The sequence below is a fragment of the Eimeria tenella genome, genomic scaffold (genome assembly GCF_000499545.2).
Source record: "Eimeria tenella Houghton genomic scaffold, Eth_scaff29, whole genome shotgun sequence".
NCBI lineage: Eukaryota > Apicomplexa > Conoidasida > Eucoccidiorida > Eimeriidae > Eimeria > Eimeria tenella.
In genome coordinates this window covers 107,388-175,832 of record NW_013542775.1, presented here as the reverse complement: position 1 = coordinate 175,832, position 68,445 = coordinate 107,388, and the positions used below count along the sequence as shown (strand labels likewise).

General features: G+C 50.8%; 13 protein-coding genes across 13 annotated transcripts in view; 8 read left to right on the top strand and 5 right to left on the bottom strand.

The window, feature by feature from the left end:
• The window catches only part of ETH_00021065 (clathrin heavy chain, putative), a gene marked incomplete at both ends in the record, with an annotated part of 7,521 nt that extends 2,920 nt beyond the window's left edge, over positions 1–4,601 (bottom strand). Inside the window, 7 exons of the mRNA XM_013375582.1 lie at positions 1–347; positions 478–654; positions 893–1,263; positions 1,525–2,718; positions 2,864–3,994; positions 4,216–4,298; positions 4,565–4,601. The exon at positions 1–347 is cut by the window's left edge and continues 476 nt beyond it. Coding sequence (XP_013231036.1) covers positions 1–347; positions 478–654; positions 893–1,263; positions 1,525–2,718; positions 2,864–3,994; positions 4,216–4,298; positions 4,565–4,601 — 3,340 coding nt within the window. The remainder of the gene's footprint in view (positions 348–477; positions 655–892; positions 1,264–1,524; positions 2,719–2,863; positions 3,995–4,215; positions 4,299–4,564) is intronic.
• A 2,301-nt stretch (positions 4,602–6,902) lies between these two features.
• Positions 6,903–7,199, top strand: ETH_00021060 (uncharacterized protein; the record flags this gene model as incomplete). Its single annotated transcript, XM_013375581.1, has 1 exon — positions 6,903–7,199. One exon carries the CDS (start codon positions 6,903–6,905, stop codon positions 7,197–7,199), a length of 297 nt encoding a protein of 98 aa, XP_013231035.1.
• Positions 7,200–13,388: 6,189 nt separating this feature from the next.
• Positions 13,389–14,381, top strand: ETH_00021040 (uncharacterized protein; the record flags this gene model as incomplete). Its single annotated transcript, XM_013375580.1, has 1 exon — positions 13,389–14,381. One exon carries the CDS (start codon positions 13,389–13,391, stop codon positions 14,379–14,381), a length of 993 nt encoding a protein of 330 aa, XP_013231034.1.
• Positions 14,382–16,546: 2,165 nt separating this feature from the next.
• On the top strand, positions 16,547–21,086 carry ETH_00021035 (uncharacterized protein; the record flags this gene model as incomplete). Its single annotated transcript, XM_013375579.1, has 10 exons — positions 16,547–18,064; positions 18,181–18,296; positions 18,551–18,618; positions 18,741–19,151; positions 19,331–19,376; positions 19,656–19,764; positions 19,872–20,056; positions 20,376–20,501; positions 20,627–20,725; positions 20,909–21,086. 10 exons carry the CDS (start codon positions 16,547–16,549, stop codon positions 21,084–21,086), a joined length of 2,856 nt encoding a protein of 951 aa, XP_013231033.1.
• An 89-nt stretch (positions 21,087–21,175) lies between these two features.
• ETH_00021030 (uncharacterized protein) lies at positions 21,176–21,514 on the top strand (the record flags this gene model as incomplete). The annotated part of the gene is made up of 1 exon (XM_013375578.1): positions 21,176–21,514. The coding sequence occupies one exon, from the start codon at positions 21,176–21,178 to the stop codon at positions 21,512–21,514; it is 339 nt and encodes a 112-aa protein (XP_013231032.1).
• Positions 21,515–22,040: 526 nt separating this feature from the next.
• Positions 22,041–22,873, bottom strand: ETH_00021025 (u6 snRNA-associated Sm-like protein, putative; the record flags this gene model as incomplete). The annotated part of the gene is made up of 3 exons (XM_013375577.1): positions 22,041–22,183; positions 22,495–22,566; positions 22,786–22,873. The coding sequence occupies 3 exons, from the start codon at positions 22,871–22,873 to the stop codon at positions 22,041–22,043; spliced, it is 303 nt and encodes a 100-aa protein (XP_013231031.1).
• A 690-nt stretch (positions 22,874–23,563) lies between these two features.
• On the top strand, positions 23,564–25,369 carry ETH_00021020 (uncharacterized protein; the record flags this gene model as incomplete). The annotated part of the gene is made up of 4 exons (XM_013375576.1): positions 23,564–24,178; positions 24,277–24,438; positions 24,844–24,966; positions 25,208–25,369. 4 exons carry the CDS (start codon positions 23,564–23,566, stop codon positions 25,367–25,369), a joined length of 1,062 nt encoding a protein of 353 aa, XP_013231030.1.
• Positions 25,370–27,347: 1,978 nt separating this feature from the next.
• Positions 27,348–29,552, bottom strand: ETH_00021015 (geranylgeranyl transferase type II beta subunit, putative; the record flags this gene model as incomplete). Its single annotated transcript, XM_013375575.1, has 2 exons — positions 27,348–27,969; positions 28,144–29,552. 2 exons carry the CDS (start codon positions 29,550–29,552, stop codon positions 27,348–27,350), a joined length of 2,031 nt encoding a protein of 676 aa, XP_013231029.1.
• Positions 29,553–35,870: 6,318 nt separating this feature from the next.
• ETH_00021010 (microneme protein, putative) lies at positions 35,871–38,996 on the top strand (the record flags this gene model as incomplete). Its single annotated transcript, XM_013375574.1, has 5 exons — positions 35,871–35,955; positions 36,049–36,065; positions 36,304–38,394; positions 38,545–38,847; positions 38,979–38,996. The coding sequence occupies 5 exons, from the start codon at positions 35,871–35,873 to the stop codon at positions 38,994–38,996; spliced, it is 2,514 nt and encodes an 837-aa protein (XP_013231028.1).
• A 2,993-nt stretch (positions 38,997–41,989) lies between these two features.
• ETH_00021005 (plectin, putative) lies at positions 41,990–50,109 on the bottom strand (the record flags this gene model as incomplete). Its single annotated transcript, XM_013375573.1, has 11 exons — positions 41,990–42,373; positions 42,513–42,581; positions 42,730–42,816; positions 42,928–43,032; positions 43,155–44,869; positions 45,035–45,212; positions 46,808–47,398; positions 47,652–49,542; positions 49,644–49,816; positions 49,927–49,994; positions 50,100–50,109. The coding sequence occupies 11 exons, from the start codon at positions 50,107–50,109 to the stop codon at positions 41,990–41,992; spliced, it is 5,271 nt and encodes a 1,756-aa protein (XP_013231027.1).
• Positions 50,110–52,918: 2,809 nt separating this feature from the next.
• Positions 52,919–55,971, bottom strand: ETH_00021000 (uncharacterized protein; the record flags this gene model as incomplete). Its single annotated transcript, XM_013375572.1, has 5 exons — positions 52,919–53,986; positions 54,308–54,502; positions 54,705–54,962; positions 55,080–55,454; positions 55,573–55,971. 5 exons carry the CDS (start codon positions 55,969–55,971, stop codon positions 52,919–52,921), a joined length of 2,295 nt encoding a protein of 764 aa, XP_013231026.1.
• A 4,228-nt stretch (positions 55,972–60,199) lies between these two features.
• ETH_00020995 (uncharacterized protein) lies at positions 60,200–60,976 on the top strand (the record flags this gene model as incomplete). Its single annotated transcript, XM_013375571.1, has 3 exons — positions 60,200–60,275; positions 60,390–60,406; positions 60,614–60,976. 3 exons carry the CDS (start codon positions 60,200–60,202, stop codon positions 60,974–60,976), a joined length of 456 nt encoding a protein of 151 aa, XP_013231025.1.
• A 1,708-nt stretch (positions 60,977–62,684) lies between these two features.
• On the top strand, positions 62,685–65,088 carry ETH_00020990 (pyruvate dehydrogenase, putative; the record flags this gene model as incomplete). Its single annotated transcript, XM_013375570.1, has 5 exons — positions 62,685–63,599; positions 63,836–63,951; positions 64,103–64,297; positions 64,455–64,602; positions 64,834–65,088. 5 exons carry the CDS (start codon positions 62,685–62,687, stop codon positions 65,086–65,088), a joined length of 1,629 nt encoding a protein of 542 aa, XP_013231024.1.
• Positions 65,089–68,445: the final 3,357 nt, after the last annotated feature.

Genomic DNA, 68,445 nt, shown 5'->3' with positions numbered 1-68,445 from the left:
CCAGAGCCACCTGGGCAATTGCCTTGCCGTCGAAGTTCTGCAGCCTGTTGATGTATCCCATTACCCGTGAAGGCTCTGCTTTAATGGCTGTCAATATTAACAAATTTTGCAGGTTCTGGTTCGAACTGAAGTCGCTGTTATGCAGCACTATCTTCTCAAGCAGTTCCGTGAGCTCCTGTGGCAGCTGAGCGCTAATAAAGGCATTTACAGCTGCCGACACCTCATCAGCAGATGAGGACTCGGGAAGGGCTGAGGAGACCACCTGATCTATCACCGACCGCCGGTAACTGTTCTCAGGTCTCAGCACGTAGGCCCACAGCTCCGCACACTGGCGCTCCACAAGATATCTGCATGTGAGCAAGAAAAGCAATAAGCACAATCTAGAATAACACAGCGAACAAACTGATGAAGCGCGTATGTCGTTAGGGCGACACTTCCGCGCTGCACAAATGATTGCAGATCGAATGGCTTATTTACCGAGCCTGAAGCCTGAAGAGACCGTTCTTGTTTGTCAGCTCGACGAGTTGGGTGTCACAAGGTCCCCAAGCTCTTTTGTATGCAATGTAAGCCAGATGCGGGTCCCTCTCTTCGCAATATTTGCCGACTTCCATTGAGTCATAAAAAGCATTCGTCTTTAGAAAATTCTCAGCATCGCTGAACATACCCACATACGCAGCATCCCTGTCCCGCTGACCCTTCCTTGCCCTACACGACTCCAACCCACCAACTTGCGAGAGCTAGCCAGAACCTGTAATGGGTGGCTCTAGGTGCATCGAAATGCTTTCACAGGGCTCTGAGCGCCTCATGCGCCGAAAATAAGACCTCAAACAACTTAGATACCAGTCGACACTGCAACCGCAACACGGCTTCTGCATCTTAAGTGGCATCTAACCGATTGGTGTCGATAAATATCTTAGCTAGGGCATTGTGGACGGCGGGGTCCTGACTGCCCTCGGCAACGCGCTGCTCGAGCCACTGCAATAGCAGCCTCAGCCTGTTCCTTTTTTCGACCTCCTCCACTAGCTGAGACGCGTTACAGTTCCCGCGGACAGCCTGCAACAGCTGCTTGATGAAGTCCTCCGGGGCGTCCAGATCAACCAATGCACCAACTACTAAGGGGGCGTTTGCCGAATTCACCCGGGAAACATACACTTCAATGTACCTCAATAAAGAATGCTTATAAAGGTACTCTGTCAGCTCACCAACGAAGCCGTGCAAGTCACACACGTATATTAGGGGCCTCGGGTCGCTCAGCTGTGCTTGCTGTGAATCGCAACACAGAAATATCTCAAGAACACTGGACATGCCCCGGATGCTGCACTGTAGAAAACGCGTCTACAGCAACGAGCTAAAAGGCTCCCCACAAACGGAGACATATAACATGCAGCCAACAAGGCATGTTTGCACTTGTGAGCCCAGAAAACTATGACGAAAAACTGCGCACTGAGTTTGTTTCCTGCTGGCGCGTCGCACTCTACCGAGGTCCATTAAACGACAAAGACGAAGAAGCCTGTGAGGACGTACCTTGAGAAACTCTTTGACACGTTGGGGTTCGTAGTACTTGCCTTCCCGGCAAACCCGCTCCACCTCTTGAGTGTGGTTCAGCTTTGCTGCCGCCTCTATGTATTTAAAGTGCACTTCTGGGTCAGTGGAGAACGCTAGGATGGAGCCCAGGAAATAGAATATGCCTTCGTAACTACTGAAGCGCTCAAACATGGCGATCAGTCTCTCCATTCCCAACTGCTCATGAAATTTGATGGCGACACCAACAACAGCCTGCAGATTCTGTGAGGAGGAGCGAAGCATGTCGGTTAAGATTTCGACACAGATGTCCGGTGACATGCGGCCGAAAAACTGAGCCATCCACTCCTGCGATATCTTTCCTCCTGTTTGCAACAGTACGCGCTTCACGTCAGCCAGCTCAGTGTAGTTCTCAAGGGCTCGTTGGTACAGTCCTGCAGCTTCACATAAGGCCCCCACTTTCTGCCGGTCGTAGTGTGTCAGCATGTCCATTTGAAATATGGCCTCTGCAACCTGCGGGGAATGCTTCAGGTTGATCTCGAAAAGACGAGTCTGCAGGGGCCCCTGCTCTGGCTTATTTCCCTTCAGGTATTCCAGTAGCAATGACGAAAGCTCTTGGAAGCGCTGCTGCTGCAACAACACCTCCACCACTTGGTTCGGATCAATCAACGGTGGGTCTGTCGCCAAAAGTTTCTGGGCGAACGCGACAGCACCCTCTGGATTGGTCGTCAGCATCGACCGCAGCAAGGCAGAATAGTCCGCCTGCATGCGGGTTTGCGTGGCATACTCCAACAGCTCGTCGGTCTTGCCTTGCTCCATCAGCATAAGCATGACCTTTTGGCCTGCTCTCGCTTTCTTGTACACTTGAGTTGCAAGCGCTACATCGAGAGGTCTCACCGCATCCCCTAGTTCCTCGGTGCACTCGAGCTTATCATCTCTCAGCCAAGTTGTGATAAAGTCCTTCCTACCTTGAGCCACCACAGGGCGCACAAGCTCCAAGCTCTCTACCGCATTCAAAGATCCATACTCAAGAAGAGTGGAGAAATACAACAAGATAGCGGAAGTCTGTCCCGACTGTGCAGGGACCCCCTTAAACTGCTGCAAAACCTGGGGGGTCCGAAGCCGCCCCGATTTCAGAGTGGCGCAAATGCGTGCGGCTCCCCTGTAATCACCGCTGGCGAAGTGCTGGTTGAACGCCTGCAAATCATGCACATAGAAATGAACAGCCAACACTTCAAGGCCCACTGGAGTTGCCAAGGAAGCATGAAAACAATCGCTGGGCGAAAAGGAAAGAGGGCTGCCTCAAGAATGGGGGAAAGCGCAATAATCGCTTCGTACGGACCTGAACAAGGGTCTCATCAGCTCCAGGAAGGCCATAACGTTTAGCAAGACTGAGGTAGATCTGTGCTCTGTTAGGCTGGGGCAAAGCATGCTGCATGTAGGGTCCCAAAAGGCCGACATTAACTGTAGTGAGAGCAACCAAGCCTTTTTTATGGACAGTAATAACGCCCCCCGTCTGAGGCGAGTCCGATGTAAGGAATACGGGGTCTTGCGATATGCGGTGCCTCAACAGTTGAGTGCCCGTGAGGCCATCAAACAATAGCAGGAAGCCCCCTTTGGTTACCAGAAAAACAAGGCCAAGCTTCTTGCTTAGGTGAACAGCCAGCGGGAAGTCTGAGGGAGCATCAGGAGACAGGGCGATGTCTGTACACACGCGCAAGGGGGCTTTGCCGTCTTCTCTCTTTGGCGCCAGGTCCCTTATGTGAAGCTTAAATTCTGGGCTTCCCCGCTTCTTCTCGGAGAAGCAAATGACTGGCTGTGGGCCCACAGCCTCGTCTGCCACTAACCCCCCGAAGCAGGCTGCGTGCCCCTCGAGCTGTTGGTGTTTCTTCAGCTCCATTGAGTACAGCTGCAACGAGCCGTCGATTGTCTTTCCCCCATCTTGGGTACTGATGCCTGTCAGAACGCACCACTTCATGTCCTTGTCTGTAGCGTAGCCGATGATCTGAACACCCTCCGCGAGTCGGCCCTCCCTCTCACAAATCTTCTGGGGTTCTGACGCCTCCGCCCCCTCTCCCAGCGTCCAGTGCCAGACGGCTTTGTCCGTTACTAAGGCGAGGATTCGGGGCGCCACCCAACGCCAATATACAATCGGCTCCGACATTGGAGCCGTACCCATCCGCGCTTTTGTCTCCAGATTCAAAACCTGCACTAACTGCTGCGCACACTCCGCCTTCGCCCTTAGAGCCACTATGGGATCCGTGGGGTGGTGAAGCGCCGCCTCCGCTTGCGTCGGCTTTTTTGACACGGAGTATGCAGTGGGGCCACCGGGAGCCTCCAAAGCATCCTTGAGGTTCATCGACACAAAGTACAGTTCACTGCTCTCCACATCACGAACCACCAAATGCTTGTCTCCTTCCACCGCCACATTGCCAAACCTAAAAGAGGCGCTCTTTACCCCAATGTCCCCCAGCTGCACCGCACAAGAACTACAGAGAATGTTGTAGATCTGAATGATTCATAAATTTCAGATAACGGTCTTGTGCACGTTACCCACCCGAAGCATGTGCCGTGGTAAACACGCACCTAATGCACGACCCACAGGCGCATGCGCAAGACTGTGACACTATGAGCGTGCCATATTTGTAGTCACAGCGCGTGCAGTGTTCGAAATGAGAAGAACAAGGGCCTTACATTTACGATCGGGGTGAGCTGTATGGGCAGCTGCTGCGCCATTTCGCAACGGTCACGCGAATTAAAACGAAGTAGAATAGTAGCTGCGCGCCGCACGCACAAACAAGCACATGCACACAGACACAAAGAAAGGCAGGGACATAAATACACGCACACATACACATAAACACATGCATGCGTGGAACTCCAGATATTTGCGTAGCCTTCCATGTAAACTCTCACCGCCAGATATGCCTGTACGCTGACAGGCAGTGAACCATATGCACAAGCTCTCCACAAGCTAAGAAGTGGCGGAGCCTTTATTACACCAGCTGTCTAGAGGGCAGGGGGAAACCGCCTCCCCTCTCACTGCCATGTGTAGCTGGTGGATCTGAGTCTCGAACCATCTTGTCATGGGGGGTTCCTACGTGCCACCTCAGCCCTGCTCGACCTCAGCCTACCAGGGCGTGTCCTCACTTAATAAATGAACCAGGCAGTCATGCGGCGGCTGCTTCATGCCGCCTCAAAAAATGTTGTTCATACCTTAAACCCCTACGGCCTCCCGCGGACGCGAACTGTCCCAAGGGCTTCTACGAAGGAATACTGGTTAGCGATTAGTGATAAACTGGATATTACTTACTTCGAAACTCAGCCTATTAAACGGCGAGGCGCAGGGAGCAACTGGAGGACGGCCCCCCAGCTGGAGCTGCTGCAGCTTTGAGGGAGACCCTTTATCTCAAACCTCTCAATTGACACCGTCTCCTTTTTGGATCTTTTCTTTGGTAGTCTTGTAAGACTTGCTGGCGAAGCAGCATCAGACAGCCACGAGGGGAAGCAGCAGCCGACCGGCTGAGCGCTGCTCTCTTCTTTGTGCAGCCTCCGTCCCTCAGTCCACGGTCTCTGAGACCTATTCCACACCAACGAGAGGCTAGAAGGAAAGGTTTTCATGCGAGAAGGAATTTGTGGAGATCAGGACAAGAAAAAGTTAGCGGCAGTAACAGAGCTTACCGCTGCGCTGCAGCCCTCCTCGCCCCCGCCTCGTAAGGTTGGGTGACACGACTCCCTCTCAGCAACTTGCCATGTGCTGTAACCAAAACAGATATAAGAATGCAACATCGCAATGTTATATGACATATATATACTTTTCATTTAAGCCCGAAGGGCCCACAACTTGCAGCACACGCACTGCTCTATCTACATTCAGCAGAAGGCTGGCCTCTGAATGATGGCCTGTGTGAGCTACCCACAACATCGCGCATGCCACAGGAACTCAGTTCTGGCAATGTCCACTGTAGATTAACAACTGTCGTGTGTTGCTGAAACTATCGTTAAAAGATTCAAGAGGCCATACACGCCGCCGTAGTGGGCAATGGTGTAGAAAGGGACAAAACGAAGTGGAGTTTGCTCAGAAACACGAGCTCACAAGGCGTAATCTAATGGTGCAGGAGAGGTGCTGGATACGCAGTGCAAGCGGCAACAAGGCACTCAGGAGCCCCGCCTCGACTCTGATAGTTAGTGCCGTCAAGTGCTCGTCGTAGGGCGCTTTTTGCGCCTTTAACGCGTATATTGAGCACTAACTGCCTTCATTTTGAGATTTGGCGGCGTCACGGCGTCACTGCGACAATCGAGACTCTCGCGACCGGCTCAGCCCCAGGAGCTCCATTGACCTTCCGGGACTCTGGTATATGTACCGATTTTTCTCGGACGTTGCTTATGCCTGACAACCCGTAGAACGGCCCTGTTTCGAGCACCTACGGGTAACTTCTTCTATGAAGCACCCGTGGGCTGCTTGTCCCTGTGTATGATGCAATCATCAGTGTGGTGCCTTGCGCTGCTCAGAGCATTCGGGACGTTATAGCTGTGCAGAATTCTGCATTTAGCTGTTGCCTTTGTCTTACTGGCAGTAACGCTGCCGTAATTGCTACTGCTAGTAAAATGGTTCTCAGCAAAGCATGAAACTGGATTAAGTGGATACTGTTAGAATAAAACTTCTGCGGCACAGATTAAAAACCAGGCGTAAAATCTTATTCTGCAGTTTCACTGGAAATACAACAGATAAAAGTAAAGTGATAGATGCAAAAGACCACTTGAGGCCACCTCTCCACTTGGGAAGAACTCTCCAAGAACTCAAAGCTGTAGCGTTACAAGGTGTGTGAGCCACCCAAACAAATATCTCACAGAGACGTAATAACAGTTACAAGTGTTGTGTAAAGGGCGTCTCCATGAATGCTGGAGCACGAATCCGCCTCCTGCAGGCCCCAAAACTCCAAGGACAACTTGCAAGTGGAGAAAACGTGCCTCTTAAAACTATGGTGTTTCTAAGCCTAGACTTTTAGGCGATGCGGCAGGGAGTCTCATGAGGCTGGTAGGTCTACTGGTTGTAGAAGTGGATGCTGCTGTGGTCTTTGGGAAAATTGCAAGAAACCAACCAGGCCAACGGCGCTTGCTTCCTGTGGTACTCTAAAGATAGTACGCCGCTGTTAATTTCTAGGAATAGCACTTAATGAGCTACTGTGGAATTCTAAGTGTCTATGACTCCTCACAGTTGCTGGTTGTGGAGGTCCAGAAATCCTGATTGATGCTGTAGTGCGTAGGCATTACAATAGGGCTTACTGCTAGACAGCTTAGCTCGGTATGGGATGCACCTACGCAATGGACGCGGTATTGGTCGCACTCAACAGGAGACGTGTACAATGTCCGTAAGCAAAATGCTCAGTGGGACACCAGCCCACCATCATCATGCCACTCCAGAACCCTCCGTAGCAGAGCGGCCACATGGGCATAAGGAGGTGGCCCAACAGGTGGCACCTATAACCAATGTTGCCGCCGCGCCAGGAGACAGTCCGTACGTTACATGGGACCAACTCTACTCCGCGATGGCTGTGATGAGGAATATTATGGGCGGGCCCTGGGAATCGGGCACAACGTTTCCCATACTACCGGAAGATGGCGGCACTGTGCAGGCCTTTTTGCTGCGCATCTGTAGTGCACAGGGACTACAATAGGGCTTGCTGGTGACCTATAGAAGACAGCTAGCTGGCGACCTACAAGAGGGCATAACGCTGAACGAGGACAGGACCTTTTTACTAGTATCGGAGTAAGGCAATTTGTTGGCAAAATAGCATGTATACACTAGACGTATCTGTAAATACCTGGAGATAGGGGCTGGCGATAGCGCCGGCACCGGTGCAGGCCTGCTCTGTAGTGCACAGCGCCTACTGCTGCGACTACGCTGCTAACTGCCCCCTCGAGCAGGGGCCTATGCTTGGCACCTAACGTTGGCCCATTTCCTTGAAACAGTTGCCCATGTATATCGAATACAGTTATTCTTAGTCCAAAATCTGTTGTTTTCAAACCCGTCCCACTTGGGGTGCTTGCCTCCTAGGCCCTGTGGGGAGGAGGCCTGCACTGGTGCCTGCACTATCGCCAGCCCCAGTCTCCACGCATTTTCAGGCGCCTCTAGTGTATGCATGTTAATTCGCAGACAAATTGCCTTATTTTGATCCCAGTAGAAGGGTCCTGTCCTCCTCCAGTGTTGCGACCCCGTGTAGGTCGCTAGCTAGCTATCTTCTATAGGTCACCAGCAAGCCCTATTGTAGTGCCTGTGCACTACAACTCCCCCCCTTGCCGGACTGAACAGACCTACCCAAAACACATTATTTTTGTCTTTTCTATCTCTATGCTCTTCTAAAGCTAACGCTGTGAGCGCACGCGGTGCGCAGCGCTCCCTCCCCCCTCCTCATTGAAGGGTGCCCGTCCCGCAGGCGGCGGAAGGTGACGGACCCATACCTCTACGCCTCAAAAGGACCAAGATTGTTTCGAGCCTGAAGACGTCTTCGTTGGCGGCGGCGCCAAGCGCGAAGCAAAGCCGGGTAGCCTGCGAGGTGGTGAGCGGGCTCGCATGTGGCTTGATTGATCTTCAGGGGTCCTGCGCCACTTCACGAGGTACTGGGCTGCATCTCCCGAGCCGCGTTGGTCCATAATATAGTCGACTTCGTATTTCTCTGTGGGATTGCCCGCTGCATCGCGGATAGGAGGCCAGGCGGCGTCGGCTTCCGGGGGAACCAAAGCGGGAGGGCGGGGGCGGTGGGGAACTAGCTGCAAAGCGTGGAAAACGTTATGGCATTCATAGGTGGGAGGCAGCGCGAGACGGCAAGCGACAGTTCCTATGCGTTCGATGACTTCGAAGGGTCCACGGTAACGGGGTTCGAACTTAGGGCAGCTGTTGAAAGGCGGTAGGTGCTTGCTGCTGAGCCAGGCCTTGTCTCCCATTGCATACTCCACTGCTCGACGCTCTGTGTCTGCGTAGTACTTCTGCTGCCATTTTGCCTTCAGGATGTGACTCTGTGCTCTGTCACAAAGCTGCTGGAAAAGCTGAGTCATCGGAGGAGCTAACGCGCCTACGATATCAAGGTTCGCAGCAGCAACGGGTTCTCGCCAATCATGACCTCAAAGAGAGAGAGCTCAATGGATGAATGACGTGTTGTCTTGTAAGCAAGTTCCAAGGCCGGAAGCAAACGCTCCCACTCGCGTTCGTCAGACTTGATATAGGTACGAAGCATCTGCTCCAGTGTGCGGTTAACTCGTTCAGTGTGGCCGTCGCTTTGAGGATGGTAGGACGAGGACATGCACCGTTTGATGTTAAAGCGGCGACAGAGTTGGTTCCAAAGATCCGACTGGAAGCGGGGGTCGCGGTCCGATATGAGCACCTCTGGAAAACCGTGATAGCGGATAAGACGGTCTGCGAGAAGCTCCACGGTGTTTGCTGCTGTGAATGACTTCTTTGCAGGAACGAAATGAGCCATCTTGCTGAGGGAGTCGACCATGACAAGAATCGAGTCGTGCCCTGTCGTTCTAAGGGGAAGATTTGTGATAAAGTGGAGACTTACGTGCGCACATCGACGAGAAAGGATGAGCAACTGTTGAAGAAGGCTTGCAGGCTTCTGGTTAAGAGAATTTGACGCTCGACAGTGAGTGCATGACTCTACATAAGCAATAGTGTAGGCGCGCATTCCTGGCCAGTAGTAGTGCTTGCTGAGAGTCGCAAAGGTCTTTTTCTGGCCTCGATGGCCGGCTGTGACATGGTCGTGATGTGAATGCAGAACTTGAGTAAGGAACTCAAGGAATTGTGGGACGCAGATGTGCCACAGTCCATGAACGCGGATGTGCAGGTAAGGCTGCACGTGGCGAAAGGTGAATTGGCGATTACAAAACTCTATTTGCAGATCTTCTCTTGGCTGGTTTGCTGCGGCTTTGTAGGGAACGCGGAAAACGGGACACGTCGAGTAAGCTTCCGGCCATTGGCAGGAGGGTCAGCTGGTATCTTCGTTGTGAGTGTGGGACGTTCCGCCTCTAGATTGGATTCCGGCGGCGCAGGTGAAGGTGCGGACGGCAGGCTGCGTCATCTGGGTCGTCGCGAACGAATTCCGGCGAGCTCCCTGTAGTTGGCAGGCCGACCACGAGAGCGGGAGCCGCGCTCGCTGGTCCTACTGCGAGCATCAGTGGTGTCGATGGTGTGTCGTGCGAGCAGGTGTTAGAAAGACCGAGAAGGCGAGACAAGGCATCAGCAACTTGATTGCGCGCTCCTTGAACATCAGTGATGTGCAAATCCGGGAACTCCGCAAGAAAGTCCAGCCACCGGGCGGTGTGCCCGCGCAGAGGCTTCGATGCTTGGAGTTGTTGGGGATGGGTTAGAGCTTGATGATCAGTGTAAGCCATTAGCTTGGAGACACGTAGCAAGTGCGACCACTTGTCCAGTGCCATGACCAACGCCAAGAGTTTCTGATCGTAGATCGAGCATCTCTGTTGCGTGGGGTTCATGACTTGGCTGCGGAAGCCGATGGGCTTTCCGTCTTGTTCCAGAACTGCTCCGATCGCATAACCAGAGGCATCCGTGTATAACTCGAAGGGTTTCGTGGTGTCAGGGACTTGTAATGTAGTGAAGTCGATTAAGCGCTGTTTGAGCTGCCGCACCGCTTGCGTGTGAAGCTCTGTCCATTCGAAACTGACGTCTTTACGCGTTAGAGCAACCAGCGGCCGGGCAACGTCTGCATAGTCCGGTCCCATGAACATGCGAGAGTAATTTATAGTACCGAGGAACTGGCGCACTTGCGTTTCGTTCTCCAGCACCTCTGGCCAATGCCGGATGGCTGCGATTTTATCTTCTGCGGATTTGATCCCAGTAGCAGAAATGGTATAACCCAAATATGTAATTGTTTGCCTTGCAAATTTGCATTTGCGGAACTTTGGGTAGAACTGGTGTCTAAGAAAAATGTTTAGGAGTTGTCGCAGAAGAGAAACGTGCCCAGAGAGGTCAGAACTATAGATAAGTACATCATCTAGGTACGCAATAACGCCCTGGCCCAATAAAGGTTGTAGATAGGCATTTATATTGGCCTGGAACGTAGCGGGAGCACCCTTAAGGCCGAAGGGCATCACGCGGTACTCGAATAGTCCGAGAACGGACCGGAATGCCGTCTTCCACCGGTCTTCGTTAGCCATACGCATTTGATGGAATCCTGCTTCAAGGTTGAAAGTGGAAAAATACTTGGCGCCTCCCAGCAGCTCCAGAATGGTTTGAATGTGAGGTAGTGGAAAATCAGGGGCTATCGTAAGGGCATTTAGAGCCTGGTAATTGACAACTATACGCATCTTCCGCTCCCCGGAGCCATCATCACGTTTGTCCACCATGATCGTAGGAGAGCAAATAGGCGAATAGGTCTACCTAACGTTGGTTCACTTCCTTGAAACAGTAGCCCATATATATCGAAATAGAGTTATTCTTAGTTTTCCAAAATCTGTTGTTGTGCAATCCTCCCCACTCGGGGTGCTCGTCTCCTAGGCCCTGTGGCGAGGAGGCCTGCACTGGTGCCGGCGCTATCGCCAGCCCCAGTCTCCACGCATTTTCAGGCGCCTCTAGTGTATGCATGTTAATTCGCAGACAAATTGCCTTATTTTGATCCTAGCAAGAGGGTACTGTCCTCCTCCAGTGTTGCGACCCCTTGTAGATCGCTAGCTAGCTATCTTCTATAGGTCGCCAGCAAGCCCTATTGTAGTGCCGGTGCACTCCACTGTTACCTGGCACACGAATAGGCGCCCTATGGAAAACCTTCTACATTCGACGCATCTCTTATGAAACAGATGCCAAAATATTAGTAAATTCAGTCATCTTCTCAAGTTATGAAATCGATTTTCCTTAAAAGTCCCCCGCACTCAGGGTTCTTGCTTCCTTGACTCTGTGGGGCGGTAGCCTGCACTGGTATCGCCAGCCCCAATCTTTGGTTATTCACAGACACGCCTAGATTACACATGCTGACTTGCTAATAAATTGCGATACTTCGATACTAGTAAGAAGTTCCTGCCCTCGTTCAGCGTGTTGACCTCTTGTAGGTCGCCAGAAAGGTATCTTCTTAAGGTCACCAGCAATCCCCATTGTAGTGCCTGCGCACTACACCTCCGCCCCACAAGGCAAAGGAAGCAAGAACCCTGAATGCGGGGGACTTCCAAGGAAAATCGATATCAGAACTTAAGAATATGACTGCTATTGTTGATATTTTGGTATTTGTTTCGTAAGAGATGCTTCGAAGGTAGAAGGTTTCCTTAGAGCGCCCAATTCGTGGGCCAAGTAGCAGTAGTCGCAGCTGATAGCACTGTGCGCTACAGCTGCCTGTCTCCATATCACGTGCGCGAAGGATGTTTGTCACGTATAACTTCAGGGCAGAGTCGTTTAAACGTTGCTGCTGTTCCGTTGTTTCAAAAGGTATGCTTGCGCTTCTGGTTCGCTTCTTTCACCATAGGCGCGGCCTTAGCAGTGTAGCGCAATTGATATCGTAATGGTTGGCACCCCCACATCCTTTACAGATCCTTGCAGACTGGCAGGCGTTTTCACCACTCATTGATGAATCTTTACCCAAATGTCCCCTCTTCTTACACTCCAAACACAAGGAGCATTGATCCTTATCTATGCACAAAATGAGTACAACTAAGGCTCAGTATTAAAGGGGGTTGCGACTATTGTCGTCTCCACAGAACATTTCGCAGTTTGTCTTGCCCCATAGTTTACACAAATCCTGCCTGCTCAATACAAGCCATAAATTTAACCCAACGGAACGCTGCTGGCTCTCAGGTCCCCACCTGCAGGATCGCAGTACAGCCCTATCTATATAAATTCCCAGGAATCCTAGACTTTCTCAGTTACTGTGGCTGTAAGCGGCTAAGCGGTCACGGACCAGACACTAATTTTTCTCCATTTATTTATACATGCCGGAAGGCACGGGTCTAATGCCCCCAATTATCCAGTTATATGCTTGAAGGAGTTGAATTACACTCCAAGGAAAGAATAGAATCACTCGAAGTCTGAAACTGAAGTAATGCAGCTTCAAACCTTCAATGTTGAATCATTTGTACCTGTGGTGGAGAGATCAGAGAGAAAAGAGGAAATCAGTGCCGTATACTCCAATATTCTCTCTCAAGCTAAGAAACTGAGGCGACGAAGTCGCTAGGAAGCTGCGAAAAACAATTCAGATGCAGCACGGCAACTACTGCTGCTTTCGAACACGGTGGGAAAGACCACTTCCAGTGACGCGGTGTAGTTTTCTATTGTGCCACGTAATGCACAAGCAAATGTACAGCTAACAAAAAATGGAAACAGGCTCAAAGTATTTTTGTTGTTTTATCTTCCAGATTGAGCACGACTGCCGAGCAAGAGCAAGTGCTCTGAATTACTGGTGGGACACCTCATGACTACAGATTTAGCATCGTCTCCTCAACAGCGGGTTTAAACGTGAAGCAGGCTGATACGTAATCCACTGATTATTCCAATATCATCGAATTTATTTGTTTCCAGTTTTAATCCAACTGGCAATATCTTAAAATCTGGGGCTTGTGGCTGTTGCAGAGCGGGAGCGTTCGCAGCGACGACTGATGAGAAAGAGGAAAGCCCGACACGCCAAGCACGCCAAGTCTGCCCAAAAGGCGTAAAATTAATTCTAACTACATCAGCTCATGATACTTGATTCACTCTGACAGAAACTAAATAAGGCAAAGGCAGTTATGCTCTGATTTAGCGGGCGCTTTTTCTGACCACTTCAGCGTTTCGCTAGTATGAAATTGGAATTGTCCCGGCCTCAAAGCAGGCAGGCAGCCTACTTCATCCCCAATTTCCGCCACATTGGTACCTTTTTGTTTTTTTCTGAATGAATCTTCTTGTAACTTGGCCGCTTCTCGCGGCAGCAGCTGAAGCTGCTGGGGGGTTGGCAGGTGGATCGATTGGTCTCACTGAGCCAACCTTGGAATCTGAAGCATCTGAGAACTTCACAGAGAGCTATGGTCGAGCATTTTTTGAGGACAAGCTTAGGCTGTTAAGTGATTCCCCTATAACGTTTACTAGCAATTTCGGCGATGCAGGTCTGGAGGGGTACGACCTGTCGGCGAGCTCAGCTAGCATCCACTGCAGCACTTGCACAACTCCTGTAGAGGAGCAACACAGTCCACAGCAGGGTATAAATGCACAGAAGGAACAAGCTGCAGGGACTGAAGTGCTGGCTAAGGAGGAAATGACGACGGGCTCGCCCATACGTGGGATCAAGTCCCTAGTCACTGGCTCGCTCATGCTAGGCCTTCTACTCATTCTTCTGAGCGCTCCAGAAGACTCTGATGATGACAGCCACGTCTTTACGAGATTACATGACTCCATTGCTGACGAAATTGTCGACGGGCTGTTTGCGGTGGACGATTTCTTGGAGGCGCGTGCCCCCATCTTCCCCTTTTGGATCGTCACATTCTGGGTGCTCACCGGCGCAGCCCCGATTCTGTTTTTCTCAGGTTTAGTAGACCTGACGCAGAGCCTGCGGAAGCGTAGGCACACTCCAAACTCCCTCGGAAATCCAAAGCCTACGGGTTTTCCCTTCGGATTTTTGGTAACAAGCCTTGCCATTTTGGCACTTAGCCTGCCGGCTAACCAAGACAGCGACAACCCTACACACGCCGTGGCAATGGAGGCCTGTGTTAATCTCATATGGGGAATGAATCTTGTGTTTCTGCTGCGTCTCATCACTCGAGCTCCCGGCTGGAAAGGCCAGGGAAAGAAACAGGCGCACTTGCTGGAAAAAGTGAACTATGAGACGTCTTCTCATACGTTTCCACAAGAAAAAAGCCTTTCAATGAACGAGGATACGGCACGCCATTAGGAGGCGGGGCTGTTTCTGTGTTTTTCATTTGTTTCAGGTATTGAACATGCGATTTCGCATGTTCAGGGATTGCGCAGCGCTCACGTGAAGCCTCGAACGAGGATGCTTTGCTCACCAAAAGCACAGACCTACCGTTTGTGCATATTTGCACTGCACGTTTCCTTCTGCATTTCCTTTACATCCGGTAATGATAGGGAGTTGAGCTGGATTTAACTCACAGGAGGGCACTGAGTTTGAGAGAAATTGCGCCGACAGCTATGAATTTTATACACCTGGCACTTCTTGCATTCCTTCTAGCTGTGTGTATGTCACCTTTTGCTAGCCATATTGGAACTGTATGTGGCTGGCTTCTTTTTTCCTACGCCAACAAGAGACAGCTGACCACCTCAGTCTTAGGGCACAGGGCTTCCAGGCACTGTTAAGTGGGGTGCTGTCTTCTGGGGACACAGGCCCGGATACACAGATGATTACCTCCACAGGTAGCTTCTATAGGGACCCAGTACTACGCCAGTTGCATGCATCTGATGATTCATTAGCTGGTCCGATCAACTATTGTAATCTAGACTAGCTCAGGGTAGAACAGCCCCAGTCGTCACATAGATGTAGAGCAAGCGCCCCAACCGTCGCAGCCGTTTCATTGATTCAGGGCAAGGACCACAACCGTCGAAAAGATCTACAGCTATTCCTGCTGACAAAAGCAAAAGGAGCTTGAGCACCCGTTAGCACCCTAACTCTCTTCTTTGTTGGCATCAATGGAGAGTGGCACTGTTTGCGAGGCCCCGTTCAGAGGAGGCAGTAGTCTTCTCTCCTTGGCCATACTGATTGAGCTCTCTCTTGCGGGGTAGGTCTCAATTTATTAACCAGGTCCACGCACCTTCATTATTTTAACTGCAGCTTCCTCTTCGTGCTTTTTTGGGTGCTGCCATCCAAAGTACATCTGCTTCAATTCTTAGCAGAGGTGCTCCGTCAAACTGCTGCCCGCTGTAAACCTGGAGTCTTGAGGGCGGCATGCAGGTCCTTCAATAGAATGTAATGTATTGAATGAGGGCGCATATGTACTGCATTCGTGACAAACGCCCTGAGGAGCGCGGACGACTCGCTGTCCTATCTCATTTGGCTAATGTCCCTCTAATATACTCTTTCCGTCGTTTTAGCATCATTAAAGTTGGAGCCTTGTTTTTAAAGACTAACTGTCTGAGCGTACGACCACTGCACAGGTTCATCCATGCAGTGGATGCAGGGGGAGAAAGGACACCCACCGGTGCACTGTACAGTAGAGGGCTTAGAATGGGCCAAAAGCTCGGACAGACGGAAATGACGAATCGAGTTAATATGTCATTAAGTTTTTCAATTTCATGAAACTCCCAAACGAGAAATTGTTCAACACATGCTGCCTGGCATGGTCACAAAGCCAAGTCCAGCAGGCACTGCGAAGAAGGAAATGGGATGCATCATGAAGCTCTCATGGCTTATTTCGGCCACATGATTTCAAAGCACATTTCATCTTTATTGAATAGATGTCTTTTTTGGGCATTTTGAGAGCTGGAAGCTTGCGTGCTGCTGGTGTGTCAACGGTCGCTGCCGACGGTCTGGTCCCTTTGACCGGTTGGGGCTTAATCCAACCCGCCTCAGTTTGAATACGTGACAGTCGGGTACCTTTGAAGATTGAGAAAGCTTAACAGCTAGTTTTCTTACCGGAGTATCTTTAATCTGGCCTCCAGATATTCTTGGTAGTTGACGCAGTTCCTTGTGGCTCTCCCGTAGGCGGCATTGCGGCCCAGTAGGGTCAAGTCAACACATTTCTGTGGCGTTTGCTTCCCCGAGAAAGTCAAATCTCTTCTTTATTGTAAATGGAGACCTGTGTAGGAATTTTTGCTGCTGGCTTCCGTCCTAAAAGAACACAGACGACCCTTCACCCTCACAGGTTTGCAGCTATGAGCAACCCGCTTTTGCTATATGCACACAGCTACGCGAACCAGCTATAATACAAAATCTCTACTCAAACCATAAAGCGTGACTTGATGGGATGCAGACAGTGGACAGGCAGTGATCTGGAAAGCGCCCATGTCACGGAAGCATCTGACTGCCCTACCGTGTGAAGCGACGACGAAATAGCCTCAAAAACACACCGTGTGCCAGCCATTATATCTGAAGTGATATTTAAAATGGAGAAGAAGGTCCCGCCCCCTCCCAAGCCTCCTGCGTCGAAGGCAGTCGTCCTGGTGGGCAAAGGACCCCCACCAGCATCAGGGCCTCCCAAAGGGGCTCCTCCAGGGGCCAAAATTGCTGTCCATGGCAGTGGCCCTCCTCCAGGAAAAGCTTCCTTGCCAAAACCTCCAGCATCCGGTCTCGCGGCAGCGGGAAAGCTCCCGGCGGCGACGAGCACACCTCCCAAAACACCCTCGGTATCGAGAAAGGAAGCTACCCCTTCGGAACCACCGGTAGGCGGGCCCACGAAATCGTCTAATGCTCCGTCTGTCCTCCATGACACTTCAGTGAAATCTCCAGCGTCGCCAGGATCACCTCCCAAAACGCCTGTGGTCCTGAATAACGCAGTCGCTCCCCCGAAGCCTCCACTCGACGGGCTCGCGAAACCTGCGAAAGCTGTGCCGAATGGACCTCCTGTAGCCCTTGCTAAGCCTCCAGCTACTCTTAGCTCACCACAGAAAACGCCTGTAGCCTCAAAGGACGGAGCTGCTCCTCCGAAAGCACCGGCAAGCGGGGCGGCAAAATCCTCTAGTCCTACGCCGCCTAGCCCCTCTGCAGTTGTGGGGAAGCCTCCAGCTTCCAGTAGCTCACATCCAAAGTCGCCGTTAGTGTCAAAGGACGAAAGTGCTCTTCCGAAGCTATCAGTGGGCGAGGTCAAGGAACCAGCAACTCAGCATAGCACTGCTGCAAAAAACGATCTACCAAAGCCTCCGCCACCTACTTCAGACGCAAGTTCAGCAAAATGTCCACCTAGTACTTCTTTTCTGGTGAAAGACTCTCCAAAACCATCTCTGGATAAGTCTCCAGGTAATTCCAAGACGGCCACTCCAAAGCCTCCCTCCCTCTTGGGATCTCAGAAACAAACGCCCCCCTCCCTACCAACGGCAAAGGGAGGCTCCGTAGGCCCACCAGGATCAAAAACCCAGGAAGACAAAAGTATCGCTTCCCCACTGGCAGCTAAAGCTTCCCCAGATCCGGGACTTCCCAATACAGCAAAAGTCGCTCCCGGTCCAACTCCACTAGAAAAGACTGTAGAACCACCTACTTCAGCGGCAGGCGGCAAGGGGCCTCCTGGGCCTCTGCATGCAGGAAAAGGATCACCTGGTCCGCCGGAAGAACCAAAAGTCTCACATAGCTTGCCGGTAAAGTCAAAGGCACTAGGCAGTTTGCAGACGGCAACAAAGGGGACTCCTGACTCTGGCCTTCCAGCAGGAACCAAGGTGTCTCCTGGACCAGAAGCTGGGTCTACTCAGCCAGCAGCACCACCGGATGACCAGCCGACAGCAAGAGGAGTGAATGTCTCAAAGGTCGTTCCCAAGCAGGGACCTCCCAACGGAGGTAGCTCAGGCTTTCCAATTGCCTCATCTACTCCTGTTGCCTCTGCAACCTCCAGACCTACCCAGGTAGCTCCTGAGAGTAAGATTGGGGATACTGCTTCAGGAGGCAGTAGATCTGCACAGGCGTTTTCTAGCGGGGTGAGAGCAGACTAAAGAACCAATACTGAACACACTCGCCTGAGCATGTGGCCTATGTGCAGAAATATTAGGGAAAGGCTACTTCTCTACGTGTTCGGATTCGTCTCATTTTTCAGGGCTCTCTGAATATGGATGAGTATGGAAGGCAGCGAGGCAGCGTAGGGAACTTGGCGCCTAAAAGCGAGTTGTCCCACGACCTTGCAGGGAACGTCATCCCCGTATTTGACAAGGAGTAAGCGCAGATTTGTGCATTAACTGTCTGGCCCGTAGTCCACCGTTTGTGGGGCCGTTTTAGCCGCACTCCCAATGGCTAAGCTGCCATTCCTTGAAGAAGGTGGATTCAGGCTGAGTGAAACGCATTGGAAGTGCCCGCATGCATCATATCCTCCGAGACAAGCACACTGGTAAAGTGCACGCGTGCAGTAGAAATTCTGATGGTGTGTACATTTTCGGCTGAGTGCTTGTGTGTTCTTTGCTGTACATTAGGGGAAAGTTTGTGGCTTTCACGTCGGGCCCGCCAGCTCCACTTTCCCGCTCGGATCCAGCCAGGCGATGTGTGTGAAGCCCTTTCATCGTTCAAGATGCGTGTCCCCCTTTAGATCGCTTCCTTTGTGGTTATGGTCCGAGTCAAGAGATTCGCGCATATTGCTGCTTGTGATGGTACACGTGTGCACAGCGCGCCGCCTGTCCGACCGCAGACCTGAAGAACGAGAAGCAATGAAAGGACCATTCGAGAGGGGAATTGATCAAGGAGCCCTAGGAGGCGTGAGAGTTCCTGGTGGGATTCCTGGCTTCTTCTTGTCAGTTCCACCATGGCCAGCTCCCACCCCAATGCCAATGGACCAGTCCCCTGGTTGGGCTGCCTATCCTCCAATCCCGAGCTATTCTATGCCCCAGGTATCCCCTTATGCCGCTTTTCTTCCCCAGCCACTCTCGCAAGTCCCCTATCCCATGATTTACGCACCAGGGGGTGAAGATGGAAGCCAACACGGCCTTCTGCCACAGCAAGGCAGTTTCCGCGGGGCTGCGTGGCCAGGGTATCCCCGTCAAACGGATGCAGCTGATGTTCGTGGTTCAAGCTTTATTGGTATGAGAATGGTCCCAAGAGTTCATTATTGCTGCCTAGACACCGCAGCGACAGCACCTGTCAACGTTCTTACCTAAGCGTTTAAAGTTCTTGACTATGGACCGTAGCAAGTTCACATAAGTTGTTTAAATGAGTGTTTTTCATTATAGCTGCCCGCACCTATCCCTACGTGACTGCAGCCCCGCAAGAGATCTCCCAGCAGAAAGATGGGAAGTCTCAGAAAGGGTGAGATAAAAAAGCGCATAGTGGTGCTCTGGAGATCCGGGAACTAGATTTCTTTTGGGTATTGGGATGTTTGTTTGTCAAACCAATGGAACACAATGCTCCCTTCTTCTGAAGCAAAGCAAATTACCCTTTAGTTTTCATGAAGCGGTCGACGGAAAGCCTTGCTAAGCTGACTGTCTAGATGATACCCTCCTCAATTTGCCTTACGTTTATCACGACGGGGTGGAGACTCCTGAAACGGACTGCCCTCCCTTCCTTTGTTGTCTCGCTGCTCATTAGCGTAACGGAACTCGTGGCTCAGATGAATGGACCTCGCGCTAGAGGCTACATGGTCGCGAGCGGCGATCACGAGCTGGGGAAGACCAAATGGCTACCAATAGAACGACACGTGAGTTACCACAGTGTCAATTTTATGTCAGAGTCATTGCTGACCTTCAAGCTATTTTCAGAAGACATTCATACATAGTTACTCAATGCTGCTTCCTGGTTTTATAGCTCAATAACATCAGGGGAGGGTACGGCGAGTCGTACCGGCCGCCTGAAGAAGCTGATGGACCCCCAAGGAAGCCATCGAATAGAGCCAGGCGCAGAAGCTCCAGTGTGAGGGACGACGTTTACTCGGGCTTTCGACCGTACTATTCTAGGGAGAAGAAGCCATTCGTTGATGAAGTGATACCCCGGTATGCAAAGGGAAAATGAAATGGGGAAGGAAACAAAAGTGGGCAGCTGCTTGACTACGCAGCGTGGCTGAACCGGAATAGAACAGCAAACGCCTTAGCTCTTTTTAGAGCCATGCATAAGAATTTCTCATTGGCAAAGCAAGTTCGTACTGTCCAGACAGTAACCAGTCCCACAATGGCCAAGGTGTGGAGCACTGGTGTTTACTTTCTTTTCCGATGACATCTGAAATCGAGGCCCATCAACCGGAGCGTCATGTCGGTAAGAAAGCGTCTGATCCAGAGGGCCTTCCATTGAGCTGCTCTGTGAAATCCGTGTCAGGTATGCGGAGCCGCGCGAGCCTTCTGGCAGTAAGCCTACGGCGCCTCGGAAAAGTGCACTGATGACTAGGCCCAAAGATCGCACTTGGGATCGCTGGGGGTCGACTGGATTGACCGCGCCTCGAAAGTAATCCTTGCGATTCCTCTTTTTCGTCCTTGAAAACTTATTTCATTGTCTGCATACTGATTTTCCGTGTTTCTTCGTGAGACACTAAGGTGCCAACACTGCTTTGGGTGTTCGGAACTTATCAGGCGAACGTACCAAAGTCTCTCAGAACTGGCGAACTGTTTCTCGAATCTCGACGCTGAAGATCAAGAAGACGTCATCAGTCTTTTGTTACTTTGTAGGAAGTGCGCGACCGGTTCAATTTATTATCCGTGCTGGACTACTTATTTAATTTGTTTTTCATTTTGAAGTTATTGCTACGCTTCAGCGCCCCAGCTTGGTACCCTCCAATAGTCCACGAATGCTGTACGGAGACAGGGGCAGGCTCGTTTCCATGGTTTGCTTGTGACACTTGGGTGCCTGTGCAGGCTCGAACAGCAAGTGGAGAAGCAGCACGTTGTAATAGATATGCTGGAACACGATTTGTCAGAAGCCCAGAAAGTTCTGAAGTTCCCCCCAGAGTGGCGGCCACTTGAGGGCCTAGACTTCGCAGGAATGGCTCCTTCAGGTAGGCCAGTTCGGTTTCTACTTTACCAAACCACATAGTGAAAAGTTCTACTGTGCGTTCCTTTGTTTTAAGTCTACGGAGTAATCTAAATGCAAATGGTGCCGAATAGTTCGAGTGTGAAGGAGCGATGGCCGCATGCGACAAGCATCTTCGGTGCAGTTTCTGGCATTCCTGCACAGACGCGCCGTTCCAAGCAACAGCCGCAACACCGCTATACATAAAGAACGCGACTGTGCTACCCGTGAATATACCCGACGATCCCGTCGCCAACATTGGGGTTGGAGCCCCCACGACGGGGCAGAGCAAAGCGACGACCGCAACCCGCCCCATTCCAGCCAAAACGCTTTCCGCGCCATCCACAGGAGCCGCCACGGGCACTCTTGATACTCCAAAGAAGCCTCCAGTTGCCTTCAAACCAAAGCCTCCAGTAATGGGAGTTAAGAAGCCCGTAGTTAAGAAAATGTAGCCAAATCTTTCTACTATGAAGTACTGATATGTGCGTACAGAATCTCTCTCCCGCGTACACTCCTTCTTTCGCTTACAGGAAGTAGACTCTGATCGTTTCAAGCGCACTGCGAGTGCCGCAGCTGCAAATGTATTACAGCAGCACCTATCTTTGATTCCTACTGCACTGCACTCAGTACAGGGCGACAAGTGCGGTCCTTGGTCGACAAGAGAACACAAGGGCACTTTAATAATTACGAATAGACAGTTTCGGTGCACTTGTCGCTGCAAAATTTAGCCGTAGGCAGCACTTCTGAGTTCCCAAACAAAGCATATTGAATCTCGAAACTCCTGCCTCACAGCCACTGCCATTCGAAAACCAGACGCCTCTATGCGGCAACTTCCTGGTCCAAATGCAACAAGTGCAGCGAGAGCCTTCAGAAGACGCTCCACAGTCTCCGTTTGCTTTAGATACCAGTGACAAATTTGAGCATGTGCACACGCACACGGCACCCATGTCTCCACAGGTAAAGACAAAGTACTTCCAGTCACTGTGCCTCCACGCCAATGAAGGGGTTTTCTATGCGCTGCACGCCATCTACTGGCGAGATCAGAACAATGGCGCTTCCACGTGCAACAACGAGGCCTAGAGACCGCGTAGTTTCCAGCAGCCGGCTGGCGTCCTCCGGATCTGCGGGGAGGCAGGGCACAAGTTTTCACAAGCTAGTCACGAGCGTGTGTATTCCCGTTACCCTTCAAGCTGACACACTGCACGCACGCGTGGCCGCTCTTCGCCACTGTAAAAATCATACAGAGAAATATAGGCGTAATTCGGAGAGGCCAGCAGCTCCACTTTAGCAGAGACACAAGGTTATACGCGGAAAACACAAGCCTGAACTTGCAGTCAGTCAGAGCTGCCTGAGCGAAATTGCAAGCACATGTCATCCACACGGAATGGTCTGAGGCGCTTCACGGTACCGTGAAGGGGGAAGTGCCCAGTACCTCTTAAAAACTCTTCCGTGTCGTCCAGCACCAAGTTGCAAACGGCGTCGTGGCCCTTTAGGGTTCCCTCTACTGCGGGCACAAACAACTAAGTACAATAAATGCAGCCCACTAGTACCGTTGAAAACACCGGCAGGTAGATGTTCTGTTCAGGGTTTATAGTGAAGCACCAAACGGGGAGGCTGTGTCCCGGGAAGCCACTCAGGTCTTCTACGAGCTTTCCTGAGCATTTCTAGCCTCGATGTAGATATGCCGTATCTGGTTATGGTGAACTTCTCTAAAGAGACTCACCCTCACGGCCTCCTGAAAACTTCACCCGTACTTTCTTGTTGAGGAACTTGGACGGGTCGATCACCGAGCGAGGGTCCTTGGACGACATTTTGGTGGATTCCTCCACAGGTGCACAGAAGAGGTATTTTGGTTAATTTACCAACAGTGAGTGGCATATTGATCTGAAGCTTCGCGCCCTGGCCGCCGGGCCCCGCGAATGAAATACTGGGCTTGCTTGCGCTGGATGGACTGCCGGTGCGGCTGTTGGCTTTGCAGACCTTAGCACGCATCGCTGCATTCAAAAGTGTGGGTAGTCTGTTAACAACAATGGGGGAAATAATTAAAGGCAACTACTCTGGCTGCGCCCGAATGTTTTATGTGGTACTCGGAAGCTGCCTCTTGCAACCGATGAAGCCCGAAAACGAAGCCCGAAGACGACTCTTCCACTACAATGTGACGAAATCCCAGGGGAAATAAGCATGCAGCAGACATTATTATCTCGCGGTTCGCTGATGACAACAGTTTCTCAAGGATCCTAAGACACTTTCGAGAACTGCCGAGAGCCAGTTTCCACACTCCAGCGCATTAGCGGGTACACCGCCAGCGGAAAAAGACCTAAGCCGCGCGTCTTCATGCCAGTTCGTACGATGTGAACTGAGTGATGATGACTTCCTGAGTGTGACGCTCTTAGTTTGTTCGGGTGCATAGCGACGATCACGGGGGAGTTGAAGGGGTCACGAGGGGAGACAGCCCAAAATTACCTCCACAGGAGTGCCTGGCAAAAGCAGCCGCTGCATCCATGGCAATGACAGCAGCAGCAGTGTGGCTGCATACCTATGTTGACGGTTTCCGTCTTTGCTGCTGCAGGAACTTCCTGCACACAGCTGCAGCTGCAAGAGTAGCGGAAAGAGCAGTCAAGGCCACCGCCGGAGCAGCACACACTTCATGCCAACGCCAACTGTCTTCAGCATCAGCATCGAAGGCGGCCGCTGCACTGGGAGGAAAGTCTAGCGCTGGTTTAGGCTTGCTACGCGCAGCCACGTTGCTCCTGAACAACCCCCCACCACACTACGAGGTGTCCGTACACAAGGGCCTTAAAGTGCAAGCTTCGCTGCTGCTGCAACGGCTACCTTTAGTGTATAAAGAACCAAAACACGAGCAGGAGTTCAGGCTGTTCAAAGAAGAGTGGGAGAGGAGAACTAACAACAGCACAACTCTTAGCGACGAGATAACTTACATGCAACTTCCAGGGCATTTTCTAGAGACTCGACAGCAGCAGCAGCAGCGCGAGCAGAAAGAACGGAGGACAGGGGACGCGCAGATGTCAGAGCTCGACATGCTTTTGCAGCAGGAGGGACTGGCGATTGACAGGCACAAAATGCGGCGGCAGAGACGGCAACACCAGGATAACGCAGTACGCTACAGACACAGTGCGACAGCAGCAGCTGCCATAGGGCGCTTGGCCCATGTATCAGACAAGCCTGGCGGTTTCGTCTTGTTGACGATTTGCAGGGAGTCCCAGTGAGTGCCTCAGCAGCAGCGACAACAGTAGCGGAAAGGGAGGACCAATCACTTTCTCAGCTTCCTGAGAGAGTACTGCTGCTACTTGTCAAGTACGGCCACAGCTGGCAGCTGCCAGTGGAGGACAGAAGGCAAGGACAAACAATGCGTCAGGTGGGCAGGGGGATATCCCAGTAAAGTTCTTCTAACTTGATGCTTTTCAGTGCCATCGCGCCTTCTTCCTCCTGCGTTTTTGAAGGGGCTCCTAAAATTCTATAATGTGTGCGCTACATGGTGGCTGCATGAGCTAGGCGGCTTTCCCCGACTAAAAATTGGAGCGTCTGATCCCAAAAGATTAAGGAGTTCTAGCTCTTTCTGGCGAGCCGTAGCTGCCCCTGAACTGCACTGCTGGGCAGCGCAGAGTCTGTCTTTGCTACACTTTGCATCGAATGTGTAAGGGGATTGGGCTTTACGTTGAAGAATTATCTGCTGAAGTTTTTGTCTTCCCGTGTTGTCGGAAGTCTGTGGTGTCCGGTCAGCGCCTGATCTTGTGCTCTGTTGCTGCTGCTGTTGATGCAGACTCTAGCGCGCTTGTGCATGAAACAACTGGGCCTGCGTGAGGCCCCATTTATGGTCGGTTTTTCTCCGGCAGCGGTTCGACACATCAGAAACAGGCCTGGCGAAGTTATTCAAGGGAGAGAAGTAAGTTTCTTTGTAACTTTCCTTCCAGGTATCTCTTCGTTGGCTATTCCTCGTAAACAGAGGCTATGCTTCCTACAGCGAATTCTCTCATTTTTTTTGCGTTACATGGTCGTGGCCATATTTGTGCCCGGCCCGTGGTTGGCCCATGAAGATGTCGATATTTCTTCTACTGAAGATATTACGGGCTTTTTTGTGTATTGCCGTGAACTAGCTGCTGCTGTTGCCAATGGTGTCGTTTCAGATCTTCTACTACCGTGCTTACCATGTTCCTGAACAGCCTCAGGTTTGTCTTCCAGCAGACAGTCCTGTAAGAGATTGGGCTTGGGTAACGGCAGAAGAGGCTAGAAGGCGCATGCCCGCAGCTGGTTTTGCTGCCGTAAGGGACTCGCTTTTGCTTGGCTGACCGGTGGAAGCAACACTGATTACAATGGCAGTGCCCTGGGGAGCGTTTTAAAGGGGAAGCAGCCGTTGTTGAGTGGCTTTCTCCTGGCATTCTGGTTCCAGTGCTGCTCGCCCTGCTCAATTATTAGCAAGGGTAGCACCGTAGCCGCGCTTAAATGGCGGGCTCTGTATGACCTTTTGGAAAATCTTTTCACACGCTCTCCTAATGGGTCATATAGCTAGGGAGGATAAGAACTAACTGATGGGAAGTTTTTCAAGCGGCTATAGAGTTCGCTCTAGACAGAAATAAGGTTTATTCTGCGACTGAGTTAGCCAGCAGCACCTAGCCGGTTCGCCACTTAAATGCACCAAAGCTTACGGTAGGGAGGCACACGGTGCTTGCTGCTAGAGTAGTTCGTCGGCCACACCAAGCGTAAGCAAGCCACTGTGCTACACTGGTAGTTTGGTCTGCTGTTGCTTTGCCGTTCAGCAAGCTTTGCACGTCTTTCTTGCCTACTTTTTTAGCTACCTCGGAATAATTTCGAAGTAACTGTGAACAATGATGCGCGTCTGTACCCGCAAAAGGATACTGGGTGTCAAACATGGCTCGTCGTTGCTTCGGCTTGCTCGCAGGGCTCCGTATCCCCTTATCTGCCTGCCTAATATTTGTGTGCCGCTGTGGCGGTGACCTACCTCCACCATGCAGCCGTACCGTCGACAAGTAAAAGACGAGCTCGCGCGGCATGGAAGGTTCGCGATACGAGCGGCCAGTTGTCAGTCCATATTGATGCTCTTTACATGCATCAATAAATAAACGTTCCACGGTTCCCTGCTCTTCCATTTCGGCTGCACAGTGCCTCCCCGGGAAGGCTGTGGGACACCGCTGGTGCTCCCGGCTATTGCTTAGGATATAAAGAACTTCTAACTACACGGTCGTGCATGCGGAATGGCATAACTCCACTAGTGATGTACGCGCATTTGGGTGTCCGCGTTATCCAATGTTTTGCTATCTTCCCCTTCCAAAATTATTTGAAGCAGCGCCCACGAGCTCATTCCAGCGACCTACTCCTGTCTATTCCACGGACAAGAATACACTATCACATTGTCGTCGTGCAGCAGCGCTGACAGCAACAGAAGCTCATTCCAGCGACCTACTCCTGTCTATTCCACGGACAAGAATACACTATCACATTGTCGTCGTGCAGCAGCGCTGACAGCAACAGAAGCTGCAAAGGTAGCACGGAGAAGAGCCAAAGACTTGGGACGTCGGTACGCGGCCGCCAGCGGTCTCCATAAGAACTACGCCTGATTCGTTTGGAACTTTCTTTGGTAGTTCCTTAACGTGTGCAGAATACCTAGGATGTGTACCTAGCTTCTGCAGCTTCCCCCAACTGCTGAGCCAATTCGACTCGGCACGTTTTAAAAGCCAGCCACCCCACTCGGCCTATTCATGTAGAATACGTTCCTTCTTGGGGTCTTGAGAAGCCGAGCCCATGCCCTTTCTGGCGATACTGCCACAGATACCCACGTTTTTGCCTGAGCAAGCAGCAAGCACAAATCCGCGCACAAATTCGCCAGCGCATTGGGGACATCAGCTGGTAAAGGGGCAAGCCAGGTATAAGGGCAACAAGCAAACGCCGCGGAACGGGCCCTCACCAAACATTTGACGCTGTTTATGTACGGTTGATCGCTAAGATCAGGTGCCTAAAGAGCTGCCCGGTCTCTGTCCCTTTTTGTTCGTGAAATCTTGTGGCAAAATCGGGAGCAGTAGCAATGCACATGCACGAACAAACTACCCTCTTTACCGGACGCACAGGCGACGCGGAATGGCTGATGAAAAGGCCGACTACTTGCCAAGATGCTGGTTCTTGATCTTTTCAGGTTTTCTTTGGTCGTGTCTTGTGCTGCTGCAGCATCAGCTGATGCTGCAGCTGCGGCCGAGGCCACTACTCCGCTCAAGTTCAGCAAGAAATGTCAAACGTGCGGCATATGAAAACACCTTAGCTGTTTTTGCCAGCAAAAGAAACTATATTCTCCGCCAGTTGCAGTGGCAAGGCAGTTTCAGGGTCCAGGGGCTGTAAAAGCCTCTTACAAGTCTCCTGCCATCCCTGTCCCTTATGCTGCTGCTCTTGTTGTTGCTCTGACTGCATCCGCCACCGCTGATCCTGCTGCCGCATATCCGTGTCTCCGCTGTTCGCCAGCAAGGAAAGGCCTGCTAAGGCAAAGAAGGTATGGAAAGGGTCGGGAAACCGCATCTGCTCGTCAGTTAAGTCCAGTGCGCCAACATGCAGTAACCTCAACGGGTTGCATGTGCCGTTTCCTTTTTCGCCACTTTCTTGTTTTGTTGTTTCTTGGATTCCCTTGTCATTGCTAGAGGTCGAAGCAGGACCGCGAGAGCCATCCGCTGTTGCTCCCTTCAATACAGCGACCCGCGATATGCCTCCCAACGGATGCTGCGCAGCAGCCACATAGTCAGCGAGAGCACTTGCCTGTAGCAGCTTTAGCGGTTGCTTGCCCATCAGGAGTAACGCAGCAGTCACCCAAAACGTGTAGCAGCTGTCACCTTTCTTTCCAGGGCGGCCTTGCAAAGACCCCTCGGGTAGCTGCCGCTCTCTCAGCCACCTGCAAAAGCAGCCGCCACGGCCTTTTCAAATATCAGCAAATAGCCATTTCTAACGCTGCTTAACAGTCACTATCCTAAGACGTTGCAACTAGAATGAAGCGTCAGTATAGCAAAGCTCACGGTGGCACGCCAATACCTCCACCAACAGCAGACAGCAGGGAAGAAAGACTCACCGCTCCAGCCTCCTCTGCTCGTTGGCGCCTAAAGCATGCCTTTTGCCTAAGAGAGACAAACAACCAACGAGGCAGAAAGCGGCGCCTGCGTGTGGATCCGCCCCAGGGGAGACACCTACACCACCGTCGACCGCTATGAGAGACGTCAGCCAGGAGACTGTTGCATCAACGTGGACGCCAGCAAACGGATTACACATAAAAGCTTCCCAGGATGCATCATGGAAAAGCTTCTCCATTGAGTCAACAGAAATCCCTTCGGGTTCTCTATATCCCTCAAGGCACGAAGCATGCTTTGCACTAGCCGGCAGGGCAGCTACTTCATCTTTATACGATCCTCGACGTTCACGTGCAGCCGCAGACGGCTTCGATGTAGAACTCTGAGGGGAACTAGCAGGGCCTGTCTGGCGCTGAGCTTTGGCAGCGGCATGTATTAGCTTTAGACTGAGGAGACAGCAGAAAGTGCATCGGACGTCTCCTTCGTTCTCCCATATCTCCTCCCCTGTTGCTGACGCTTTTCCTAGTGGCCGTAGCTTACTGCAGTCCGCGCAGAAGCTGCCCCAACAACTAGGATGGAGGGTGTTGGCGAAGGCGCCATCTTCTCTTCGCTGAAGAAGCAACAGGAAACGTCGCAGCTGTTTCAGGGCCTCTGAAGATAACGAAGATAGAGCTCCTAGCAGGGCCAGCGCCTGTAGGCCGCTGCAGGTACACAGAGCCGTAGCAACCGCCTCCTCTGCCGGACCGCTGCTGAAGCCAAGAACTGCCTTGCTGCAGGATACATGATGGTTTGTAGTTGTGAACGCTGTATCTGCACGTGCAGGTAGCAGAGTGGCTTCTCCAGACGGCGCTACTTCTGTCGATGGGCTCGTTTCAGCTCCTCCTTCCCGTTTTCGTCGCATTCTCTTTCTCTCCGGCGTGGCGTCTGGCGGCATTTTCGACGTTACACTGGGGAAAGAACAAGCGTCAGTTGCCGCTGGAAACCAGCCTGAGCACTGTCTTCTGCGAAAACACGGGCGGATAGCTTTGTGAAGGAGCGCCATCTTCACTTCGTGAGGAACGGGCAACGGAGCCGCCCTTGACAGCTCTGTTGCAGCTGACGGCTGTAGTAGAGCAAGACAGCATAGCGTCCAGTACACTCCACTGATCATGGACTGCTGCTGCTGCACCAGTTCCATAAAAGGTGTGTGAAGTGCACCAGTAAAACCTCCATCGGCACAGATACGTGGTATCTCGTCCACACAAGTGGAGAGGGTAAGCAGTCTTAAACCTCTCTGCAACTGCTGTTGTACAAACGACTGGTGTGCTGCCACATTGAGGTACCAACAGCATCCACAGTGACCAGTGCTCCCATGGCAGCTGCTGTCGGCTTCAGTAGCAACAGCGGTTGCCCCTCCTTTCGTTTGCTTCTCCATCTGCACCCCTCAAATTGCGCTGGTGAGCAGATTCACGCAGCCACTCTAAATGTAAAGTTAATAAATTCAGTATTTCCCGCAGGTTCGTCTACGCAGACGGCGCCAGGAGCAGGTGTAGGTACCTGGGCGAGATGTGCCCTTCAGCTTTCGCTGTAAAGCGTCGTCGCTAGCAAGGCCCCCTATCACCAGAAGGAGAGTTCCTACATTGACACAGAGCACGACTTAATAAGAGAATTGAACAAAAATGCTGCAAAGGTGAAATGGTGACACAGAGCAGAGGACATGAAGGGGCTGGGGAGAACGTCTAGTGAACTGAACACAGCTGAAATACTACACCTTCTCAGCTGCATAGCTACCAACCCTCCACACAGAAGAGATTGAAACATGCAGCAACAAGCGAAAAAACGCCTTTCTTGTTCAATTCTAGTCTCTTTCGAGCGAAAATTACTTCTGCGTGAATCCTGGTGTGCACAGGACTTCTGGCAGCTCCCAGCCTGAGGTACCTCCGGCCCATCAGCAGAGCGACTTAACCGTGATCTCTTGCAAGAAATAGTTTCCTTGAATGCTATTCTATATAAACGGACCCCAAGCTTTCTAACTGCAAAAAATTCACCGCTGCTGGAAGTCGTTTCTGCTGTAATGCTAGACAGTGCAACATGCTGGAGATTAAGGAAACCAGAACTTGCATAAAGGCCCTTTCCATTTTACACAAGACCCCGGACGCATTTAATGAATACTTCTAGGGCTTACCCGCGCATGCGATGGGATTCGGGCCCAAGTGAAGGACTGCAGATAACGAGGGGTTAGTCTGGAGTTCACCAAGACGCCGTAGCTGCTGATTGCCAGGTACATTTGCCTTCGTTAAAACCACAATGGCGTAGGAAGCCCCTAAATGAGAACACATTCTTCCGTGTATGTACAACGCATTCGCCCTTTTTTTTGTCGTGCGAACCTCTCCACTGTGGTGCTGTGTTACCTGACATACATACTAGTGGAAGTAGATACGTAAGACGACTTTTTTAGCGCCACTTCTATATGGTGTCACTTCTGAGTCCTGTACTTTGTTGTATTAGTTGTATTAAGTTTGGACCCTAAACCCCAGCTAGTGCCACTGTCAGTTATCTACGATTAACACAAAAACTCTGTACTCTTGTTAGTATTGGGGTTGTATTGTGTGCGCCATAATTGAGAGAGACACCCTGAATTGTGTAGACAATATTTGTTTACGGAAGACCTCAACATTATTAGAACATAAGCACATGCCCGGACTAGCAATGAATTGACCGATGTGTGTGAACAATAAAGGGTTTCACGGATCCAGAAGAGGTCCCCCCCATCAAGAAACCAAATGCAGGTATTCTCATTGTGTACTTTCTTTTTCAAACTCTAACATTTATTCTACTGCGTAGGATTAGCGGAGTACTGCACAGGTAAACACCTACGAAACTGTAGAGAGTCCGTCACAGCTTACAAGCTGAATCTGCCGCAGTATACTCAAGAATTCGGCTATTAAAATAGCAGTGCTGCTACCCCTTTACTTCAGCTTAAATAAGAATGGTGAAGCGAGCACGGCGAAAACTCCAATGGCAAAAGCTCGACCAGTCTCATACGGCTGAATGGGGTCACAAACAGGTGTAATTTGTTCGAAACAAACCGTTCTAGACAAATTCGACAGGCTACAGACCACCAAAGTCTAAGTTTTATCAGATATATAGAGGGACACAAACCTGACGGCCAACTTCCGGCTGAGCGGTTCTCGCGGGGATATTGCCTGCTCTGAGTCCAGCTGTCAAGAGGAATTTCGTAGATAAGACTATCACGAATATCACATTTCATGCATTTCTAAGTATTCTGAGTAATCGTATTGGTGGCGTAGGTTGGGTGGTATCCGCTACTATATGGGGACGCTACTGTACAACTGAAGTGGGCGCATGGCTGGAGGGAAATAACACTTGCTTCAAAGGACCTTCATGCAGTCGCAAAAACTGAATAGCTGGCATTCTTAGCGGGAAACAGCGGATCAAAATTAAAGGGACGTCATGAAATGGGTGCGACTTAGATTCCGTTGCAAGTGGTGCACTTGCAGCACCCGTGGAGTCGAAGACCCACGCAAGACAACTCAGGACTCTGAAGCCGACAAAAGTCGTTGTTGCTTTACATGTTAGGAAGGAACTTACAGAATATCAAGTGCTTTGTGTCTCAGCAAGCTGGTTGTGACGTGGTGACCGTGCAACTGAAGTTTGACTCGACAGTACTGGGGGAGGGCGTGATGTAGCAACTCTTGCAAGCCGAACGACACGAGATATTGCAACTCCTGCTGGCCCGATTAAACATGAACGTGTAGTCCTGTATCGGATCAAAACAGCAGGCAACAGCGCATTTGGCGCCTTTCTCTATGCAAGCCGCGATGTAGGCTTCGTGCACCCCACAGAAACAGCCACACCCCCTTCATTGAAACGGCAGGAGAAACAGAAGGCAAACACCCCAAAACGTATCAGCTTCGAAGCGGATGAGCTGTGCTACCGGTGAGGGGTGCTTGCGCGATACGGATCATCTACTGCCGTCCACTACACCTCTTGGTAAGGCAAAGATACAGCAAGGTTGGCAAGCTTTTACGTTGAGATTATCACTCGTACGCTTCTGCCAAGTATGTTTCCCGTCCCTCTTTTAAGTTGTTTTAGAACCCACAAGTACAACGTAAGGCGACCAATGTGGTTCCGTGTCGGCCAGCTACTGCAAGAGAGCTCTGTTGCAAAAGGGCGGGTGTGGGACTCCACGGCGATCACAGCGGCCTCCTCTGCTTTATGAGCATAAAGTTGAATTTTAGTGGAATGTAATACAGTAGTAGCAGCATTTTCGCTGTATTCTATTGTTTTTTCTTCTAAGGGGGAAAGAGGCCACTGTTGGGCAGTTGCTGGGAAGTGGGAATCAGCGTTGCCCCTGTGGTCGGTCCCCAGACCAGTTTGAATGTCTTCCAGAGCATTACATGCCAGTCGAACTTTAGGCCATTGGTAAAGGTAACCAAGCATACTTAGAAGTCTGCCGGCGCACAACTGCTGCCCCGCGAACCAGTGGTCCTAGGAGGAGCAGACCACAGGGCGGTGGTCAAGGCAGTGTTTATTAGGCATTATCTGCAGCTTTTATGATGGGTTGCAACACAAGTTGTTCTTGGAGGGGGCAGCCACGCTGGGCAGATGATGGAAGGTACGGGGGCATAATCATCACCGATCCGCCAAGATCTAGACGAGTGGATTGGGTGAAGTCTCCCAGTGGAGAAATAACAATACTCACGAGGGAAGGTGTTAAGTCATTTGACAGCTGGATGCTTACTAAGGACTTCAGACAGCTCATGCCGCCGCTGGCGCCTCACCCCAAAGTGCCAGTTCTCCCCGGGGGAATTCCGGATGTTGCTCTCCTACGCAGAATGACGACGCACGATGGCGTGTTGAGATCCACAGCAGCACGGAGGGCAACTGAAAATTCTCTGTTTTGTACTCCAAGCCAAGAAACTCCCCTTGTCATTTACGAGGACTGAACCACGGAAGAATAACTGTGTCACTGGTGCAGGTCTTCACAAATTGCGAAGTCCTTCAGGTGGCTTTAAAATGGGCATGTTTTCTCCGCTTTGACATCCCTGGACACATATAATCGATAGTGGTTTGAAGAGTGTAGTAGTGGCTGACGCCCACGTGGTTTAGATAAAGAGGGACCACGCGGGAGACTTGAGGCGAGCCGAATGTACTTGGGCCTGATCCTCGGATCTTAAAGAAGGTACTGATGATTATGCGCTGGAGCTTTTTCCTGAAGTATTCTTTTCAGTGAGTGTTGTGGGTTGACTCCTCGTATTTCATGAGGAGTCAAGAAGGAAGCTTTGGAAGAACGTGTCGCAGAATCATGCTTGAAGGCGTTGTGGCCGGATACTTCGCAGTCCATAGGGTGCATCCCCACTGGCAATGCTGTGGATAGGTCGTTTCGTGAAATTGCTCGTGGCTGCTGCATCGTTTCTTTTTAGGAAGTTTGCACGTGCTTTCAGTCTGCTCAGCAAAGGATGAAGGACTTTTTTAAACGAGTGTTGGCTTTGGGGTTCAAGCATCAGTTTCGGAGTTGTAACAATGCAGCGTGTGCGTTAAATCAGTTGGCAGCGCAGACTGCGTTGTAAAGGTCTCGTTTGCGACTGTGTGACTCATGCACTAGTTTTTTGTTACTGTCAACAGTTGTGAGGGTCAATTTGGTCAAACTGTGTACCATTAGCTGACCTGGCTTGTAGGTCGGCGTTACGAATGGGACTGGAGACTCTGTCGCAGACCGAAATTAACACTGTGCAGAGTAACGATTGCCGTAAGCAAACTTGTCAAAGCCGTGCATGGAACTGTGCTGCGAACTATTTGGAATTTTTATGTGTGTGGCGTTTCTAGTTTGCAAAAGGAACATGGTGGTACCACCAGTTTCAGCAGCAGCTCCACAGTTGTCCCCAGGGACCACGAGACAGAAGGCAGCTTCAGGATTTATTATGCAAACTCAAGAAAAGCGCCAGCTTGGACCAGACTTGCAGGGGATCTTGCTGAACTTTGGAGATTACAGTCCTAGAATCTTAAGGACATGTATTGAGTTATTCCTTGGGTTACTACAGTCATCCGGCATCCTCTTGAGAGGAGGGTTTGGAGGCGCATTGTAGGTAAACAGGAGTCTGGCTGTGTAGTAGCTTCAGCAGTATAGCCAAGAGTAAACAACCGTTGCACTGTAGCTGAACTGCACCGTAGTGGAGAGTATTGCAGGAGAAGAAACGAGGCAAAAAGTAAACGGTCTGCCATTGATGCAACAGTGCTTAAGCATCAGACTAATAAGGTGGTTCACTACAGTACTTAGGCGGTGTAGCTTGTTCAGGGCAGTAGCGCCGTCTATCGGTAGGGAACCGCGCCAATCACGGCGTGGATATGCCAATGAGCAAAGTAGCGGTTGGTCCGATTCCAAAGGTAATTCGTGTTATATTGAGAGAAGCACAGACGACGAAATTGCCTTGAAAATAGATGGATTCTGGCGGACTTTACTCTACTTCGCTTCTTACGGACGCCCACTGCGAAGTGTGGAAGTGCACCGTTGGCGCGTCTTACTAGTAAGCAGGTGTTGTAAGCAGGAGAACGCCAGTCACTCGGAAGTGTCGCCGGGATGCGCGGAGGCCAGCTCTGGAGTGCAGGGAATCGCTAGGTCCTCCAAGCTACAGAGACTCTGCACTATTTATTTCATGTGCCTTTTGCGTTCGCCTGGCAGTTCTGGCCTTTGCGAGAAATGAATGAGCTGGCGACTCTGCAGAGAAAAGCAAATTTGTTGCCATTGACGGGCGGCGCCCATCTTATCTACAGGGACATCTCCTTTACACAGTCAAGCTGTGATGTCCTGTTCTAACTCCTGAAGCAGACCGCCAAGTGCCGAAGATTATTAACGAATGCGGTAGTCTTGGTTGTCACAGATTGTTCATACTGAATGAGCAGATCCAAGAAGAAAGTCCCCTTTGCAGAGCAACAACAGCCAACAGTGCGTGATGTTGCGTAGGGTCAGCCACCTTAGTGTAGCTTTAACTTTTCATATGGTATCCACCGGACCATTATGTAGTTCTCAGTATTTACTAGATTGCCTAAGACTAATATGGATAGGACGGAATCCTACTGAACAGCATACGATGGACGGGAATGCCGCAGTTGAGCCGGTCCTGCGTGACAATCGCGGAACAGTTATACCATGACTTGAGCTGAATGAGAACAAGCTTATCGGAAATGGTTAGGAACCTCTCGGGTATCTTTACGCAAGTAAGGCTCTCACATCACGGCACAATGGGCAGCAGTGCAGGCACTGGCAGCTGGAAGCTTTTGCTCTAGAGCAACACTAAACAAACACAGACAATTGTATACGCTTCTATTTGAGCACACCTATCATGCTGTCACAAGGTATGATTGTGTTCATGAGGTAGGGATCGTCGCTCTATTGCCTGCGGAACTCGAGCAACCTGTCACAGCATCGGATTTGCGGGAAAAGAACCGATTATCTTGAGCGTGCATCAAATGATTTGAAAAATTAATAATGAAACGAATGCAGTCTGTCATTTCTAGTTTATACATGAAGCAGAAGCAGCCAGCTAGTCGCATCACTGGGATAGCGCACAGCTTCGTTGCTCGATTGCTAGCGGCGAGCCGAGTCACACCACCATCTTTCTAGACGTTGTTCTGACATGTGTTTTTTCCAGCTTCACACCCGACGTTCCTCACCTATTTTTCCCTCCATGTTGTTTCACATTTAACCACAAGCCTTTCTTACTTCCCCAGGATGAAGGTATACATTTGTGTCGGCGCGGTTGCCTTTTTGAGCGCTTGCCGAACACAGGCTCTTCGACTGAGCAGAAGTTTTCTGAGTAAGTTTAGAACGGCTCACGGTCCAATACAATTCAAAGAAAGAAAGAAAGCCTACAAATAGCCTTCCGTGACTGCGCTGCCTGTGTGCTCAGGTCTCTCTGCCGAAGCTGTGAGTGACCTTCTTTTAGGCATTTGCCTCGTTGCTCCAAACAGACACGGCTTATTCGTTGAATTGAATACGGGCTCTACAATTTGTAGACTCGGCCACAGGCGACCCGGACTTGCCGGGAGCCCAACGAGTCCTACGATCTTATGTTTCGACCGAATCTTAGAGGATGCTGCGCACAAGGCGGGAAGCATTGCATATGTATTTGGCAGCTGAATGCTTGCGTGCTGCGTGATTGCAGGAATCAACCACTAGGTTGGCGGCACGCCGCGAATCTCTGCAAGATGCTCTGGATGAAGAATGTTCCCAGCAGGCGTCTGTTGCTTGTAGAAGTGGCCTACAGGATTACTGCAATGAGGCTGTGTTTGCAAGATATGACGGTATTAAAGGCAGCCCTTCATCAAAACAATGGAGATGCTATACGGAAGGAGCGCTTGATCTTGAGGCCGCGGGGCCAGGCTGTGTAAATAGTTGTGGAGCGGCGACAATGTGCCTTGGTGCATTCAACAGCAGATCAGTTGCATATTTGACCCGTAACAATGAACTCACCAGCATATTGAAATTACGCACACAAGAGTTCTGCAGCGCCCCAGCGCCAACGCTTCAGGAGGCATTGGACAGGAAGTGCGCACAGTTCGGCAAGGAATCTTGCAACAGTGGCCTTGCTTCATACTGCGGTGCTGCCATTTATGCGCGTTACGATAAAGGGAACAGCTCGCAGCAGACAAAGGAGTGGCGCTGTTACATTGAGAAGGAACTGGATTTCTCGAAGTCTGGTGATGGCTGCGTGGACGATTGCGGCAGTATGACGTCATGCCGCGGCAGTGTGAGTGGCCCCTCAACATCACACCTCACTCGCCCATCCGAACTTCAAGCGGTCATTGACAGCGACAAAAGCAACTACTGCACTGATAAGTCGGAGCAACAACCATCACAAGCAACACCACCGCCAGAGATACCTGAAGGGACACCTGAGGAGAGCGAAACGGAAGATCCAAGTGGCTCGCAAGCCGTTCCAGAGGCGCTGCAGCATGCTTTGGATGCATTTTGTGTGGAGGAAGGCGAAAAAGCGTGCAGCAATGGGCTAAGAGCGTACTGCAACAGTGCAATGTACGCACGTAAAGATGTGGGAAACACGACACAGAAGACAAAGGAGTGGCGTTGCTATGCAGCTAGCGAGATAGACTTTGCAGTCTCCGCCGACGTCTGCGCGGACAACTGCGGAAACATCACTTCTTGCAGTGGCGCTGTGAACGGCGTTTCAACTTCTCACCTCACTCGGAACCCTCAAATCGAGGAACTGATCAAGATGGAGAAGGAGGTCTATTGCAATCCCGAAATAGAGAAAGGTTCCGAGTCGACTGGAGCAGTGGACTCAAGTGAGTCTGAGGTGGTACCACCGCCAGAGATACCTGAAGAGACGCCTGAGGAGAGCGAAACGGAAGATCCAAGTGGCTCGCAAGCCGTTCCAGAGGCGCTGCAGCATGCTTTGGATGCATTTTGTGTGGAGGAAGGCGAAAAGGCGTGCAGCAATGGGCTAAAAGCGTACTGCAACAGTGCAATGTACGCACGTAAAGATGTGGGAAACACGACACAGAAGACAAAGGAGTGGCGTTGCTATGCAGCTAGCGAGATAGACTTTGCAGTCTCCGCCGACGTCTGCGCGGACAACTGCGGAAACATCACTTCTTGCAGTGGCGCTGTGAACGGCGTTTCAACTTCTCACCTCACTCGGAACCCTCAAATCGAGGAACTGATCAAGATGGAGAAGGAGGTCTATTGCAATCCCGAAATAGAGAAAGGTTCCGAGTCGACTGGAGCAGTGGACTCAAGTGAGTCTGAGGTGGTACCACCGCCAGAGATACCTGAAGAGACGCCTGAGGAGAGCGAAACGGAAGATCCAAGTGGCTCGCAAGCCGTTCCAGAGGCGCTGCAGCATGCTTTGGATGCATTTTGTGTGGAGGAAGGCGAAAAAGCGTGCAGCAATGGGCTAAAAGCGTACTGCAACAGTGCAATGTACGCACGTAAAGATGTGGGAAACACGACACAGAAGACAAAGGAGTGGCGTTGCTATGCAGCTAGCGAGATAGACTTTGCAGTCTCCGCCGACGTCTGCGCGGACAACTGCGGAAACATCACCTCTTGCAATGGCGCTGTGAACGGCGTTTCAACTTCCCACCTCACTCGGAACCCTCAAATCGAGGAACTGATCAAGAAGGAGGAGGAGGTCTACTGCAATCAAATGGGAGCGTCAGACGATCGTGCGGAAAGACCGCCGGAGTTGGGGACCCTGCCGTCTCCTGGTTCGCAGAATCCCCAATCAGGCGCTGAAGTATGTGTAGGCCTGCGGAATTATGCACTTGTATTCGAAACGGAGAGCTAGCATTAGACTGCGGCTGCTGTACAGGACGGGGATTTCTGCAGGCTACCTATGCGAGGTTGAACTGAGAAAGTACTCACTGTCTTGTTTTGGTGCTTGCAGGTGCTTGGGGGTGATTGTCTGCAACGTGTTTTGGACGCACGCTGCATAGTGGCGTTTGCCCAGTTATGCATTACTGACAACAGTATGTGCGACGTTGCAGTGGCACGAAAGGTTGGCACCAGCTGGGACTGTTACCCACAAAGTGCGCTGGATCTGAGTCGGTCAGGTGAAGGCTGTGTAGATGCCTGCGGCAACGTTGTTCTTTGCCGTGGCACCCCGACGGGTACAGCACCCAGCGGCGCCGAAGACGTGGGGTTAGATAAGCTTATGAAAGAGTTGAAGGAAGCTACATGCAAAATGGGGGTGGGCTATAGACGAGACGTCTCTTACGCTTTTTGCAGTTAAAGACTCTGAGCGTATTGTCTTCACGCCAATCATCGCTCCCCAATACGGTGAGGCCAGTCCTTGCTTTCGATGCTTTGCTTGCGCTGCAGGAGAGGGCCACATTGTAGCCACGCATAAGGAGGAATACCACAATGACGCTGCGCTGGATGGATGGCACAGGCTAATCGGCGCAGCGCGGAGGAACAGTGTTATTAATTATAGTAGCCCCTTTACAGACATGGAGAACACTTCCACTAGTGCAAGTGCGCCAGAACTCAGTGCACTGTGCTCTTCCTCACGAAACAGGAAGGCGGGAGCGCATTCAGTTGAGGAGATACGGACTGGTGCTTGCACAATTTGTCGAGGGAGGCCGTTTTTTTTTTCTAGGTGGACTGCGCAGGGCAGAGATGTGGAAGCTTATACGCAGCGCTTTGGGATGCATGACTTGGATGGACGTTAGTTCAGATAACCAGCATGTTACAAATATTGCAAGAAAGCCTCTTTCCATAGTTGATGGTAGTAAAATGGTGGCCAGTTTTGTATTCCAGATTCGTATTCTGGAAACAGAAAAGGCACTTCTTAAGCTGTCCCCCCTAGTGAAACTTTTTTTTTGCACCGGGGAGCCGTTTTTCTGAAACACACAGACCGAATACTGTGGGCACAATATTGTGTTTGCGCGTGGAGTGAAATGCGGTTGCGTTAGCCTTTGCGTGGACAGTGGCCAGAGTGCTTAGCATGAATAGCTTGTAGTCCTCGAATCTAGTATCACTTTAAAACGTACCAGCATACAGCAGGACCTGCGTAGAGAGCGTTACTCGAAGGGAATTATTCAGCATTAACCACCTGACCACCTGTACCTTCCCACATCTGTATCTGTATCGAGACGGGGATGAATTCACGTGACGACGAAGAATATTCACATGAGCACTTCGTTTTGTGCCGAAAGGTAGAAATGAGGTCTGAGGTTGTTTCAGAATTTGAGCACGATGGGTAGCCAGATGACCCCATGCCACTCCGTTGCACAACTCATTTCATTCCTGTAGTCACAAGGAGCCGAGTTAACCTTGATGAGGTAGGAACGGAACTATTTTAGCCAGTTAACAGCCCCATATGCGCGTCTTCAGGTTTCTAGTATGCGAAACTGCTTGAAAGAGCACTTTGGCATGGCACTGAATTAATGTAAGTCAGTCTGTGGGTTGCCCAGCCTTGTCTCTGAAATCTTTCAAGAACTTCACTACCGTTGTAGCATATGTCTTGTTAAATGTTTTTTGCAGCACTCACTAGGATCTCGCCACAGCATCAATTGCCTGCGCACTAGCTTCGAAAGTGTCAGTTCCGTAAGACTGCGATAGATTGTCTTGGTTCCTGTGAAAATCAACTTATGTACTGAATAAGTGGTTCATCAATTCGTCTTACTCCATAGGGCTAAACGAGCTACAGTAAATCAAACATGCTCTCACCAGAGTATATTACTAAGCAGTCCCTGAGGAAGGACAACACGCTGCAAGTGTTTGACTGTTCGGTCGCTTTGCAAACGCCATGGAGGCATGCACCCATGGTGCAGAGGTGAGCACCTCGCCTCACCTCTGACGTTTGCTTTACTCGCACTTGCCGAAGTCAACATATGAGCCACGAACAGGTCGAAGCTCTGGGCTGCAGAGGACTTATTTTTCGAAGCATATGGCTGGAAGTCTAACTTAGAGAAATCCTGCAAACCTGCTTCAAAACGGAATTTCGTTGAAGTGAACGAAATTGAAGGCGCGCTTCTGCTGTTTACTCTGGGCATTTCACGTGTACCCAGTTGTTGCAGTTAGCTACTGAGTCACGGTCACTGAGTACTCAATTTTTGTTTAACGTAAGGATGGCTCATGAGTCCAATAGACACTATGAAAAAGGTGTGAAGGTGTGCCTACGGCCATTCTGCATGTGCTAGTTCAAATTGCTACTGAATACTTCTTCGTAGGACAGAGTATGTCAGTGTATGACTCGACGGTTTCCTACTTTGGACCATGTGACTGCCTGAGGCTACACAATCGTCTTCATCAGAAAAAGCATAGATAAGTTCCCGTGGCGACCGATCTCCACAGCTCACTGCTGCATCGCTGCTGGCCCTTCATCCCTGTGGACTGACACTGTTCACCTTGACAGCATCAGATGTTTCGTCACAGCAGCAAATGGATTTTACACCTAAACAAACAACAATCTAGAACGTTTCTTATTTAGAGGGATGACGCCCGTTCTCGTGTCACCTGCGCAAAAGCCAGTGAAGTAAAGCTAAACCGTTGAGGGAGTCGCCACAGCAACGAACAGTAAGCAACGTGTTCGATCACGTTTAAAGCTGAATCACAGCAACAAGTATCGCATTGGGAACTATTCCCCCTAGACATGCTGGCTTCGGTCCAGCCACGTTATTTGAGCTACGCTTCCCACATGCATCGGCCACCTATGCCGAAACTGGTCACCTGTACCGAAAGTATACTTACATCTTAACTGGTTAATTCGAAGGTGCATCCATCAGTGTCGCTTAGCCACGGAGTACTACCGGTGATAAGGTAACCAGTAGCGCCAGCTACAGGAATGCCACCACGTCATGTATTTGGTTGCGCTTTCCTGTACTAAATGTAAAAGCAAGACTTGATAGTCTCTTCACTAGGCTGCTGGCGGACGCGTTTCAGTCTTCTGCAGCCTGAGCCGCATGAACGGTCACTGACCAACTTGCGCACAGAGCAAGCGTGCAGCTGCAAAACTGCAATGCTTGGCACTTTTTAATGCCTTGTCGTATACCTACAATCCCATTTACTGCGCAAGTGATGCACTCAAGTGCAAGTTGTACGTTCTACATCTAAAGCATCAAATAACAACAGATTGAACGGCAAATGATAGCCAGGGTCCACGCAGCACAAATGGGTCGCTTCTGTGCTGGAGATCGCCACGCTGGAAGAACGGCCGTACAAAACGTCAATCTTTAGAAGCTGCTGCACACTCACGAAAGACATTCCAGTTTTACGGCCAAAACCAGGAAATGCTATTGCGCAAGTATGCCACGGAGAGTAGTCGGCGCACAAAGCAGATTTCGTAGCTCTCGCTGCGCTATCCTGTTCCGGCACCTGCTGTAAATTACCTAACTTAGGGCCTTGGGTGCCTTTAATTCCCGTAGGAACTCTGGAGGCTTAGGAGGAGCACTATCCAGCATAATCTCCTTGTCAGCGCCGCACTCCCGCCAGGATACAGAAGACGTCGGCTCGTTTACCCTCACGTTGGAAGCTGGTGGACCGCGTTCAGCTGTACTTCCGTGGCCCAAGGAAATCGCCCGACCATCAGCCGAGCTAATTTTTCCAATGCTATTTAGCGGTGCTTGTTCCTCAGATGACCCTGCATCTTTTTGTAACGAAATAAACTCAGGGACTGATGACTCTGTCGGGGTAAAATCAACTTCAGCTGGGGCGAGAACAACACTTCTGTCACAATCTTCGATTACAACCAAGCCATGAGGGCCCATGTCAGCCTGAATAACATATCGTCATCCATGTTCACGTGAAATAAACTGGTTAGGTTTAATCTCCATGCAATGAATTCACTACAATAACACTGTTGCCTCTTCGCCTGTCCGGTTGACCACTCAGCCGCAGCGGACAGAACCTTACCAGTGCACGTTCAAAGAACTGCAGCCGCCTCGACAAAAAGTCACTGATACGCGTCAGTGTTGCATTACGCTGAGTAAAAAGGCAGGAATGTAAGGCTGTAAACGACATCTGAATTCTTTAGAGCCGTACAGAGAAATCGTAGCATCTGCTGATCCTGCTGGCCAAGAAATAACCTCAGCCTTTCTTATCTGAGTCTGTGCTAGTTTACTTGACTTACTAAAGTCAATTCTTCATTCCGCAACTGCGCCCTTTTGGACTGCCGCTGCAAAGCCTCCCATTTATCAGCAGCATTCTGAGATGTGTCCTGCAGCAATACTCACACAAATTACGCATAGTGCGAAGTGTTTAAAACTGCTTCGTAGCTCAATTGAAAATACTTCTGTGCTGGTGGGGACATTGTCAACGGCAAGCTCACTTTTCCCATGGCCTGCGTTCCAGCTTCTTTCGTCTCCACACGGCGGTTCACCGCGTTTGTGGCTGCGTCAGCCTCCGCACCTGATCGCATTTCGTTGAGTCGTTTCTGGGCAAGGTAAACACATCAGACCACCTACATGCGCCTTTAGATTTCGTACGTCAAAAATGCCGGGGAAGTTAAGCAGCGCCTTGAGCAGTCATGATTATCGGTCGCATCATATGACACACCTCCGCTGCTTGCAAGGCCTTCCTCAGTGATTCCTGCTCAGTCACAGCAGCTGCTAAGTCGTTTTCTAGCCTCTGAACCTTGCGATTGCCTTCCGCAGCCTCAGCACGAGCTGCCTCAAGTTGCTTCACGTCGACGGTATCCTGCAGTAGCTGCTGAAGGGCTTGCAGCTCCTCCTCCACACTCCGTAAGCGCAAGTCCTTCTGTTTGCTTGCCTCTTCCTGTCTTTCCAGCATTGCATTGACCTCACCCAGCCTATCGCGCTGGCTGGCTACGTGCTCATCCAGCTGATGCTGCAAGAGCTGGGAAAGGCGTTCCTTTTCCGTCAGTCGCTCCCGTAGCTGATGCAGTTCCTCCTCCATTATCGCCTGCACTTCTGCTTCTGGGCAGCTACGTTGCCGCCGAAGCTCTTCTACCTGGAGCTCCAATGTTTTGCAACGCTGCTGCAACCTTTGTGCATCTGACTTTGTGGCTAGAAGCTGCGTTTGCAGAGCAGCTGACTCTTTTTGCTCAAATGCAAGAGCGTCTCGTTCGACCTCATAGGCTTCCAGCTGCCTTTGCTTTTCCAGAAGCAGCTGCTGTGCCTGCTGAAGCTTTTCAACGACGGCAGCATTCGCTGCCACAATTTTTGCACTCTCTTCGTCCCAGAGCTGTTCAAAGTGACTTCGTAGCGTCTCTTGTTGCTCCTGCTGCTCCTGCTGCATACGCTGCTTCAACTGCTGCTGCTCCAGAGCGTGCTGCTCTCGCAACTGCTGCATCAGCAATGCATGCTTCTCCTGCTGCTGCTCCAGAATCTGGTCACGTTCCTGCTGTAGTCTCTCTCGTTCCTCCAGCTCTAGCTGCCTCATTGCTCCTAGTTGCTGCTGTAAGTCTTCTTCATGCTTTTGCTGCAGCAAAACGGGCTGTTGCAGTAGTTCTTCACGTGCTGCTTGTAGCAATCCCTGCTGCGTATGCAGCTGTGCCTCGAGCAGCACCACTCGCTGCTCCAGCTCGCTTCTCTCAATCGACATCTGGAGATTAACTGCGTCATATTCCTGCTGTAAACATTGGTGCTTCTTTCTCGTAGCCTCGTGCTGCTCGAGTTGCTGCTGTACACTTGCCGTTGCGTCTTTGAGCTGCTGCTGTAGCGCGTTGCGTTCAACCTCAAACGAAGTGACAGCACTGTCCATTTTCTTCTGCAACATCTGCACGCGAGATTCTGCTCCCTGAAGGCTTCTTTTCAAATCTTCCACTTGTCTAGACAGTTCTTCTTTCTGCATGTCGCTTTGCTCCAGCAGCATGCGTTTTTCTTCATCTTGCTTCTCCAGCTGCTCTTGCTTTTCCTTCCCCTCAAGTTCTTGCTGCTGCAGCCTACGCAGAAAGTGTTCCGTGTCCTCTTGCTGTCGTTGCGCCATGAGCTCGTTCTGCTCTTCCTGCTGAGCGAGTTGCTGTTGAAGTGCATCCACCTTCTGCTGCGAACGCTCTACTTCTTCGTCGTAGGCAGCCTTGAGGCGCTGTTTTTCTTCAGCCAGCTTATGTAGTTGTTCTTTTTCCTCCTTTAGGATTCCTGCGTATTCAGCAGCAACTCCTTGTACTTCCGCTACATGCTGCTCTTCCAACCGCTTCATTTCAGCCTTCTGCTGCTCCTGCTCTTGCCGCAGCTTCAAGAGCAGTTGGTTGATTTCTGTTTGAAGCTGCTCCATCATAAGCTCCCGAGTCAGTAGTTGCCCTTCCAGAACTGCAGGAAATAAAAGCCAGTCACACGCAGTCCAGGAAGGGATGCCACAGCAGTTGCCTCAGCACACGAAACCAGTAACTTCGTACACACCCGCTGTGCCAAACTAGTGCTAAGGCACGAGCATCGCACGGTAAGGCAAAAGTACAAACAGTGCGTATTTCCTACCCTCTTGCTGCCGACGCATTTGCTGGACAAGATCATGCTGCAGCTGCTGTGCACTTAAAGATTCATTCAGTGCCTCCTCTTTCTCTTCCAGCAGTGCCCTTGTTTCCTCCCGTTGTCGTTGTTCTTGCTGTCGCAACTCCTGCAGGAGCTGCTCTTTTGCGTGCAGCGCCTTTGCAGCCTGGTGTAAAGTGACAGCGCCACACGAACAAGGGACAGCCGTGCTGTTTTCCAGAAATGCAATAAAACCCAGCTCATATTTTTTGTCGCATATTAACACAACAGTACGGGTTGGTGCTTTCAACAAGTAAGCCTGCGAAGTCGCCGCGTAGTATGGGAAGAAAGATAAATAATTAATTCGACAATTTGTCAAGCTAAACCTACAAGACTGCAGAATTGCATTTGCGTCAGCTTTTCAGGATCAGAGTCAATGCAAACATGCAATGAAACGCGCCGACGCGCATGCGTGTGCCAGCGAAACAAACTGCACGTAGTCCACAAAGCGGAGACCTAACGTGCATGTTGCCTTTCCTCAAAAGCAAAACAGTCCATCAGTCGAAGCCCACTTGCATACGATGAGTGGATACAAAGCGTACACGCCTACGTATAGCCCTTAGAGGAAAACAGAGATATGTTGTGGCAGGAGAATGAGCAAGAGTAAGCAAACAGGCATGAACAGTGAAGTCTGCACAGATATACACTGATGCAAGCTAAAAGACAACCAAGTATGTGTGAAAATTTGAAAAAAAAAAAAGCGGCCGACGAGAGAGTTCCTCAATGAAAAGTAAAAGGTAGATGAAGCGAGTCAAAGACAGATGATGAGAGCCAGTCACTGAGTAAGATCCGCATGTGTACAGAGCAATTTACGTACGTGAGGAGCCGGTCCTTGAGTAAAATCAGCATGTGTAAGGAAAGCAATATATGTACGTGAAAAGCACTTTCAAACGGACAAGTAGGTGACCAGATCCCAATTGGATTGCAAGTCCACACACGTTGATATATACGCAAACTTGAATGCGTTGCTGGCAATTGAACCTTCGGCAACGCACATGGAACTACGAGGGTGCAAATATTTGGAGGTGATGGCAGACAGTTGGACGCTGACAAGCACACTAAAAAAGAGTCGTTCACACAGGAGCAAACGCAAAGATAGCTTGAGGGATTGACAAAACATGCATATGGACAAACGCAACCAGTTGGAGCACAGACGACATAACAAGCAGAAATGCTGCATACCAGCAAACATATAGATTGACAAGGAAAAGTTCCCCTGGCAAGGGAGCAAGAGACACAGGTGTGAAAGCAGGACTTTCCAGACAAGCTCAACGATGGCACTGCATGCTCGCGTCCATGCATGTGAATAGCACCAAATAAGATGCGGCATGGATGCGAATATAAAGGTGAAAAAAAGAGGCGCCAACAAATCAGGTATATATACACACAGTAAACTTCGCTAGCGGGGTTCACGTGCAAATACGTTTGCACGCAAATGTTAACTACGTAGGAGCATGCAGCAGCTGCGCATGCGGAATAAATGCCGTTTAAGCAATAAGTTGCGGAGGAGTCAAACAATGCAAGCAGCTGCCACTGGCACGGACTCATACGCATCAACGGTAGGCGTCGGCTTCAAGCCATTAAAGGGGTCATGGCGGAAAAATAAGTAAGCAAAGTTAACCCATATTTAATTCCAGCTCAATATGAAACCGTACTGCATATGAACCCCTCTTTCAAGCTTCTCAGATGTTGCCGACAGCGATGTGGGTGCAGTCATCTTACCTGGCCTTCTGCCACCTTTTTCGCCGCTTCTGCGGCGACTCTGGCAACAGTGGCTGCTCTTTCACTTTCCACTGCTGCATCCAGTCGCTCTTGCAGCTCTTGTAGAAGCTCCCTCTGTTGCTGTGTTGATTTTTGCAGGTCCTTCCACTGCTTTTGCGAATCCGACAGCTGCTGCTGCCAGAAATCTGCTTGCTGGCGTAGTTCTCCAGCTTCATGCTCCTTCTGCTGTTGCACCTTCTCAAGTAGCTCTTGCTGACGCTGCAAATTCTGATGCATGTCATCAAGCTGCCGCTGTACTTGCTGTTTTTTTTCTAAAGCTAAAACCAGCTGCCCCTCTAGATCAGCCGCCCTAGCACAGCTTTCCTCCATACGCCTACTTAAATCATCGTGCATGCACTTCAAGCTGTCCAGTTTCTCCTGCTGTTCGATGTGAGCTTCTTGTAGGAGTAGCTGCTGCTGCAGAAAAGGCTCAAGAGAGCCGTGCTGCTGCTGCAACTGAGCAATAAAATGCACCATGTCCGCATCGAAGTGCATGTCCTCCTCCTGAAGTTGTCTATTGCGTTCCATTTGCTCGACGAGCATTTGCGTCAGCTGCACGCATCACCAGCAAAAGCAACAATAAAACGGGCAGTCTAGGAGGCAGCGCCGGCAGCCGCTCGTATTGGTAGCAGCAAGCCACGCTTTGGGCAGCTTGCAGTCGACACAGCACAAAAGGTCAAGAGAGAAATGAGGAACGGATTGTGGATCTAGTGCTGATGTCCGCGGCACCGCTTGTTTATGCCTCCGTAACGGTCTTTGTCCGACAGTTTCGAGCTGTAAGCGGGGGAAGTAAATTAAGACGTACGGCGGAAACTGCCCCTTGGGCCTCCTCTAGAGCTGCCTCTGCATCTGAGATTGCGCTGCAAGCTGGTGAGGGCTGTGGCTCTGTGTCTTCCCCCATGGGCGACGGGAACTCCTCAGAAGCGCCGAAAATAGCGTCCTGTACAAGTTCTGCTGCACGTTGGCGCTCCACCGTAGGACCCTCCCCAGATAGCAACTGCTCAATCACTCGCTGTATACTTTTTGTGAGACTGGTATTTCGGGAGCGAAGATTGCTCACTTGTTGCTGCAGCGTTGCCAACTGTCTCAGTGTCTCTGCGCTACTCCTCTCCAGCTCCTGTACTGCCCGCGCGAAACCAGGAAGAATGTCTTCCATAGAAACCCCTTGATGCAGCAATTGTTGAGGCAATCTATCGTGATGCTGTAACTTCTCCATGTGATTTTCATCGTTAGGCTGTTGAAGTTGCTGTGACGATTGCTGCTGCAGGCGCTCCAGCTGCCCTTCTCGCTGAGGAGACGTTGTAGGAGGGAGACAGGAGTCCCATGGCTTCGCCGATGGGTGAAAACAGTCTGCTGAGTCTGAAGCGTCGCATTTATCTGAAAGTGTCGCGCTGCAGAACTGATGTTCTTCGCCAGCATCCGCAGCCACAGTGTTAGCAGTTGCAGTAGCAGCCCCTACTGCTGTTGCTGCTTCATCTTTTGGAGTGAAAGTGAGACCTCCTTTGTCAGGTAATAGTTCCGTTTTACCTGCTTCGTCGTTCAAATCGTCCTCATACTCAGGTGCAGTACCCCTGCTGCGATCGCTGCCCGAGGAACAGCCCCTCTCCAGTGGGCCGAGATGTCCATAATTCTGTAGCTGGCGATCCGCGGAATGACGCTCATGCGGTTGATGCTGCCGCTGAAAGTTTTGTTCATGCTGCTCTTGCCACTGTTGCATGCATTGAGGCAAAGGGGATTCTTGCACTTCATTATCATGAGCCTCAGTTGCTTCATCTGAAAACAGAGCCATATCTTCAGGGTTCTGCCGTTGAGCAATGGAGGCGAATTCGCCGCCAAAGGTCGCATCCTCCCGGCCATTTCCCTCTGCTTCTTGTTGCTGCTGCCCGTGTTCCGAAGCCGCTTTATCGACTACTTTAAGCCTTTCTGCCGAATCAGCGTAGTCTAACAGAGGCCTGTGGGCCTCGTTGTTCTCAGATATTGCACAGTATTGGTGACGAGAAAGCCCTTGAGCTGCAAGTGGCTCGCCCTCCTCTTCAATTACACGCAGCTGCTGTTGGTGCTCAGCCTGCACCATACGTTGCTGCTTCTGACTGATGGGATAAGAATGCTGTTCTGGTTTGCTTGATGCCTGACCTACGCCATTTAGTGAATGAGGGTGGTCCTGCCCGTGTTGCTGGCGTTGCTGCTGCTGCTCCAAGCTTGAGTAAGAAGGCAGTAAACGTGTTTCATTTTCAGGAGGTGAAGGAGAGCCAGTGGAGCAGTGCTCTGAAGCATTTAAAAATAGCTGGGGCCCTTCAGACGTCTCGTTGGTTTCTGAGCAACTCCGCTTCACAACAGCTGTCTGCTGCTGAAGCTGCGACTGCTCTTGTTGCTGTCCTTGCCATCCCTCTTCCGTTGCAGCCCGCCTCGGGCTGTCACTAAGTGGAGGCGCCGAAAGTGCGGTGCGCACACGACATCCCTCCTTGTCACCCGCACACGGAATCGTATCCGCAGCAGCAACTTCATCTGCTGTTACCAGCAAACTGCTGTTAACGGACGCGGGCTCCTGTCCACCCCTTTCCGAGTGTTGCTGCTGTTGCTGCAGCATGTATGGAGGTCTTACAAACGTAGGCGCCCTCTTTTTAGCCTCTATGCTACCGCTATTCTTGGTTAGCAACCCCGGGGTTGCGGTGTATAGACTTGTAGCGTCGCGGGCCCTACAGAATCACCAACAGCAGGGGACCTGTTTCTACAGAAAAAGCGTCAGGGGCGAAAGTAAAGGAAGCTTGTTTCAGTGTCTGTCAAATCTACGCCTCACCTCAACCTCCTTATGCCGCCTATAGAAGAAGTATTGCCTGGTAACTGTTTTCCCGCTGTTTCTGTTACGGGAGGTGGTGGCGGTGTATCCTGCTGCTGCGCCAGATGTTCCTCGCCTCGGATAAGCCATCTTTTTAGCTCTTTGTTGTAGTAAAATTGATTTTCCTCGCCAAGCTGCAACAAAAGGATGGACACGAAGGACATTGCAGGTCGTTACTGTCAGGTCTACTGGTCCACAAACGTCGCGTTGAACACGTTACAGCGCGCCAAAAGCAACAGCTCACATGTGCTCGTGTTGCTTTCCCCTCGCCTTCCCCGTCATCACCACCCCTTCGAAACAGGCGCCAGATGCCTGCGCGCACACAAAAGGCACATTGAAACGCACATGTTCGGTGCCCCATGTGCTGCAACACGAGCTTTCTTAGTTCTATATACGAAATGCAAAGTGATTAGGCACCTGTGGACATCGCCTGATCGCTCCTGTGGTGCGAAGACAAGTGATACTTCACAGGACGACAGGTTCTGCGATCGTCGGCAGGATGGCATCAGGCTGGAGCAGACGCTTCACAAAACCCTGGAATATGCGCCTTTGATGCAACCATATGCAACCTTCGCCCGCGCCAAAGTGGCGCCAGCTCTGCTTGTACGGGTCAATTTGAATGCCGATTTGCACCGCCTTTACGGCGACTGTTGCTCATACCCAACAGGCAGCCGCGGAGCTTCTCTTCTATAGAAGGTCCAGCCACTGAACCGACTGCTAGAATGCAAGCTAATATACTACAAGAAACTGGTTGAGAAAATGATAAGACGGAGTAAACTCCACAGTTCCCTCCCTGGACGCATCTAGGGCCTATACAGCTCAGGGTTTGTTTGCTCCCCCCGCTGGGCAGCAAAACAGGCCCCTCACCAAAAACAACGCTGAAACAGTTATGAAAGGGAAACACAGCGTCTTACACAAATGAAGCGCATATAGTCTTTCCAACACCTGGGCTGCTGTGAAGGAGCAAAGTTATGCTTGCTCCTATGGCGCCGCAGTCATAGCACGGTGAGTGCAGTTGTCTTGCATAAATTCATCGCACCATTCCACTTTCCCCGTAAGAGGGTAGAACTTGAGGAAACTGAGGACGTGGTATTCATAGGGCTCTCATTTTGTCCGGGGTGCCTTGGAGTGCCGAGAACTGTATGGCTGCTTCAAATCAGTGACCAGTTCCCAAAAATAGAGAATCCTGCCGTGGCTAATAGCAAATTGGGACAACTTTCAATAGATTACGGTATTTCCCATGCATGTATACTGAATTTTCCCGCGAGATAACGTTCCATTCCCGTAGTCCCAGCTGAGTTCAGACGAAAACAAGCATGCAAGCAAGACAGACTTAACGAATTAGTAAGTTATCCCTGCTAGAGTCCACCATACATCGGTCGACCTCGATTTCGACTTTCGTGGTCTTCCTTTGAGCTAAATTTTGTAACGCTGTTTTTACAGTTGGATGCTGTCATTGTCCAATGGGAGGAAGGCAAAAGGGCAAAAGGGAGCTAACCCACGTTGTTGCATGTTGGAGAATTCTAGGCAGCTCACTCTGTTTACCATTTTCTAAAGGATAGTTGGGCTATGTAGGTAGCACGATAGGTTTCGACTCTATTCAAATGGGGAAAATGCTAGTGTGGGTGCTGGAGGTGCAGTGTCGAAAACGAGCGCTAGGTCCCCGCAGAACTACGTAATCCTTTTATGTTAAACGGACTGGGTCTCAATAAAATCGGAAAAAGCAGCTGTAGTTCACCCCCTCGGGCTACTGGTGATACCAAAAATTTGTACCGAGTAGAGGCCAAAGCGCCATCCATAACGGAGTCTAGAACAAAGTGACTTCCTCGCCACTTCCAAACACCCTAGTTTGCTTCAGTGCAACCTGTAGGGGCCATTCAAATTCAGGAACTTGGTGCGATGCGGAGCGGGCATTTGAACATCCTTGGCAATAGACAAAAGCCCCCATGGAACGTGGTGGCACTGTACACTCTACAACTTGTTCAAGGCTTGGACACCACTCTGGGGTCATCTTCTGTCCTTCTAAGACCTCCTAAGTAGCTTTGCAGCGGCTAAATGTGTTGCAAGACAGCGCCCTGCAGCTAGATTAAGTGGCATAGCGCGAAAAATATCTTACAAGGACGTGTACCCGCACACACACTACGCAAACGAGTGACGTATCGGCCACACCGCATTATGCCGAATACTCGTTTGGCTGCCAGAGTTTCCCCACTGACCGTTTGCTTTTCCTGTGGCTTGTTTTGTGGACATCAGAAGTCAGTCCTTCAGCAACGTCGCCTGCACCTCGTTAAACTACCTTGCCAATAAAAGCTCTGGGAGAAAGCACATACGATCTCAATGAGTCGAAATACCAACTCCTGACTTTGACGTTGGAACAAACACCGGGCAGAAGGTCCGGGCTTTGCGGCGCCGCCCAAAGGATCAATATACAATCTTAATTAGCAGAACAACGATTCCTTCCAACGCTACTCAGCAAGCAGAAAACCAGGGCTTTTCAAGAGGGTGCAGAAGGCCAGTATTCAGCCAGCTAGATTTCTATCGTTTCCTGTAGACTGGCTTTTGAAAGGCTCGTCGCAAACAGACTGAGTTTCAAAAGGTTCGTCGAAAACTGATAGCGCTCAGCATAGAATCCCTGGAAAAAAGAGTTCTTGCCTCGTGCCAAGAACTGAGGGACCTGCATTTTTCAAATGTGAAGGCGCCTGCCCGCCGAACCGGTGAGAACAGAACCGAAAGCGGCTCCGCCAGTTCCGTTTATGGAAATGGGTTACATACACTACGTAATAGTTAGCCATGGATAAATGGCTGCACTTGCCGCACGGGATTTGCTGCACAGCTTTGGCGCAATCGAATAGGCTTGTTTCTATTCGGTGCTTCTGCTGCGGGCAACTGCAACAAGAGGACGTTTTTCCCTCGTTTGAAGTACTAGGCGATCTTCCTCGTGTAACGCGTATATCTACTTCGCCGTAGTCAACACCAAATCGCTCGTCTGAGGGTCCTGATGAAACGCTTCGGCGATTTCGTCTCCAATGCCCGAGAAGGCGACACACTGTTTTAACTGAATCACCTGTAGTGGCGGCCCAACTCCAGAAGCACGGGCAGGTCTGTGTACCTACGCTACTCTCAAGAGGCCCTTCGCAGCCCTTATTAGTTTGCTTTTTCTCTAAAGACTGCAGGCCTCTCCTAGACGGATTCTCAGCCTCTTCAGACGAGGCATTGACTTCCAAGCATGTGGACTCTTAGATCTCTCTTATGCGCACGATTCCGCCCGCTGTTCCTGTGATAATTTCGTTCGGTCCAATCTGCGTAGCTGAGTAGACACTGTTGCTCATTGGCCCTGCCCCAATGTTGTAGTGGAACTTGCTGACCCCAGTCCACCAGTCCAGTGCTTCAAGGGTCCACATTCCCCTCAAAGGCGCTGCCTCGCCCCCAAGAGGACACCGTTTGCCTACACCGTACATGAGCTGTGATTTTGCACTCATTGTTGGGATGCCGTTAGGGATCGAAACTTCTTTGTTTATCCAGACAGAGCGGATTTTCTTTGTGTCTGGGTCGAACTCAAACTGTTCAACACCCTTTGGTGCGTCTCCGACAATGACTGGCAAGGCCGCTGCAACTGTGTCGCCCCAACGTGACCATGTGTTGCTTGACGAACTTAGTCCTGCAAGGAAGGTCGTCGGGCTTCCCAAATATTGAAGGAAATTTGTGGATACTTTCGTTTCCTCTGTGGGCTGGTTGTTCACAACAGCCATGCGCCACCCATGTACCAGCACAGACTGCTCGCTTGTGGTCTCCTTTGCGTTTGGGTCCCCAAACGTTATAGGATGTCGTGCTTCCACCTTCCCAGTCCTGGCGTCCATAACTACGATGTTCATCAACTTCGCACTATCTGTGATGACTACGTACCGACGGTCCGGAGTGCCCATGAGAGTTGGAGTGCTGCCAGAGCCCTCACCAAGGCGCACTGGAGCTGTGCCCCCTAGACCTGGCTCCAGATCATAAGGCTCTTCCCAAGACACAGAGAGCGTTTCGCCGTCCCACTCTACCTTGTGCATATACCTTGAGGACACCACATAAATACCTCCTTGCTCGTCGCAAGCAATGTTGTTTGACACTTCAATGTCATCGTCCACCGAGACAGAGCCACTACCGGTACTTGAAATGCCGTCAGGAGTTAAAGTTTTATCCGTTTTAGAAGGGGATCCTTTTCGCTTTGAAGCTCCGAGCATCAGAGTGGCAAGAGCCTTGCGGAAAGCACCATTCTTGACGTCCCGAGTTAAAATGCCTACGCGGCCTACGTCGGTGACCTGTACAGCATTGTACGGAGGCGCAACAAAAAGACCACCTGCGGACTTTTCTGGAACTCAGGAGCTGCAGAGACAGGCATGGGTTGAGTGTATGAGGGAGGATGCGCTTAGCTGCAATTATGCTCAGCTAAAAGGAGGCTGTCCCATTGGGCGCATGCAGTGCCAAGGCAACTTAATTGGCTAAGCTTTGACCAGTTCCACTTTTTCTTGTGGCCGACATAAACAGCCGAGTGCATTCTGTTCTAGGCCGTACGGCTCTGTGATAGTAGTGTAAAAAGGTCCCAGCCAGTTATACTTCAAGTAAGACAGTGAGGCCATTACCCAAGCAATATGACCATCGTGAGTCATGCAAAGAGCGCGGAAGACTTCCTGAGGCCGGGGTGGCTCTGCTTGGTGGCCCTGAAGACCTGCTTGAAGGGTGAAAGCCTCAGGGTGCACCATGATTCTGTCTCCATTTGAGCTTGGCACATCATAATACGCCTCCAAGCGCTTTCCAGTCGAGACAACAAACACGTTCTGCAACACAAGCAGACAGTGAGAGTCAGTTTGCAGACGTTCATCGCATTCATTTCCAGTAGTCACTGCTTGGGCTCGTTTAATGATTCCGCAGCACGAAAAGTCAAAAAGACACACCACTAACAACATATCTATCAACACGTACACAAATACCGCTACTTATGAGTACAGCTATTGTTGTCTGTTCTAGAACAGACCCTACCTCTTGAGTCAGCAGCGCATAAGCGCCATGAAATTTGTCTTCCATGATTGTCTCCACCTTCTTTCTTACGAAGTCCACGACTGCCAAAGACGTCTTTGTGCGCGAAACCTTAAAAATCGTGGTCCAGCTGCTTCCCCAAAGGTATTTCTCGTCCGCTGTGTAGAACAGAGTAATTGGGTTGGAGGCCACCATTGCCCTATTCAAAAAGTTATGGCTCAGGCGACGGCTCCCATCTGGGCCTGCCAGCGTTGTACTGCCCTAAGTACGCAACATCAGGAAAAAGCTAGTTCTTTGCCTCTAAGGCTGCTGGCGGATAATAAAAGCAAACAATTTCCGTCGTGCAAATGAGCAATTATATGGCTGCTTTCAGCTGACTTGTGCGGCACTGTTCCTGTGAGGAATTGGCCAGGGGCTGTTGGCAAGGCCTGTATTCGGGGAAGGAATAGTCGTAGAAGGAAGGCGCCAAGACGAGCGAATAGAACTATACTTCTCCGACGCAAATTCATTGATGACCGTCTCTGGCAGCCCCTGCCCGCTGTTGACTCTCTCGAGCAATTGCTCCACCGGGTCGGCCCCCGTGGATGCATCAGCATTTCCTCTAAGAAAAGGCGGCAAATATGGAAGGGGAGGAAATCCGTGAAATCCCAAGGCTTGGTTTAGATTGCGCAACCTAGGGTCCTGTGCGTTCGGTCGTTTGCTGGCATTGTCCCCGGCCGTCGGTCCTTTTTGCTCGATGTGAGTAGACCCAGGCTACGAAAAAGGGCACACAGAAAAAATTATATCTAGGAATACAACCCCAGCAAGCAGAACAGTGTTAGTTTTACTTATCATACGTCGCAAGAGTCCTTCAAGTTCCGTGTTCGCTCACAGGTCCCAATGCATCTCTTAGTCTTTGGTCAGCAGCATCATCACCAAAAAGAGCGGACACAATCGTAAATTTCTGGCTGGAAAAGCCGGTTGTTCTTCCCTGGAGATAGTCTGTTAAGGTCGAGCGTCCCTGCCGAAGCGTGGAGAGCAGTTCAAAAGTATTCGTGGAGTCGAGCAGACTCATATCACCTTGTTTAGGCAAAAACTGCCTCTGCTCTGTGCCAAAAGATGTGCGGTCCCCATGAAGCAAGTTTGAAGGATTCAGTGCGGAGTGGAGATTCAGAGCATCGAGCGGTCGAAACAAGGCACCCAACAGGCTGCTCCCACTAGCCGCATTGGCACCCTCTACCGCAAGAATACATGCCACGGCGTGGCAGATGATGCATGTCGTATTCTTCATCCCTGAAAAAGAGGTAGGGGACCTTTAAACGTATGCTGATTGCACCCCACAAACACCTGTCACTCTCTAGGGGCCTACCAACCTGAGTATCCACAATCTGTAAAGGCACTTGATTGAACGATATCCTACTCATAAGAAACTCCACCAAATATTTCAGAGACACGCATCCACGCGCTGTGGAGTGTGTGACAACGAGTGCCCACTGGTGCAGTTGCAACAGTGAAAACTGGCCATAGCTAAGGCTTCAGGAAACCACATGGAGATGCACGCCACCCCATGTTCATGTTGTCGCAACAATTTACAATTGTGACGAGCAAGAATTTATAGAGTTGGCCCTGTGCTTCGCCTAACACAGCCGAGTATGCCCGCTGCGGGGGTTAGCAGCCACTTGCACGATAACCACCGCCAGTGACAGATAGGCGCATGGCATAAGAATCACGAAACTCTACATCATTTACCTCATCTAGTAAATAAACATATTGAGAGTGTTACTCAGAATAAGTGCATTTCTCCGAGACAAGCTTCAGTTACGTTCACGCATGACTGTGCAGTTTGGCAGATGCCGAGCCAGACGCAGCTCCCCCTCTGGAAGTGCACTTGTCCAGGTGCTCGCGGCTGCAACACCAGAGCTGCAGTAATGAATGACAAAAATAGATACAAATAGTAGAAAACTAACATCTCCCCAGCGTTAACCCTGTGAAAGGACCCTCAGGTCACCGAGCCATAGCGTGGGTTATTATGCACGAGGCCGCAAGGAGTCACAAGGTTTAGCCCCAGTGTCTAGTTGTAGTGAAATCCGTGAAGAGGACGGAGTATGTATAATCCAGAACAAAGAAATCTAAGAGGTGCCATTCTGCACAACCCAGGACAGAGCATCGCGAAGTGCCCTACTGCACGCGGGAAAAATGCCATCTGGATTGGGCTATCAAGAATGTAAAAGCCAGAAGATCGTACTTATGTGGGAATAATTTGGATGTATGATATGACGCTTCAGGGGCTCCGCTCAGGGTTCCGTAGAGTGTCACTATTTATCCTTTTAAGTGCATTGCGAGGCGGCACTTCTATTTGCCGTTCTCAAATTTGCACCTCATGCGTAAGACGGTCCAGCTTTACGCTTGGCATTTCCTTGTTTTTTGAAGGCTACGCGTTGATGCATGCTTCCCTGGACTATCCAAATCCCGTTTGAAGGATGATTTCCCAAGTCGCTTGAGAAAAATGAAGCCAGAGAGCCCCGAAGCTGAAGCAGCTAAGCTATAAGGCAAGCCTGGCTCACTTGTGTCCGAGTTTCGTTCACACGGAATTTTAGTCCACTTTTTCCTCCAACGTTCTTCTTTGACTGTTTGTTATTGACAGCAAGATCTGCAACGGAGGCCGTTCCGACACTGCAAACTGTGTAAACAAAGCGACTGCCACGTTTTTCTACAAATTTTGTTCCAACAATGTTGATCCCCCATTCCTTTGGTCGCGCTTTTAGGGACCATGATTCTTAAGACGAACATAAAAGGACTCAATATCCCTATAATGGGCTCCAAAACCTTTGTTATTCATCTTCAGGCACATTGTTGTTATTTTCTTTTCTCCGCAAACAATTTGCTCTAATTTGGCAGGTAATACTGGTTAATTAGGTGGTGGTATTGACTCTTTTCGGGTGTGTGCATACCAACTTCTGCTGGCTGCATAGAAAGGCGTGTACATGCTGTCATGCTCCCGTTTTGGAAAGAGAGTGCTGCTCGTAAGCCTCCCACAGACACAGAGAAGCAAGCACGCACAGCCACCTGCATGCATAGTTCTTCCGCGTCTCATACAATTCACACAGTGTACTTCAGACGTTTTCTCCGGCGGACGATAACCAGGCTCCGCATACGGCTGCCTTGAGCCAGGCGCCAAACAGTTCATATCGTTGCCGTCCATGTCCACTTTTCCCCTTCGGCATTCATTTCCCATGCAATGGTCGGCCTTTCCTGGGAAGCCTACTGCCTGGAGCGGAGACAAGAAAAGCATCTTACCTGCTCAAGCCCGCAACGCCGCCGCTGCCTGACCTTTGGTGCCAGGCATTTGAGGAAACACCTTTGCTTTTCCTTTCGTGGCGCGCCTCAGTCTTACTCATACTGTGGCATCTGTCGGCTATGTGCACTCGTTTAACCTCAAGCAAGGACGAGCAGGCCGTTGCCATTGCCGTGTTGAGGCGCCATTCGGTAAAAATTGCCCGGAAAAAGCTTCCTACAACAGCGGGCTCAGAAATAGCTTGTTTCGAGGGATGGACAACAACGCTAGAAAGCGCAAGGAAAACCTCGACAAGCAGCGGGCAAAGTCGCTGCTTAGCACAACCACTCATCCGGATATCCTAGGACAATGATCCTTTCCAAGCGTCGCTCTTCGAATACTATCTGCACACGAGCAACCGACTACACAAACATGAGAAATGTGCTGCTATTTGCATTGTTAGGGCGCCGAAGGATTCACCGCATCAGGGTGCATATGGCGGTAAAGAGTACCTCCTCAATCCGGAGCGTAAACAAACAACCCCCTGTCATCGCTGCTTCCAAGCGGCTGCATTTTGGCATGTAGCGGCACAGTATTTAATGCGTTGAGAGGACAAGTAATGCGTTGAGAGGACAAGGCAGTATCTAGAGCAGTTTTCCTGCACAAGCGGGCAAGCGTGTGTAGGTGCAGGAGGAACTCGGTAAGACTAGGGAAGCTATTTAAAATAACGCCATGTCCCGTTTGGAGGTGCGAACCGTTTTTTGGCCTCCACTCAAAAGCCGCTTCCTCCTGGCCCTGTGTCGCAGGGTGCTTAGCGAATGACTCAGCTAATGAGAAGATTAATAGCTCATGCAATGATGATTCCCACTATTCAGTGTCACTCAGACTAGGCTGGGCAACTCCGACAAAGGGTTTATATTTCGGTGTCGCCTGAAGAACCAGGTGACTGGAGGAGTAGTTGTAGTCTTGTTAAGAAAGAATGGTGCAGTGGCCTCTTAGCGCACATCCCAGAACCCTGTATCAAAGTTTCATACAGCAGGCTGTAAGGACAACTGAACTGCTGCTCTGAACGTCACTTATACAGCTACACTGGTATATGGACCTTCCAAGCAGCAATTTCCTCCGATCCTGTTTTGGCTCATTCGTGCTTCCTTGCGTGTCTTTGACTTTCTTTATTACGTGCCCAACTACCCATGTGAATGAATGGAAAGCATAACTTGCTGTCTGGTTCCACAGCAAGCAGCCTGTTTCTATACGCTTCGGTGTCGGTTGCATCACCAGAGGTACAACTTGCAACTGAGTGAAGTGAAGGAAGCTGCCCTCACAACCTTAGTTCCTTTATGGACATATATGGCTTAGGCACGCTTTAACTTAGTTCCCCCTTTTAAGGACTACCTTCGTACTCCATTGCAGTGCCTTGCACTCTGCGTACTCATTCACCCGATACGTACTTGCAGAATGCAGTCCGATTCTGCGTGGCCTGCTTCTGTTCATAGTAGTGGCACTCACTTCAAGCCTTGCTAATCGCTTTTCGGGGCGACAAGTATATCTAAAGTTCATTACAACCCCGTCACTAGCATCGTATAATTAAATTGTGAGCTGTTGAGCAATCTCCCGGACTATAGGCGAAGCACTGGAGTATTTTGGGGCCACATGATACGCTGTACTGCTGGGCGAGTGATCTGGTGTCCCAGTGCACAAAAACGAAGTAATATTTACACTCCAGATTAGTTGCCCTGCAACAGCAAAGCTAAAAAACTCACATTAGCATGCTACTGCAGGGCAGGCCAATAGCTTAGCTACACTATCGTGCTGCGCGACTTGCCTGCTGCTCAGCGCTGAGTTATCGTACGAACGAAGCGCCTTTCAGTGGAATCAACAGCCCTAAAATGTCCGCAACTCGGAAAATCTTTCAAAATATGACGGGTAGCCAACCTTACTGTCGATGTACACTTGTTGCGTCGAGGCGCCTAGCCCATTCTCGCTCGCTACATGTACCGTTGTTGGGTCTGGCCCGTTCCATCGTAGAAAGCATTCCCTAACAATCGATTGTTTGTGTAGTATTTCTCACCTTCAAAGCATTATATTCGTATTCCCTCCTATTCCATATGTTACTGTAGCACTCGCCACAAGACTGAGCGAGTCCAGTGGTTCCCTCGCTCGCGGAGCCAAGCATTTACTTCCTTGGTGGTAGCAGCATTTCCTTTATTCACCAGTGTTCTACGTTTCGTGAAAAGCAGTGAAGATGAAGTTTTTCGCGAGCCGATCCCTAGGCGCAGCCGCAATTGCGCTGGCCGTCAGTTGCACGGCATCTGCGAACTGTGAGTTTCAGAATAGATTTGCCACTGAGCACGCTTCCTTCCTCATCTTGGCTTCGGCTTGATATCTTTGGGTGTAAACGCAATGGTTTTGTGAGTTCGTGTGTGTTTGTTCAGGTGGAACGCAAGGAGGAGTGAGATCGAACTTGCTGGCACTGCTCCCATAGGCATAGTACAGTGCAGATAGGATATTCATTCAGTTGTATTAAATTCACGGGAAGTTGCGTAGCAGGAGCTTGATTCGGGTTCCGACCGCAGGGCTGGATGAATGGAGGCAAGGCCGTGACGGCGCTGCAGGTAACAGCCTTTTGGAGCGTGTTCGACTATGTTGATCCTTGCAGGTTCAAGAACCTCCCAGCATCCTCCACAGGGCTATGGACGGCCTTTGCCTGGAGACATTTGCTCGAGCGTGCATCGAGAACCCTCACTTTTGCGTCGAAGCAGTGGCCCGCCGCGGCGTGGGCGGCAGCTCGCAACGAGAGGAGGCTTGGCGCTGCTACTCAGTTAAGGAGCTCGATTTCAGTCTGAGCAGACGAGAATGTGTGGACGACTGTGGGGATATTATTGAGTGCCAGGGGGCTGTCAGTGAGAATTCACTGGAACACTTGTCCGTCACGGACAGACTTGTGAAACTGTTGGAAGACGCCAGGCACGGCACTTGCAAAATGCAAAAGCGAAGCGGGAACGTTGCGTTACAGAGGTAGCGGACAATAAAGTCACTAGCAGCGACATCATCGCATCCGAATCAGCGGGACCCGTCACTGCCCTTCATGTACGTGGCCAGTGACTAGGAACATCATGCTCTGGTCACCGTGGCAACTTCAAGCCAACAAGCTGAACGACGTAGTCCAATGCCTTTCGCTGTTCGACTAGAGTTGCTCAGCTTGCAACCGAACACCTCACAGATGAAGTGGTTCTGCACAGCTGGCGAAGTCGCGGGTCAGAAGCACTGGGGAGGAATCTGTGTACATATCGTTGCTTTGTGGCTGTGAATGACTTTTCTGTGACAATGACTAAAAAAGGTGAGCATGTGATGGGTGAAGTAGGTCGAGCTATCTGTGTTTCGAGTATGCGGCGCTGCCGTAGTCCCACCGGCGCTCGAGCGACTGGTAGTGTAGCTATGTCGTACCTGGCGTTGCGACGTTTTTGCCGCGACTATCGCCGTGCGGAACCCGGTACATCTTAAGGTTTACACTGAGGCTTACATGTAGTCCGCTAAATTTTGTAGCACTCAGTTTCGACCCATACAGCCAATTGTGGGCAAGTGTCGAAGGCTTCAACTGGGGAGTGCTTTTCCTCTGCTCATCCAGCTCGTTATATGGCAGACAGGCACCTTGCCACACGGCCAGATCCGTGCTTCATTAACCACGAAGCCGAGCTGCGTCAGGAGACCAACTATACCCAGCAGCACACAGTTCAACAGCTACTCTATAAAGTATGTCCACGTACATAATGAGATCCAGTAGACTTCCTGCCGCCAATCACACCGGGAACCTAGGGGCTGGACAAATCGAGGCCTACACCTTCAGTAAAGGACATAGTTTGGTTGGAGTGGCCTGGTTTCTAGTTGGACGTGGCCAGGAGTGGGAGTAGAAGGCCTTTTGCTACTTCCAGAAGCCATGAGCCTTCAAGCCGCCTCCCGCAGCTTGCTGCTCATGATCCCTACAGGGTCAGAAGACACGCGCCCTTACTGCTGACCCAACTGCAGCTTCTGCTACACAGAAGCTGAACAGGATGAGCCGCGCGTTCCCTTCTGGTTAGTTCTGGAGGCAGGCCGTTGAGACTGTGTAGGGTTCGAGAACGCACAGCGGCGCCAGGGGAACTAGAACTGGGTATGCGACAGGAGACAGATTGCAGTGGCAGATAACTACGTGTAGGAGGAACTGTTGGGGATGGAGGATCTGCGGTTCGATAGTTTGGAACTGGAGGCATTTCAGGTAAAGCACCTGCAGGGGCAGTACGTTATGCGAGCACCTGGAGCTGCTGTAGCCGTAGTACTCCGCTGCGCTATAGTACGCTTCCTCCCCGCTAATATGTAATTATTCTAGCTTAGTTTTCTGCGAAATCAGTCATGGCGTAAGCAAAGTCATACACTGAAGGAGGGAAGCGCTCACGGGCTGGCTGCTGTGCCTGCATAGGAGAGTTCTCGGGACATGGCTAGCATGCAAGGTCTCAAGCTCCTTGTTGGACCTTTGCGGAAGGTGTTAGCAGAGAGAATACAAAAGCATGAAGGAACCGTTTTGCTTCCTTCCGTAAAGACACTTTTTGCTCAACGCGGGACAGTGGATCCTCCCCCTCATTTGGCTCTGTCTCTGTAGTGGCGAGGACAAACGACGCCTGTCGCAGACGGATGCCGTGGCGTCCCGCAATATTTATCCCAAGGTATAGCCCGTTAAGAATTGTTTCTTGAAAATGAAAACGGCAATACAACAGCTGCTGCTAGGGGCTCTCGCAGGGATCATCGGGAAAGCCCACCAGGCCGCCAGTCTAGCATCTCCTGCGCCTCTTGCCTTCGTGAGCCCTCAGAGTTCCCTTTCCTCTCTGTTAGTTCCTGGCACGACAGCCCCAGAGAGCGTACGTGCACACCAAAATGCAGCGGCAAGAACTGCCAATTCGCGCACCTGGATGGACCCGCAATCGTTTGCTTCAAGTCATGTCTCGGACGTTTCAGCACTGTTTCCATCCCTAAATTTTCCCCGCACCTCCCCTCATAGCGCGCGAATGTCTCCTCGCGAAAGTTCCCGTGCGGCTTCTACTGATGCCGCAACGCAGCCATTGCGGCAGTCTGCTGGGGATCCACAAAGGGAGGCAAGGTCGTTCAACTTCGATGAGGATGGATTGGGCGGCCTCGTGCATGGAAGTATTCGAGGCAATTTGAGGAGCCGCAGGGAGAATGTGTCGCCAGTTGTGGCCCAGATGCTATACGAAGATATGCTCCTGGGACGGTTTGTTGAGGATGCGTGCGCCCGGCTCTACTACCGGGGTAAAACTGCTGGTTTCGTGCATCTGTATACCGGACAGGAGGCAGTAAGCACTGGGGTGCTAAAGCTGCTTCGAAAAGGCGATGCAGTGGCGTCCACTTACAGAGATCACGTCCATGCCACCAGCAAGGGTGTACCTGCCCGCGAAGTTTTCGCAGAGCTGTTTGGCAAGACGACCGGCTGCTCTAAAGGCTTTGGAGGTTCCATGCACATGTTCTCAAAGGAGTGGAACCTTTATGGAGGCTTTGCCTTCATTGGGGAACAGATCCCCATAGCACTAGGCGTGGCGTTCAGTCAGTTATATAGACGCCTGGCCCGGCGGGAGTTGCCAGGCGAAAAAGATCAGGTATAGCTCACTACCAGCGTACGTCGAACATGACGCTTTATAACGGTCATTTCAGTTGAATATCAGCTCATTTTGTCATTTGACATATTGGAAGGAACGTGGTGCGAATGCGTCGTGCAATACTGATTGCGCGCAGACAACTTCGCAAACTGACTTGCACCAAAGCGGCATCGCCCTAGGGCAAGCTGTAGAGACTGGTGTGTATTGTGGCTTGTTAGTTTGGTACTGACTTGCAGGTTACTGTCTGCTTCATGGGCGACGGCACGACCAACATGGGGCAGTTCTACGAAGCCATGAACATGGCGGCTCTAATGAAACTTCCCGTCATCTTCGTTGTGGAAAACAACAACTGGTACGGGCACTTAGATACTACGAGATCGTGAACAGATTGCAAAATTGTCAGTGGTGCCCCTGTTCATTTTGACCTTAGGGTGAGTCGGAAGCGTATTTTGTTGATGCAGAAATCTTGTAGGCAAGTTTGCCTGAGTGTATGTGCGACTCAGGGCAATTGGTATGGCGGCGCAGCGCAGCACGGCAGTGCAAGAGATTCACCAGCGAGGACCTCCATTCGGTGTACCCAGCGTAGAAGTTGACGGGATGGATGTTCTTGCCGTGCGCGCGGCAGCGCGCCAAGCCATAGAACGGGCTCGAAAGGGAGAGGGCCCTTCGCTGATAGAGGCTCTGACTTACAGGTTCCGGTCCGCGAGGGCTGAGTGACCAGATGGCTACTTGCTAGCAGCCTAGTTCACACGTATTTTGCAGCATACCGAGATGCAAATTCGTAGCCCGGGGGCGGCATGTAGGTGCCGTATATATAAATCATCTGGCGCAACTTCTGTGTGGTTGCTGGTCCAGAGGGCACTCACTGGCTGACCCAGATGAGCTCCGCTGCCCCCACGAGAAGGCTGCTTTTGCAGTGCGCGACCCCATCAAGCACTTTGAGCAATATATGCTGGAGATGGGCTATGCCAACGATGAAACGTTGGAACTGACGCGGCGTAAGGTACGCTGAAAGAAAAGGCAAGCCCTATGCAGAAGTTCTTTTAAAGCTCATGTTCACTGCTTGCTGATATGCGCAGCACATCACTAGGTGGAACATTGCAGCTGCAAGTCGAAGCTGCGACACGCCAAGGGATTTAGGCGAAAGTATGAGTACAGGCCCTTCTTGCGTTGTTCGAAGTTGTAGGCAGTCCTGCATTCTATTGCTCGTTTTTGCTACATGGTGGTATTGCAGATGAAGGAGATAGTGGAAGATGCCGTGCAGTTCGCGGAGGCATCTCCCCTTCCCGATCCCGCCACTGCCGGGGATACAACGTTCGCTCCTGCCTATGAGCCTAAGGGCTTTGATCCCTTAACAGATGACCAGCTTCACGCCTATGCCAGGGCCCTCAAGATCGAGTTGGACCGAGAGGCACGCAAGGCCAAGGGCGAGAGAGTCGTACCTCCACCTGTAGAGAACGATACAAACCCACCCATTGTGATAGATTAAACTGGCATCCAGCTAACGCCTTCCTCCCCAGGTAAAACCCTGAGCGCCCTGAGTTAATGTATCAAACTGCATTCACTAAAAGCCTCTCGAACCCTACAGGAGAATACAGACGGGGAGGCCTAGAACGAATAATTTTTGCACAACATTCCTGCTGCATGTATATTTTGTCTAAACAGGCAACTGCCCCCAGAGAGCGCAGCAGAAGGCATCAGCAGCAGATCAGTAGCCGGTATAAGGTGCCGTTGCCGAATCTGCCGTCAACGACGAAGCCGTTAAAACTTCACACTGCCTGTAAGGAGTTGCAGCAAGAATATGGAGAGGAATATCGTGGGAAGTAGGCGGCAATTTGAGTAGACGGAGACGCCAACCCGAGTTGTCCGTCTCAGTGCTGACCGCTCCTTCCTAATAGTGCCTTCTGGAGAGCCACCACAAGCTAACTCGTGCTGCAGTGTACAGACTGTCGAAAGGAACGAAGAATCCTCACACTTGCTGGCTCGCCAGTCTATGCGCCAGCACCCCTGGGATTCGCAAAGTGCAGCAATTAGCAGCGCAGTGCCCACAGAGACGGAGCCGCCCGCATTAGCCTCAGCCGGCTGAGGTCTTTTGGGGCTGATTTGGACCACAGGCGAGAGAAGTGTATGCTCGCCAGTGCTTAGGGCATCTGTGTAGCATTTTTCATTATAGAATATATTTTAATTGGTCTGACAACCTTATTAGGCCTCGTGCTGCCGACCCTAAGCTGCTCTGCACTAGCCCATAGGCCTCATTGTATGTGGATGCAAGTAAGGTTGGCAAGAGAATAACTGAGGGAAGGCATTTAGAAAGTCTTTATGGCTCTGCTGAACTAAACTGCCACGGATACGGGGGTTTCTACTACGAAATTGGGCAAGAGCGACTGAGAGCTAATGAATCAGCACGGTTCTATGGGGCAGGGGCTTTTTCGCGCAACACCGGAGGCACTGCAGGCTCCCGACTATGGCCGTGCCATTCTTGGTCAAGCAACTGCTCCTCGCCGTTACACTGGCTGTTATAATTTCGCTGCGCGTAGTCGGCCTACGAGCTATATGACTTCATGAGCGGAAGACTTGTGTTCAACGCATACAAAAGCCTTCCCAAACGCCTCAACCCTGTGTCGATTTGAGAAAAACCTGATCTGCACTATATTCCTCGTATTTCGGTCAGGAACGCCGAAGCCCTGATGCAAGTAATTAATGACAATTGAGCAACCTCGAGGTGGTGTAATGCGAAGGACTTCAACATTGGCAGAAATTTGGCAACTGGCAGTCTTAGCGCTTGACAAAAAGCAGTGTTTTTAAAGTATTGGCAAATATTGTGGGAGCGTGGGGCTCTTAGTTTGGGGAACCACAGAAAGCTCGAAGTGCTTAGCTTTTTGCGCATAGCAGCAGAACCCGCTTGTCGGTCCAACAGTTAGTCTGCGTTTCATGTTGTGCAACACAATGAAGCAAGAAAATGGCCACTACAGATCGTACAAATTAAATAAAACCTACTGCATTAATCAACGGTAGCTTGTGAAGAAGCAGAGCTCTGAGAGTTGCAAGATCCCGTGGGGGCTGCAACTAGTCCCACAGCTTGGGCATGGAAGCCGCCCGTAGCTGGAGGAAACAACTGCAGATACCCATGATAAGGAAGGCTCAACGGGCTGAAAAAGGATAGGGTAAAGACCTTCAGGCAGCAAGAAAGAGCGGCGAAGAGCTTGAGGGAAAGCAAAAAATGGGGAAAGCAAGAGACGAATCGCAGAAAGGCGCAGAGCGTGGATGAAGCCCCAGTGGTGGAGTCAGCTGCTGTCTGAAAGCTCCACTAATGACTAGCCAGATAGGCTGTGTAGTTAGGGTACGACTGCTGCCAGCTGGTTCGATAGTATTCGTCGGACCTGTGAATGTCTCCAAATGATTTGCAGTTGGGCCCAGTTCCTCACGACTCGGTTATTGGTACACGAAATAGAGAAGCAGGTTGTGAAGTTTAACACTTACCCGCAACGTTTGAATGTCCGGGTTTTTGTCGCCTACCAGGATGACGTGCTTGTATACAGAATTGAGGTGTCCCAGCACGCTGACCTAGAGAGACAATTTCTTAGGATCTTCCTCTAGCATTATTTTTGTCCCAAGTTGTGCAACTATGATTCTTCCAAAAAGCAATTCACTTACTTCGACTGTGCTTTCAGCACAGAGAGGACAGGAGCCGCTGCGCATAAGATACACGGCCTTCATCCAAATCGCTGAACAGTGAAACGCAGAAGCGTCGATGCTTTATTATTGCCGCGTGTGCATGCGGCCGGAATTCGCTGGTTCTCTTCGCACCCACGTTGGTGCCTGTTGCAAGGGCATGTGCTTTCACTTGTTGGGGAGTCAGGCTTTTCCCATGGAAGACCTAACGCAGCTCTTCACCATTTCAACGGCCCTGTATGTTCCCAACACTGAGATGCTTCTTTGTGAACCTACGTCTTCCGCTATATCACATGTGCGGCCGTCAACAAAGCAAGAAACAAATTGCCTTTTGAACCAGCAGGCAAACCGCAAGTGACAGAAGTGTTCTCTTTTAATTGGAAACGTCTCGCTTTTGCCAGAGCTCTGAACAACTTGCACCAGTTCTCAAGTACTCCTAAGGTTACGGAATACAGCATCCGTCAGTCTCCTACTCACGTACAGCGACCACAAGCGTCTAAATCCGTGAGGGACCGCGTCTCCCGAATAATTGACTTTGTGATGAACTTCCAATACCGTACACTCATTTGCACATAAGGCACACAAGACCCGGTGACCGTCAAGTTGTTGAGAGACTCCCTGTCTTCTACGCCCGCTGAACCTAGCGGATTTATTCGCATTGCACTCAGCTGCTGACACCAGCGAAGCTGGTGTCAGCAGCTGAGCAGCCACAACAGCATTACAACGCCCGAAGATTCCATGGACGCTGTAGAATCATGATAGGCGCCCCAAAGCATACCAGCTGACCGCCTCGCGCAGCACTGCCGAAACCAACTGATGTTCCCTCAGATGCATATTAAGTTGGCAAAACCCCAGATCTGGCACCCTCTACGATGGTATAGGGTTTCGCCAGCTTACCCTGGGGTGGCCCTGTTCACACAGCTATGCCCGCGGACTCCTGCGCAGCTAAGCGCACTTCCTGCAATGCGCTTGGCTTCGTCCCTGCATCTTTTCAGTAGCTATCCATTTTCGATACACTCCTAGCTTCAAGCTTACAAACTTCAAGTGCTGACTACAAAAGTGCCTGCAGCCGATGTCGGCGAATTTTCAAAACTCCAGAGTTTGCCGAAGCAAAGCAGGACCCAGATTCTTCTATGGCGCTGACTTGCCAGCATCCAAAGATTCTCAGCCCGCT